The following is a 65,504-nucleotide window of genomic DNA, read 5'->3' as shown; positions in this document are numbered from 1 at the left end:
GCCCCCTTCCTGGGGAAAAAGAGCCTTAGCACTAGAGAGGCTTTTCCCCGCCCGGTCCCAGAAGAGAGAGCAGGGCCGGAACCCGGGAGGGACCTTGGGCCTCCTGGGCTGTAGGCGGGAAGACCCCTCCCGGAGGTGGCTCCGGGCCTGGAGGGCGGCGGAGGGCGCTGGGGTAGGAGAGCCGGACAGCCCTCCCATGGCCCCCAAGAGTCGCCCTCGGGTATCTGCCCCCCCTGGGGTTCCCGGGCACTTTCCCAGAAGCCAGACCTGCCGGCTGGGTCCAGCGGAGCGGCCGGCGCCACCTGGTGGCGGCGCGCCTGCCTGAACCTGCACCACCACGGGGGCCTGGCGGTCCTGAGGGACCCTGTGCCTCTCCCAGGCCTTGGGGTCCTGCAGCCTTTGTGGCCAGCCTGCCCAGGGTCCTGGGACCCTCTAGGACCCTGGGCATCTCCTGCGGTCCTGGGGTCAACCTTCCCCAGGCCGGCCCAGGAATCCTGCCAGGCGAGCAGTACTTGTGCGTCGGTGCCCGCCCCCGCCCCCGTGCAGGGGTGGGGGGAGGGGCACACGCACACACCTACACCCGCAGGTGTGCGCACACACGGGCACACACGCGCCGGGATTCTCCACCATAAACACCTCCAGTGGAGCTGTTCCAATCCCAGAACACCCACAGGCCCTGGCGTTTCCGGAAGGTTGGCTCCCGGGGAGCTGGGGGCTCCGACCCCCCGGAAGCCCTCAGGCCATCAGGCAGACCTGGGAGTGTCCTTCGGGGGACATGGGGCCCGGACACCTGTGAGCTTCCACGGCAGGGGCTCACCCGAGGGGCCCCCGGCCACACCCGTCTCCATGCTCGGTGGGGCCCGTGCAGAAAACTTGCAGCCCCTTGTTCAAAACGGTTACAATTTCCAGAGCGCGACGGCGGGCGTTGGACCAGGCCCGGGGCCCTTCCCTGTGCGTGCGGGACCTGCCTCCACGTCCCTTCTTGGTGCCGTGGCTCCACGGGCCTGGGCCTCTGCTCCTCTCCCTTCGCCTACCGGTCTGTGAGAGGCCTCGCGGGGACAGCATGCACACAGCCCCTGCAGGGGTGACAGAGCCGGGCCTGGGGGCCGGGCCACCTGGGGTCTGGGTGCTTCCCCGCCTCTTCGAGCAGAGGCTCTGTCCACAGCACACGGAAGGGTGGTTCTGGGAGTGAGGCCTGGGCGCCGTGCAGGAGCGAGGAGATCCAGGCCGGGTGCCTGGTGATTCCTGGAGGGGGTGGCCCCGCCTGGCTCTTGTGCACAAACAGGAGGAGGTCCCTGGTGGCCAGAACCGTGACTTTGGCCACCAGCGCTCCCCGGGGGGGTGGGGGGGGGAGGAGCTGAGCCAGAGAGAGACTTCCGTGGGTCTGGGGTCCCAGGACGCCCCGTCGTGGCACCGGCCCCCAGCTCAGAGCCCCACGTCCCTGACGTGGGCGTGCTCCCACCCCAGGCCCCTGGCAGGGAGGCTACACCAGGCCCACCCCCCTCCCACCAGCAAGAAGGGTGGCAGGTCGGCAGGTGGGCAGGTCCGGGCAGCGGCTGCTGAGTCAGTTTGCAAGGAATGTTCTGGCCTCTCCCAGCTTCACCCTGTCCCTGCCTGCCCCCACCTCACCCTTCTCCCCAGGCGTGGCTGGCGTGGCGCCCAGGCCAGGAACGCATCTCCAGCCCGGGCTTGCTCGGACCAGCTCCCCCCAGCAGTCGACCCCCACCGCTCCCCTGCTTGCCCCCATGACCTCAACAGAGCCCCGGTCCCTCAGAGCCCCCACCCCCACGCTCCCAGGTTACTTCCCGGGCCGGAGGGCCCCCCCCACCCCGCCGCCCCACATGTGTGAACAGGCTCCACCTGTGTGCCACGGAGAACCGTGGCAGGCCTGAGGTCAGGGCGGGGGTGAACCGGGACCCCAGCGACAGCCCCCAGGCAGATCCCAGGGCCCAGGGGAGAGAGGCCTGGAGGGAGGGGGCTTCCTGGAGGAAGAGGCTCTGCAATGAGGAAGGCCTGGCCTGCTGGGCTGGGGGCTGGGGGCTGGGGAGGCGGCCAGGAGGCTGGGCCTGTGTCTGCTGAGCCGGCCGTCTGGCCGGGGCCTCCCTCCCTTGGCTCCACTCAGAGCCCTTGCCCCCGGCCACCCCAGGCTGCCTCCTTGCCCAGGCAAACCCTTGGCTGATGCTGCTGGGCAGATGGGGCAGTGGGGCTGGGGGCCGCGGGGCCGTCCCCGGGCGTGACCCGGCCACCCGGGCGCTCTGCTCCAGGCCAGCAGGAAGGGGAGATGGGGCGCCCCCCAGACGCCCACAGCACCCTGGCCCCGGCGGGCACCACAACTGTACCCGGGCTCATTCCGGACCTCGTCGCCAGGCTCCCCTGTGAGCTGCGGGATGCCCAGCAGGGGAGTGGGGATGGCGGGCCCGGTGGGGGCAGCTGCTGTCCACGGATGCACCTCAGGCCCCTTTCTGCGCCCTCCCCCAGGGCCCAGCTGGGCGCTCACGGCCGTCGCTGTGGCTGCCGGCGTCCTCGCCGTGTCCTGCCTCCTCTGTGTCGCCTGTTGCTGCTGCTGCCAGGGCTGCAGGAAGAAGCCCAGGGGCCAGGAGGCTGTGGGCCTGGGCGGCCCTCAGGGCACCACCAGCATCCACCTGGTGAGGAGCACCAGCTGCGGGCTGCTCAGTCCCAGAGGGTGGCTCAAGGCCCAGGCAGGGAGGACCCTCCCGGCCGGGGGAAGTGATGAGCAGAGGCGAGAGGAAGGCAGTGTAGGAGGGAGGCCCCGAGCGCCGGCCCCAGGGGTCGGGCCATGGGGAGCCACGGAAGGTCCTTGAGGAGGGCAGTGCTGCAAGAACGGATGTGGGGGAGGCACATCAGTTAAGGCCTGTGCCACAGAACCGAGGATATGAGCCCTTCTGTGGCCTGGTCTGGAGGTAGGTGCGTGGACCGCAGCCCTGGGGCTGGGGCCCGGGAGGCCCGGTCCCAGCAGCCCCCGCCTCCTATCCCCACCCGCCCCAGGTGCAGCCGGACGTGGAGAGCTCGGAGTCTGCCCCCGGGGGCCCCCGGCACTGGGGACGCCTGCTGCTCTCCCTGGGGTATGACTTTGGAAGCCAGGAGGTGAGGGGCCCCCTTTGCAGGCCCAGAGGGTCCGCGGGGTGTGTGGAGGGGAGAAGGGTGCCGGGTGGGCGCTGGGCGCGGGGCCGCCCGGGGACGGCCCCCGGCTGAGCAGCCCCTGGCTCCCAGATCCAGGTGGGCCTCAAGCAGGCCGCAGACCTGAGGGCCGGGGGCCCGGGCGGCACGGCAGACCCCTACGCCCGCGTCAGCCTCTCCACGGGGGCGGGACACACGCACGAGACCAGGGTGCACCGTGGCACGCTGTGCCCCACGTTCCACGAGACCTGCTGCTTCCACGTGCGTCTGGGCCGGGGTGGGGGAGGCGCGGGGGGCCGGGGCCGGGGCGAGGGGGCCCGCTCACACGCTCTCCTGCAGGTGCCGCAGCGCGAGCTGGCTCGGACCGCCCTGCGGGTGCAGGTGCTAAGCTTCAGGCGGTTCTCTGCCCACGAGCCGCTGGCTGAGCTCAGCCTGCCGCTGGGCACCGTGGACCCGCAGCACGTCCTAGAGCAGTGGTACCAGCTGGGCCCGCCGGGCACCACCGAGGTGAGCCCAGGGACTGCCGGACTCTGGCCTGGCCCTGCCCGGGGTGCCCCGGGGGTCGGGGGGCGGTGGAGACCGAGGCCCCCCATCTCGCTGCCCGCAGCCCGAGCCCTCGGGTGAGCTGTGCCTCTCGCTCCGGTACGTGCCCGGCTCGGGCCGGCTGACCGTCGTCGTGCTGGAGGCCCGAGGCCTGAGCCCGGGACTGGCAGGTGAGAGCCCTCCCTGCCCCTTCCACATGGAGAGAGAGGGAGCCCTGTGCTTGGCCCTGGGACCCGGGAGGGCTTCTGACCCCTTCTGCCTGCCCAGACCCCTACGTGAAGGTCCAGCTCATGCTGAACCAGAGGAAGTGGAAGAAGAGAAAGACCTCGGCTCGGAAGGGCACGGCTGCCCCCTACTTCAACGAGGCCTTCACCTTCCTCGTGCCTTTCAGCCAGGTCCAGGTGGGCTGCCTGGAGAAAGGGGCGGGTGGGCCCACCCTTGGGGCCAAGCTGACCCCTGTCTTTCTCTCCCTCCCTGCCCTTCTGCCCGCCTCACCCAGAGCGTGGATCTGGTGCTGGCCGTCTGGGCCCGGGGCCCACACTTCCGGGCCGAGCCCGTGGGCAAGGTGCTGCTGGGCGCGCGGGCCTCGGGTCAGGCCCTGCAGCACTGGGCCGACATGCTGGCCCACGCCCGGCGGCCTGTTGCCCAGTGGCACCGCCTGCGGCCCGCCGGGGAGGTGGACGGAGCCCTGGCCCTGAAGCCCCGCCTGCACCTGCCCTTGCCTGGCTCCTGAAAGCGCCCTCGGGCCTCGGCCTCCCAGGCTGCGGTGTGGGCGTCTGTCCAGGCCGCCCCGCGGGACCACTAATAAACGCCTCCTCCCGTTGCCCTGCTGTGTCTTTCCTGAGCCCTCGGGGACACGGTCGGGGCAGGGGTTCCGCCGTCACCGCTGTGGGGAAAGGACCCGAGGCCTCGGGGGGTGAAGGGGTCCCCTCCAGGCCCCACGGGGACGGTGTGGAAAGGTAGGGAGCCCTCTCTGTCAGTGGGGCTGCAGGGACAGCGTGGTGGGAGGTAGGCTGGAGCCGGCCCCGTGGGGACAGTGTGGGTGATGAGGAGGCATTTGGGGGGTGGTGATGGTGGAGGGAAAGGACTCCAACCTGGGGGGGGCCCGCTTCGCACCCCCCCTCCCCGCCACCGCACAGGGCCCCAAACCTTCCAAAGGCCGCTGTAGGGCCGCCTCTTCCAGACGGCAGGGGGCAGTAGATACCTTCGGAAGCCTCCTCCGGCCTTCGGGGGCTCAGCCCCGGCCAGGAGTGCAGCACTAACCCCCACACATCTGGATGGCTTTAGCTCCCTGACCCTCCCTGTGGCCCGTGAGGCCGGCAGGCCTGGGGCCACGCACCCCCAGCGCAGAGGATGCCGAGTCATGCTCCTCCGGATGTCTCTGCTGGGTGGGGGGCCCGGGCAGTGTGGGGCGGGGGGAGGGGGCTCAGTCCCGGGCAGCCGGGGGGGGGGGGGGGCCCAGGCCCCCTCGGGTCAGGGAGAGGTTCCCAGGCGGTGGTGTCGCCATCCGCGCCAGGAACCACCCCAGGGCAGGGTGTTCCGGCCGGCCGGCTGCACGTCCAGGCGCCCTCCCTTCTTCTCCCAGGAGGGAGGGTGGGATCCCACCTAGGGGAGGGCAGCCCCCACCCAGAGGGCCCTGGCCACTGCCGCAAGGCCGTGTTTGGGGGTCTGGGCCTTGGGGAAAGGGAGGGATGTGGCCAGCTCGGGCCTGAGATGCCCGGCCCGGCCGGGAGGCAGCAGTGAGATGCAGGGCACTGCTCCCTCCAGGAAACCTGCCGCCCGGGGGAAACCGTGGGGAAACCGCAGTGTGGACCCTGACTTAGGACCAGAGTGACCCCTCAGCTGACCTCGAGCCGTGTGCCCCGAGGTGGCCCGGCGAGGCCAAGTACAGCTGACCACAGGCTCCTTGCAAGAACAAGGGAGGCTTCTCGAACTCGTCACTGAGCTCTAAATAGAGCAACCCAACCTCGGTGCACAACCCCCCCCGCCCCCCCCACCACCGCCAAGACTTCTTGGACTGGATGACAGCACGCGGCTGGGCCGGGCCAGGCGGCCTGGGCAGGTGGGGAGGCCCCTGTGCCCCCATTGGTCTGAGGAGGGCTCCATGCCCTTTCTGAGCAGGGGCCCAGCCTGGGGGAGGCCATTTATACCCCTCCCCCTGGGCCCACCAGCCCAACTTGCCGCTGCGGCCTGACCTCGCTCCTCACGCTGCTGCTCAGACACTAGGTGAGGCCAGCCCGGCCGGCAGAGGCCAGGACAGGCACTTCTGGAGCTTGTTTGCAGGATGAGGTCCCTGCGTGGGGGCCTGGGGGCTGGGGGCCGCCTCCAGCAGCCCTCTCTCTCGGGGGCTTGCATGGTGTGGGGCGTGAGCCGGAGATGCGTCGGGGGACGGCCTGGGGGCGGCAGGGGTCGCAGACGCCCCCCCCCCCCCCCCCCCACCGATCAGCAGGCCTCACTCTTGGGTGGGGCACCAGGAGATCTGACGGGTCGAGGGACCCCAGGCCAAAGCGGGGAGTGGTTTCTCGCATGCACTTGGGCCCAAAGCCGAAGGAGCAGAGCTAAAATTAGCTGTATGGCTCTGGTGGCCACCTGCGCTGGTCCGTCCCACCCCTCCCTCAGGGACAGCTGCGGCCACTCCGGGCCCTGACTGCCTGGGACATTCTGGGAACACTTTCTCCTCTTCTCACCCTGGCAATTCCAAGACAGAGCCTCAAGGAGGTCGGAGTGGGGGCAGGGCAACCGGCAGGCTTGGTGTGAGGCCTGCCCCCACCCCCACCCCCCCACCCCCAACCTGGGCAGCCGGTGTCCACGGCAGGACAGGAGCCACCGCCCTCACACCTCGGCCTTTTCTCTCCCACAGGCTCTAAGCCCAGGACTTCAGGATGGGGGAGTAAGTGCCATCCAAGCCCAGGGCCCCTGCCACCCCTGCCCTCCCCCACCATGGGGTGGGGGGGGTCTCCACAGCGCCCCAGCCCCCATCCTGGCCCCCTCCCACTCCCACCTGCCCCCACGCTGCCTCATCCACGCCCTGACCTCTGTCTTCTCTCTCCCCATCCCACCTGCACTCTCGGGACAGTGAGGAGGTGAGTACCTACTTGGGGGGGGGCATGAGACACAGAGGGGATGGGACCCCCTACTTGGGATAGGTCAAAGGTCAGAGCTCGAGGGAAGCTGCCCAGCCCTCCGCCCACGAACGAGCCCCACCCAGCCACCAGGACAGGGGCGAAAACAGGAAGTGGCTGCCAGTGCCTCGTGGGGCAGGGGAAGTGAGGCTGTGGCCAGGTCACCAGAATCGCTTCTTATTCCCGATTGCCACCCCCCCCGCCCCCCCCCCCACCACAGCCTTGGCCCTGTAGGGATGCCCCGCACCTCCCACTTCTCCCCTCCCCTTAACCTTTGAACCCGGCCTGCCACCTGGGTACAGGTGTCCTGGGCCCGGCCCCCCCCACCGGGAGCCCCGGTGTCCAGCTGCCTCCTAGACAGGGCCCACCGGCCTGGGGCGGGCTGAGCGGGAGGGGATATGGCGGTGCTGGGGCCTGGGCTGGCCCTGACTCTGCCCCCTCCCCCTTGCCCCACAGAAACGCAACAGGGCCATCACGGCCCGGAGACAGCACCTGAAGGTAGGCGCTGGCCCAGAGAGGGCCGTCCCGGGGTCTGCGCAGGGCGAGGCCCCCACAGCCCCTCACTGGCCTGCCCCCCACCCCGCCCCCTGCAGAGTGTGATGCTCCAGATCGCGGCCACCGAGCTGGAGAAGGAGGAGAGTCGCCGTGAGACTGAGAAGCAGAACTACCTGTCTGAGCACTGCCCCCCACTGCACGTCCCCGGCTCCATGTCTGAAGTGCAGGTACCCTCCCCTGGCGGCGCCCCTGCCTGCTGCCTCGGTCTCCCCACCGGTCAAGAGAGGGGGCAGGGCAGGTGGAGGTCGGGGCGGGGGGGGGGGGCAGCGGCCCGCCCACCCGCTGCCCCCGCCCCCAGGAGCTCTGCAAGCAGCTGCACGCCAAGATCGACGCGGCCGAGGAGGAGAAGTATGACATGGAAATAAGGGTCCAGAAGAGCAGCAAGGAGGTGAGCGGCCGGTGGGGGGGGGGGGGCCGGGACGCGGCGAGGGGCGCCCTGGCCGGGAGGGGGCGGGGGGCCTGGCCAGCGCGGGCGCCCACCCAGCTCTTCCCCGCCGCCGCCGGCAGCTGGAGGACATGAACCAGAAGCTGTTCGACCTGAGAGGCAAGTTCAAGAGGCCCCCGCTGAGACGGGTGCGCATGTCGGCTGACGCCATGCTCAAGGCGCTGCTGGGCTCCAAGCACAAGGTGTGCATGGACCTTCGGGCCAACCTGAAGCAGGTCAAGAAGGAGGACACCGAGAAGGTACGCGGCGGCCCGGCCCCAGGCCCCCGGGGTGTCTGCGGGGGGGCTCGACCGCGCTGCCCGCCTCGGGGGCGGGGGGGGGGTGGGCGACAGGGAGGCTAAGGGGTGACGCACAGCCTCCTCCTGAGCCCTGTCCTGGCCCGTCCCCAGGAGCGGGACCTGCGCGACGTGGGCGACTGGCGGAAGAACATCGAGGAGAAGTCTGGCATGGAGGGCAGGAAGAAGATGTTCGAGTCCGAGTCCTAGGCCGCCGGTGCCCCACCAGGGCCCGGAGCTCCCGGCGCAGTGAGGGAGGATGGGGCTCGTCTAAGTGCTCAATAAAGGATTCCAATCCCCATGGCTGGTCTGGTCTGGTCCTGCGCAGCCTCACTGCCCACCGACCGCCTCGGGCGCCCAGCAGACTGTTGTGTGCGGGGGGTGCTGGCCCAGGGTGGGTTGGTGTGGTCAGTGGTGAGCGGTCCATCCCCGCTGTTCCCCAAGAGCTGCCCTGGGCTCGCCCGCCCCGGGAGGGCTTGGGGGCAGATGGCCTGGGCCGCGTCGGAGCCACGGTGGCGGAGGAGAGGTCATGTGTCCGTTTGCATGGCATCATCAGGGGGCCTGCCAGGCCCAGGGACCCTCTGCGTGGCATGATTCCACGCGACGTGGGCGGCCCCCCATCCCTCCCACGGGGGGCTCGTGGGCACAGTCCCGGCTCAGACAGCCCTCCCGGGGTGGCTCGTGCCCGTCCAGCAGGGACGCACCGGGGCTGGGGTCCATGCTCCCACCTGGGGGCTGATGGCAGGCCCACCTGGCTCCACGGCAGGCCCGGCGACAGGGCTCACGCTGCATCTGCCCCCCCCCCCCCAAAGGCCTTAGCCCACCTCACAACGTCAAAGGAGGCCGTCCCTGACAGGCCCTGAAGAGGACAGTCACGGCAAGGCCACGGCTGTCCCACCTCCTCTGTGGGGAGTGACACGGTGACCCGCCAAGGTCTGAACACCCGAATATTTGGAGGGGTACCCAGGAGAGATGCCCGGGGAGGCCAGGCCACCCACCCTGCCCTTGGGGGAGCTCCCTGAAGGCCCTCCCAGCTCGGACACCCGTGCACGGCCCCCAGCTCCAGCTCCAGCAGGATGTTGGGGGCCAAGGCACTCCCCACGCAGAGCTGAGAGTGGGCAAGGCAGGCAGTGAATTCAAAGAACAGTTTCGGTGGCCGGATAGAGCGATAGGGGCAGCGCCCCACCGCACACCTGACAGAGTGACCTGGGCAGCTGTCCAGGGGCCCTGCCTACCAGGAGGCCTGTCGGGAGGCAGGGACACCCGGCTCCCCCGAGACTCAACATCCTGGTTTGGGAAGACTCACCATGTGGAGAAATGATGGGTTTTTTTAGTTTTTTTTTAGTCAAGGAAATGTCAAACACACAGTCCCAGGTAGTGATCCCCTGGGTGGGAGGGTGATGGGAGGGGCCACGCAGGGACAGATGCCATGACTCGGGCTCGGAAGAAGATTCGTGGGTGTTCGTTACAACAGGCAAACGGGACAAGGAGCAAACATCACAGCTAGCCCCACGCGCCCTCTCCACACGCGGCCGGGCTGTCCTGGTGTCCCCCAAAAGACACACAGCCTCGGACGGGGATGTCCGTGAAGCCTGTGGCCGGCCCAGCACCCGGCACACAGAGGGGGCTCTGCATTCTAGAAAGATCTCCACGGGTGGAGAACAGGCAGTCCAGGAGTGAGGCTGGAGTGGGGGAGGGCACAGGAACCACTGCCATCCCCCCGGGAGGGAGGGAGGGGAGAGGGGTGGGAGATACTTAAGAGACAGAGTCCCCGAGGGGGATGGGAACAGGCGGGGGGGGGGGGGGCTGCTCCCCAGGGAGGGGGCTCTGAGCAAATGAGGGGCCGGCTCTCAGCTGTGGGTTTGCTGGACGCAGGGGTCTGGGCTGGAGATGGGGGTCCGGGCATCCTCAGAAATGAGTGTTGGGGGATCCCCAACAATGGGCAGGCAGGGGAGGGGAAGAGAACGCTGCTCCTGGAGGCCCGGGCCGGATGCTGCCCGGGAAGGACCCCGGAAGCGAGGAGCAGGGCGCCAAAGGTACGGCGGCCGTGGCCTGCCATGTCGGTGATGCTGGAGGTCGGGGTGTGGATGAAGCCCCAGGAAGCCCCAGAGGACCTCAGCCGGGAGAGATGAGGAGGGGGAGCATGGCAGGCAGCCCAGGAGGTCAAGGGCAGGAGGGCGTGGGGCGGGGGCAAGGCTGGTGCGCGTGCAGGTGGGCTTGTGTGCGCCTGTGTGAGGCAGGTTCGTGCCCACAGCTCTCTCCCCGTCCTCGACACCATCCTCCACAGAGGGCTTCCTGGAGGAGGCGCTGAGCCAGGGCTGGGGGAGCAGCCCCACAGATGAGCCGGGAAGCAAAGAGGTGGGCCAGACAAATCCACATACAGCAAAATAACTCAGGGAGCAGGTCGCAAGGATGCAGACCGGCAGGTGTGCGGTGGGGGGGGGGGGGTCTCCAGGAAGCAGGCCCCCTTGGTCTTTCGGGGCCGAGGAGCTGAGGGGGGGCGGATGTGCCCGTGTTCTGTGTATCGTCACCTTTGAAACCTTTCTGTAAGTTTGAAATAATTTCTCCAAAGTTAAACTTTTCCTTGACCATCAAAACAATAAAATTCCGAGCAACCATGAAAACAGATGAGGTGGAATCCACCAAGATGCGTGGACCAGGTGTTGGATGTGGAGACATGGGCGTGGACAGGTGGGGCGAGCACTGGGGGCACAGGGCGGGCCTGGGGGACCCCGCACCCCTCCCGGGGCCGGCCAGGGACCGCAGGGCGGGCCTGGGGGACCCCGCACCCCTCCCGGGGCTGGGCAGGGAACGCAGGGTGGGCCTGGGGGGACACTGCCCCCCCACCCCAGTATGAGGTGGTGGGAGGGTGCGTGAGGGCGAGCCGCCTTGGCCCGAGGAGGCAAGGAAGAGTGGGCAGTGCCACGTTGGGGAACCTGGAAGTGGGTGGAGCTGGAAGGGCTGGGACGGGTGTGGTCCAGGGGCTTCCCGGTTGATGGGACTGGCCCAGACTCAGAGGGACCTCCCCTCCACCCCTGCCCTGCCGGCCAAGGGGAAGCCCGAGTGGGGCCCTGGGCCCAGAGTTCCTCTGTGAGCAAGCATCCCCTGCTGAGGCCCACCCCTCTCCCCGGCCAGCCTTGCCCCTGTGACCTGTCTCCTCTTTGGTCCCTGAGCACCAGCTCTCTGGGTCCAGACCTGCCTTGTCCTTTGTGAGGCCTCCGGGTCCTCTGCTGTTCTGTTTCTGCCTCCCTGACACCTCCTGGCCGGCTGCTGGGACTCAGTTTCCCCGACTATAATGGGAGAAGAGAATGCCCACCTCACTGGATGGCTGGATGGGGAGAGACCAGCAAGTGTCCCCAGCCTCACATATGTCACACCTGCCTCAGTACTGGGCTGGAAGCATGTCTGGGCTGTCCCTCGGCTGCCCGCGCCCCCCACCCCCCGACCTTCAGTTTCCCTCAAGTCACTTCCTCCAGGAAGACCTCCATGATCCGTCAGGCCCCAGGGCCCGGCACGTCTGGGCCTAGACGGCCATCACTAGAGGGGAGGGAGGCCGTCGGGTGGGGACGGGACTTTGGGCACCCCCTGCCCCCCCATCTCCTAGCCACGCCCATCACCAACGTCCTTGCTGGGAGGGGGCCCGGCCCACGGGAGACCCTCCATCCAGATAGCTTCTCCCCCCAGTGCCCACCTCGGTCCCCCGGGACCCTCCACCTCTGAGCCCCTCCAGGCCGGCCTCGGGGAGGGGGCCCTCCTGCCCCGCACCACCCCCCCTCGCTCTGGAGGGGGTTGCTGGCAACTCCAGGTGCAGACCGGTACCGGCCCACCTCCCAGCCGCCCCACCAGGCCCTTCCAGGACCCCCAGTGACCTGGGCCCACGTCACCCAAACCAGAGGCCCCAGCACCAGGCTCTCACCTTCCTCCCCGGGGCCTTTCCCGACTATGAAATGGAATAAGGGAACCCCCCGGATGGCCAGTGGCCCCTCCTCACCCGCCTGTCTACCCATCTTCCCCTGGGGTCCCTCCAGCCTGTCCGCCCCCGGCTGCCTTTCAGACTCCCTGTCCCCTCCCGCCCCCAGGCCGCGCCTGCACCTACCTCTTCCTCACGATCCTCATGCCGGGACTCCAGGACCCAGCTCCTTGCGATGGGGGGAGGCGGACGGAGCTGCCCCCGCACCCCCCACGGCACACCCCCCAAACGCCTGTGGACGCCCCCGGGACGCTGGGGCGGAGGGACATCGACCCGCCCCCACCCGTGGGCGCTCAGCGCGTCTACACCACCACCCCCGGACACCTTTGCTTGGCTTTCCCGCCCGGCCTCCAGCCCGGGGACTCCACATCCGGAATCCTCTCCCGTTCCGACCCTCCCTGCTCCCTGCCTGAGCGTGTTGACTACACCATCTGGACCCCCAGCGCATCCTGGGCACCCCAGCTTCTCACTGTCTCACCCCAGGGCTCGTAGGGGGCTGACGCAAGACCTGCCGGCTGCCAGGACACTGCTGCCTCTCCCTCCCGGGCGTGCAGCTTGAGGACCGGTGACGCCCTGACGCTGAGCTCTCGGTGGCGCGTGTGCATCCAGCCGGGCCCCTGGCCCCCCAGCCCTCCTCACGGTCTCCTGGCCCCTCCCCTGCCGCTGGGCATGGAGCGCCAGCCGGGGACTCTGAGGCCCTCAGGGAGGAGAAGCCTGGGGTCCTGGGACAGCTGCGGAGACCCCTCCCCAACACCGCGGCCCCAGAGTTGGGCGGAGCGAGGGCGGAGCCCCCGGAGCTGTTTGTTACAGCAGCTGCCCCGCTTTCCTGAGCAACAGGTCCCTGTGTCAGTGTCCTGGGGCCGCACAAGGGAGGCCCACACCCGGGGCTCACACCACAGACGGTCACCGTCCCCCATCCTGGCGGCCGGAGCCCGAGGTCCAGGCGTGGGCGGGGCCGGGGCTCCCGAGGCCCCTCTCCTTGTGTGTGGCCGGCCGTCCTCCCCCTGTGTCCTCGCGGGGTCGTCCCTCTGCGCGTGTCTGCGTCCCGATCCCCTCTTCTTGCAAGGACCCCGGTCACACGGGACCAGGGCCCACCCCGGTGGCCCCGTGTTACCTTGATCACCTACAAGGCCCTGTCTCCTGTGCGGCCCTGCTCCCAGGCCCGAGCTCATAGGGACACGGCTGAGCCCACGACCCTCTCCAGCCCACCCTGTCCTCTCATGCTCAGTGTCCCCTCCTGAACTCTCAGAGCACCTTTCCCACTGCCCCACACGGCTCACCCCCAATCCTCTGCCCACACTGCTCCGGCCCTGGGCACTGGCACGTGCTGGCACTCCCTCCCCCTGAGCTCAGGCCTCCGCGGGCCTCCTCACACACCCCTGCGCTCCGCCAGCTCCCCGATTCTGACCAACCAGCTGTCCTTTCTGGCCTGCCCTGCCCTGCGTGTAGACGGCTTCTCCATTCCTGACCTCTCCTGCTCACTCACTCCGTCCGTCCTCCCAGCCCCTCTCCAGCATCCTGTCACTCCATGTCACTTGAGCATGTGGTCCTGACACTGTCTTCCCTGGGGAACCCGTCCCACCTGGGCCTTTGAGGTCACTTTGCCCGCGGCCCCAGCTGTCCCTGGACGGTTCGCCTGGGTGGCCCGCAGGCCCCGTGGAGTCAGTGCACCTCCCCCCCACCGTGTCCCTCTGCACTGCCCGCCCTGCACAGACCTCCCCCTGGCCCCGGCCTCAGGGCTCTGTGTGCCGCTCAGCTCAGTGCCCGAGCCAGGAGCCCGCCTGGAGCCCACCGCCCGCCAGCAGCACTCACTCAGGCCCAGCCTCGGGTCGGCTTATGGCCTCACTCAACCACCCGCTGTGCCACTGGCCCGCGCACATGTGTGCAGGCGCCAGGATGGACGAGGCAAGGTGTCCACCTCTCAAGTTCCGTTGCCGAATGACACCAAGGGACCCGAAGAGGGAGCGTCCGTTTCTCAGCAGACCCCTCTCGTCAGAGCAGGGCGCGGGCGGCACTGCGGGTCCCCGGGAGGCCTCGCCCCATCCTCACCCCCCTGTCCCTGCCGAACGGCAAGGAGGGCCCCTCGAGGAGCTGCCGGTGAAGGGAGGTGTGGGAGCCCCGGCGGCCAGGGCTGGACGGTCCAGGGCATTTTCAGCTTTATCTGTTTAAAGCCTGGAGAGGTTTGGGTGCAAGCACGTAGAGGGTGCTGGCCCGGGAGGGAGTCGGACCCGAGGTCCTGGGAGAGGAGCTAAGGGGCAGGGTTGGGGCAGAGCAGGGGGGCTGAGTGGGGGGCAGAAGAAGGGACTGAGCAGGGGAGCAGAGAAGGGGGCAGAGCAGGGAGGCAGAGCAGGGGGACAGACTGGGGGGCAGAGGAGGGGTGCAGAGCAGGGGGGCTGAGGAGGGGGCAGAGCAGGGGGGCTGAGAAGGGAGCAGAGCAGGGGGACTGAGTAGGGGAGCAGAGGAGGGAGCAGAGCAGGGGAGCCGAGCGGGGGGCAGAGCAGGGGGGCAGGGGGGCTGAGGAGGGGGCAGAGGAGGGGGCAGAGCAGGGGGCAGAGCAGGGGGGCAGGGGGGCTGAGCAGGGGGCAGAGGAGGGCAGCAGAGAAGGGGGCAGAGGAGGGGGGCAGAGCAGGGGGCAGAGCAGGGGGGCAGAGAAGGGGGCAGAGGAGGGGGCAGAACAGGGGGCAGAGGAGGGGGCAGAGCAGGGAGCAGAGGAGGGGGCTGAGCAGGGGGCAGACAGGGGGCAGAGGAGGGGGCTGAGCAGGGGGCAGAGCAGGGGGCAGAGGAGGGGGCAGAACAGGGGGCAGAGGAGGGGGCAGAGCAGGGAGCAGAGGAGGGGGCTGAGCAGGGGGCAGACAGGGGGCAGAGGAGGGGGCTGAGCAGGGGGCAGAGCAGGGGGCAGAGGAGGGGGCAGAGAAGGGGGCAGAGGAGGGGAGCCGAGCGGGGGGCAGAGCAGGGGGGCAGGGGGCAGAGCAGGGGGCTGAAGAGGGGGCAGAGGAGGGGGCAGAGCAGGGGAGCTGAGCGGGGGGCAGAGCAGGGGGGTAGGGGGGCAGAGCAGGGTGCTGAGGAGGGGGCAGAGGAGGGGGCTGAGCAGGGGGCAGAGCAGGGGGCAGAGGAGGGGGCTGAGCAGGGGGGCTGAGCAAGGGGCAGAGGAGGGGGCTGAGCAGGGGGCAGAGAAGGGGTCAGAGGAGGGGGCAGAGCAGGGGGCTGAGCAGGGGGCAGAGCAGGGGGGCAGAGGAGGGGGCAGAGCAGGGGGCTGAGCAGGGGGCAGTGGAGGGGGCAGAGGAGGGGGCAGAAGAGGGGGGCAGAGAAGGGGGCAGAGGAGGGGGCAGAGCAGGGGGCAGAGAAGGGGGCAGAGGAGGGCAGCAGAGAAGGGGGCAGAGGAGGGGGGCAGCGAAGGGGGCAGAGGAGGGGGCAGAGCAGGGGGGCTGAGCAGGGGGCAGAGCAGGGGGCAGAGCAGGGGGCTGAGCAGGGGGCAGAGGAGGGGGCAGAGCAGGGGGCTGAGCAGGGGGGGTGAGCAGGGGGACAGAGCTCAGGACTGCAGGTGGTTCCAGACGAGAGTCCCGCCTGTGCTGGCTTCTGTCTTCCTTCGAGTGTGGGGCGATGAGGAGGGAGGCCTGGGGCGACCCTGGGAGGGGCGACCGCATCTGGGCTCCTTCAGCACCCTGTGGCCTGCAGCCCCCCCCCCCCCGCCCCGCCCCTGGAGGATGCGCCTGCCTCCCAGCCCCCAGGCCCATCGGGGCTCGACGGCAGGGGGCGGACGACTGGCACAAAGACCCGCAGCCAGGGCGGCTTAAACAGCAGGAACTGGTGTCCCCCAGTCCCCACTCCAGGCGTGGGCAGGTGGGTTCCCTCCGAGGCGGTGAGGGAGAGTCTGTTCCGGGTCCGTCTCCCCCCCCCGCCATCCTGCGGTTTCCTGCCTTGTTTGAAGCTCCCCGGCTGGTAGACGCACCCCCACCTCTGCTCCGCGTCCTCACGTGGCCTCGCCCTGCGTGCGAGTCTCACTCAAATTTCCTCTTTTTATAAGAACACAGTCTCATGGGACGAGGGGCCCACCCTGACGACCTCATCCTCACTCATTACATCTGCAAGGACCCTTTCTCCACATCAGGTCCCACTGTGAGGTCCGGGGCGTGGGGGGCACAGTTTCCCCCCCGCAGGAGGGAGCGGTTGCCTCTGGGCCTTTGAGGACGGGCGTGGGCAGGGGAGGCCAGCAGCCCGCGAGGGCCCTGGGGTCCGGCGAGCGTCCAGAGGGTCACAAGGGCCAGGGCCTGAGAGGGGGTGAACGGGCGGGTGCGGCGGGTCAGGGCGGCGCCCCCCTCGGCCCTGCTTTCAAGCTCCACGGTCTCCCTTTTGACATTCTTAATAGCGTTTGACCCAGAGGCCCCGCCTTTTCACGCCGCACCAGGCCCTTGAATCAGGGGACAGCGGTGGCGGCCGGAAGCCATGTCTTGGGAGGGGAGCCCAGCCTCTATCTGCCCTCACCATTCCTGGCAAGGCCCCTAAATTTCCCAGCTGTGATGTTGGGGCCGACCTCACCGTAGGGGCAGAGGAAGGACCAAATGGCGGGCCGATCCGGGGTGGCCCGTGGCCCTGGGAATGCTGGCCGCGATGCTGAGGCCCAGCCCCCACTCGGACGGACGTCCAGCCACTGCATCCTGGTCCGTGGCAGGACAGCGAGAGTGACCCTAGGAACCACAGGGGGGACAGGGGAGGCAGCAGGCTGAGAGCTCCCGGTGGCCCTGCGCAGTCCTGGTGCGGGACCCCCTTCACAGTGTTGAATGGGGAGGCTCCTCGGTGCGTGTGGGTGGGGACGAGGGCGCCTCACCGCCTCCCAGTCGGCTTGTCCCTTGGCCAGGCCCCACCCTGAAGCATGAACACTCTGGGGGCGCCACTGCCCTCCCCGCCTCCCTGGGGAGCCCCTACGCCCCCACCTCCAGGGCCTGGTGACGCTGCTGGTGCCAAGTCAGCTCCAAGCTCCCTGAGTATGGGGGCGGGGAGACCGGGAGGGGCAGCAGGAGACCGGGGAACCCAGCAGCTCAGGGAAGTAAAGGAAGCAGGGGTGTGCGGCGCGGGGCATTTCTGCAGGGCCCCAGCGGTCAGTGGCCTGAAGAGCTCAGACCAGTCGGGGGGCCCGAGGTGTGGCCTCGAGAGGCTCGGAGAACAGGTGCATCTGTGCTTCGCTCCCGGGAGGCTTCCGTCCAGAGAGATGATGCTTATCGTGGAGGCTTGGGGGCCGGACCCGTGTCCTGGTGCTTATGCACGGCCTGCCGCTCCCAGACTTCCATCCAGGACTGTGGGGGATTCAGGAGCCCACGGGGGCTCCCCGACAGGCGTCCCGACACTGTCTGGCCCGTGCACGCACTGCTGCCTTCCCGGGGCCCCTCTCTGTCACCGCTGGCCCTTGCAACTTGCTTAACACTTCCTGATGACTGGTTGGTTTTTTTTTTTTCCTCTTCTCTTGCATCAACAGATTAAAAAACAACACCCCAACCCCAGCCCCAGTGCCCTTCAAACCTCAACCTGCAGCCGGAAGGGGGAAGTGAAACCTAGCTGGGGGAGGGGGACTCTGGGACCAGCCGTCTGAGGGAGCAGCCGGAGTCACAGGCACACGCACAGCCCCAAGCGGCCCGGACCCCGGCCCGATGGCAGAGGCTCCGAGCCACCCTGGCTCCGAGGAGCAGGAGGCACTACTGGTGGACAAAGACGCCGGGTAAGAGTCCGTTCTGAGCGCACGGGAGAGTTCGCATTCACACTGGGGGACGCTTAATCTGGGGGTGGATGGGGCCACCGGGACTTGGGGCAGCAGGTGGCTGCAGGGTACTTCCCGGGGTCCCCGTCTCATCCCGCGGTGGATGCGTGTCTCTCCAGTCGGCCTCTGTAGCCGGGCTTCGGCGGGAGAGGCCGGCTTCGCGCCCCAGCCGCTGGGATGCTGACCCAGGACACGGAGGCCCGGACCCCCGAGGCAGGGACTCAGGGCCTCACCCCGGCAGGAGGTGGGCGTGGGAGGGCCTGGCCGGGAGGGGCTGCTTGGCCCCAGGCCCTCGAAGCCCTTGCTGGAGGCCGGGCCGGGTCCCCCGCCCGCCCCCGCCCAGGTGATGGAGGTGACGATGCTGGCCACTGCCTGTTCCCAGTGCTGCAGCCGCTGTTGCTTAGAGATGGCGCGGGAGGCGGACGCGGGCAGAAGGGGAGTGCCAGCACACCCAGAGCTGGGCAGGGAGCCCCGCGGAGCCGCTGGGTGCCAGCCTGTGCAGGGACAGGACACCCAGAGCCACCAGCATGGAGAGGAGGGCGCTGCTGGTCAGCTCCGTCTGCTCCCCCCCCCCCCGCCCCCCGCAGCACCTGCTGGGCAGGGCGGAGCCGCCGGCCAGGTCCCCACAGCCTCAGGGCTGACTTGTTCAGTGGATTCTAACCACTGAGGTTGTTGTCGCCTCCCTGATCCTGTGGCGACGTTATTCGTAACGAGGGAACCGATCTGGAAGTCTCTGCCATGAGTGTGCATGTGTGCGTGAGGCAGGTGGAAGGGTGCCTTCCCCTCGCCCAGGCCCACAGGGCGCCCTGCTTCGGGGGTTCAGGGGCCCGAGCGCTGGGGGGAGGGGGCGACCGGCAGACAGCTGTGCCCCACTCAGGAATGTCTCCTCCCATCAGCCTGTCTCGTGTTCCTCCGGCCACCGTGTGCCCATAGAAGGGCACGGCTTGAGCAGCCTGGCCGGGGCATCCCCGCCTCCCTCCTTGACCCCCCCACCCCAGCTGTCCCGTGGGCGGAGGACACAGAGGACGGCGTGGACCGCGGCTGAGGCCCAGGCAGGCGGGGAGGCACCTGTGCCTGCTCGGTCAGGAGCTCGGCCTGAGAGCTGGCTGAATGCCCCTGGCCCCTTAGGGCCTGGGACCCCCCCCCCCAAGCACCCCTCCCCCCCCAATGTGGTGTCAGAACGAAACTGAGACCCAGGGTGAGGCACGGTTGTCATTTCACAAGGTGACTAAGGGAACTGGGATTTTCCTGTCCAGCGTGGGTGAGAAGTCGTTGCCCAGGATGGGGATGTGTGACCTGGGAAGCCCCCATGGGAGACCCCAGGAGAGCCAAGGCTGGACAGGTTGGGGCTGGAGCATTCCAGATAAGACCTGCCCCCAGACCCCCTCTATTGCCTGCATCCAAGACATCGCCCCTCCTATCCAGCCAGGTCAGGCCTCCTCCCTGCAACTGGGCAATGGGCTGTCCCCTCAGACTGTCCCCTCAGACTGTTCCAAGATGGGGCCACCCCCCTCAGACTAACCCCTGCCAGACTGCCCTAAGATGGGGCCACCTCCCTCAGACTGCCCAGGATGGGGTCACCCCCCTCAGACTGCCCTGGGATGGGGCCACCCTGCTCAGACTGCCCCAGGATGGGGCCATCCCCCTCAGACTGCTCCCAGGATGAGGTCTCCCCTCTCAGACTACCTCGGGATGGGGCCACCTCCCTCAGACTGCTACAGGATGGGACCACCCCCCTCAGACTGCCCCAGGATTAGGCCTCCCTTTCTTGACTGCCTCAGGATGGGGCCACCCCCCTCAGACTACTCTAAGATGGTTTCAGCTCCCTCAGACTGCCCCAAGATGGGGCCTCCCCTCTTAGACTGCCCTAGCATGGGTCCACCTCCCTTAGACTGCCCCAGGATGGGGCCATCCCCCTCAGACTGCTACAGGATGAGACCTTCCCTCTCAGACTGCCCTAGCATGGGCCCACCTCCCTCAGACTGCCCTAGGATGGGGCCACCCCCCCTCAGACTGCCCCAGGATGGGGCCATCCCCCTCAGACTGCTACAGGATGAGGCCTTCCCTCTCAGACTGCCCTAGCATGGGCCCACCTCCCTCAGACTGCCCTAGGATGGGGCCATCCCCCTCAGACTGCCCCAGGATGGGGCCACTTCCTCAGACTACCCCAGGAGAGGGCTTTCCCTCTCAGACTGCCCCAGGATGGGCCATCCTCCTCAGACTGCCCCAGGATTGGGCCACCTCCCTCAGACTGCCCCAGGATGAGGCTTCCCCTCTCAGACTGCCCCAGGATGGGACCACCTCCCTCAGACAGCCCCAGGATGGGGCCTCTCCTCTCAGAACCTCACATTAGGGCCTAGGACGGGGCGTACCCCAACAACGTGCCCTGGGCAGGGTGCTTGCCCCTCCTCGGTCCCACTTGTGGGCCAGGTCAAGACACCCTCTCCTTGCTCTGGCTGCCCAGCTGTGGGGTCCCACAGGGCTGGCCAGGACCACGGGTCTCTGTGGGGTCCCCCGGTGGAGCTGAGGTGTGGCCCTGCACCCCTCCCTGTGGGGAGCCATGGACCTGAGACCCTGAGGAGAGCGGGGACAGGGCCTCCACACAGTGCATGGAAGGGAGTCTCAGGATGTCCCAGGGTCCTGGGCTTGGCAAGTCTGGATCCCGGAATCCCAACCCCTTGGAGGCCCCATGTGCACCCCCAGCGTGCACTCCGAACTTCACCAGGGCCAGACCAGGCTGTGCTGGGCCCTCCCCATGTCCACGTGACAGGAGAGCTGCCCCACACTGCAGATGGGCCTCCCCCCTGCCCCAGCCCGGCCTGCTCCCCAGCTTGGCAAAGATGCCCTCTCCCAGGGGTCTCCGTACCCCTGTCCCCAGCATGCTCTTTCTCCACGAGGCCACTGGACCCCACATGCGGAACCATTCACCACGGGGCAGCAAAAGCCATACCCCCGGAGGCCCCTGCAGGCCGGCCCTGGGTCCTCAGACCTCACTTCCCCTCCAGGATTTGCTAAAAGCACCTCCCAGTTCTGACAGGTGCCAGAGTCACTGCAGACTTTCCTTCCAAGCCCTGCCTGGCTGTCCTGCCCCATTGCCAGGTTTCCAAAGGCCCACCAGGCCCACCTGCAGTGACCAATGCCCTCGGCTTCCTTTGCATCTGCCACTGCCTGTGGTCAGACCCCAGCCTGGGAGCCCTAGTCCTGTCCTGGGATCACTGGTCCTGTCCTGGAGTCCTGGTCAGTCCTGGAGTCCTGGTCCTATCCTGGAGGCCTGTTTCTGTCCTGGGAGCCCTGATCCTACCTTGGGAACCCTGGTCCTGTCCTGGGGCCCTGGTCCTGTCCTGGGGCCCTGGTCCTGTCCTGGGGCCCTGGCCCTGTCCTGGGAGCCTTGGTCCTGTCCTGGAGCCCTGATCCTGTCCTGGAGCCCTGGTCCTGTCCTGGGGCCCTGGTCCTGTCCTGGAGTCCTGGTCCTATCCTGGAGGCCTATTTCTGTCCTGGGAGCCCTGATTCTACCTTGGGAACCCCGGTCCTGTCCTGGAGCCCTATTTCTGTCCTGGGAGCCCTGATCCTACCTTGGGAACCCTGGTCCTGTCCTGGATCCCTGGTCCTGTCCTGGAGGCCTATTTCTGTCCTGGGAGCCCTGATTCTACCTTGGGAACCCCGGTCCTGTCCTGGAGCCCTGTTTCTGTCCTGGGAGCCCTGATCCTACCTTGGGAACCCTGGTCCTGTCCTGGAGCCCTGGTCCTGTCCTGGAGCCCTGGTCCTGTCCTGGGACCCTTGGTCCTGTCCTGGAGCCCTGGTTCTGTCCTGGGAGACTTGGTCCTGTCCTGGAGCCCTGGTCAGTCCTGGAGTCCTGGTCCTATCCTGGAGCCCTGGTCCTGTCCTGGGGCCCTGGCCCTGTCCAGGAGTCCTGGTCCTGTCCTGGAGCCCTGGTCCTGTCCTGGAGCCCTGGTCTTGTCCTGGAGCCCTGGTCCTGTCCTGGGAACCATGATTCTATCCTGGAAAGCCTGGTCCTATCCTGGAGCCCTGGTCCTGTCCTGGGACCCTGGTCCTGTCCTGGGGCCTTAGTCCTGACTGGGAACCCTGGTCCTAAGCACCAACCCCCCCCCCCCAACTGCCTCAGGGCAGCTCTGGCCCTGAGGACACTGATCGGGGCCAGGTTTGGGTAAGCTGCTGTTTCCCTGCCCCCTGGGCTCCTGACCCCCACTGCCCCTCAGGCAGGGCATGGCTCCTGGTCCCACGTGATTCAGGGATGCTGGCCCAGCACTTCTCCATGTGTGGAGCTAAGAGGCAGGGCAGAGACCTAAGAGAGGGCAGGGACCACCTTCGGGGCCACCCTGGGCAGAGTCCCCTTCTGGGCTATCTGTCCCTGCAGAACCCCTTGGCCTTGCTCTTTGGACCCCAGGGTCTTCAGGAAGGAGGCCACAAGTCCCCTCGGGCTATGGGTGTCTGGCGGCTGAAGGAGGGAGCTCAGCTAGCCTGGGGGCTGTGGACACCCTGGACTTCATCTTCCTGACTCCCTCAGGGAGCCAGGGTGGGAGGGGTCTGTGGCCTTGGAGGGGCAGCACCCCACGGGTCGGGACCCCCACACACCGCCAGACCCCCTGGTGGTCCTTCACCCCTTGCCCTCCCAGTGAGGCTGGACACCACCTGGCAGAGCCGGGGTGCACGGCTCTGGGGCAGCAGGCAGCGCCCCAGGCCGTGAAGGAGGGAGAGTGGAAGCAGGTGCTGGCCTTGGCGGTGGGCTGCGGGTGGGTGCACTGGGCGTGGCTCCCCAGGGCTCCTTCCCAGCCCTGCCCAGGCTCCAGACCTGAGGACTGCAGTCAGAGCTGGGTCAGGCCTTAGACTCCCAGGTGGGCCCCCTCTCCTCCTCCCTCCCGGTCAGGGGTCTCTGGCTCCCGGAAATTTCCCAGGGAGGGGGAGGCTGAGCTCAGCCCAGATGATGGATGCCTTCTCCCGTGCCTGGGCTGGCGGAGGTCACTGGCTTCCTCTTGCCTTCCCTCTGGGCCCTGTCACATTCTTGCCCTAGGTGGGGGACAGGGAGAGGACACCACACCATACTTGGGGACATTGCAGCCCCCCCCCCCCCACTGCTGATTCAGGAAGCCGGAAATTCTCTCTTGCATCCTGGCCCCCTCCCTGGTCCCCATCTGCCTCCTCATACAAACAATGCTGGAGGCACACAGGGGCAGCACCAGGAGGGTCTCAGGGACCAGAATAGGGGAGGCCCCAGACAGGGTGACACTGTAGATCCGTGCGGTGGCTGGCCTGCACGACCCCACTAGCCCACCTCTGCCTCAGTCTCCCTCAGAGGTTGTCAGAGTGGTGGGCGGGCCCTCAGTTGGGAAGATGAGGGTCCCAGCAGTGAGGCTGAGGGCTTGAGCTTTGCTCTCCTGGGGTCTGAGCCCCCAGTGCAGGGGGAGGAGCAGGAGGAGGGGCACAGGGTTCCAGAGGCATGGCTCTTTCTGGAACAAGTAAGCTCCACCCCTGAGGCCTCAGTTTCCCCCATGTGCCAGCCTTCACCAAGCTCTTCAAACAGAGGTTCCCATTAGCCAGTGAGGCACTTGACGGGGAGAAACCAAGGCTTTAAGGGCCGAATGAACTGCCAAGAGACACTGTCCCAAACCTGGAGGGACACTGGCTGACCCCAGCTTGGAGGTGTGTGTCCTAACAACCCGCTCTGGGACCCGCTCTGGCTCAAGGTTGGGGTGTAGGCCCAGGGCATCCGGGCTGCCTCTCAGAGGTGCTCAATAACCCCACACAGGGCTGCCTGATGGCTCTGCTCCCAGCGGGTTCCCGTAGGGGTGAGGCCGGTGCTCCCTGAGGCCCATCCAGAATAAGGCATAGCTGAGAAGTCACCTCCAGAGACCTCCCCAAAGGCAGAAATGGGACGTGGCCCTATCAGAACAAGCTGATTTTTTCGAGAGGCGTCGCTCCCAGGGCTCACAGCCAGTTCATCTCAGGGAAGCCTCTTTCCAGGGGCTCCTAACATCTTCTCGGATATTGGGGATCCAGGGCAACCAGCGAAGGGAGTTCTCAAACCTTCCTAGGGGTAGGAGTACATAGTCACAAGCCAGCCCCACCCCGCCCCTGCCCCCACCCCATGAGCCTGGACAGGGGGGCTGGGGGTCTGTGTGGGGTGTGAGGCGGATAGGAGCTGAGGGAATATTAGAAATCAGGCCTCCTAACCCTGTTGGCCAGCAGAGCCTTGTGGTGCCGGACACAGGCCATTAAGAAGTGGGGGACAGGAGGTGGGGAAGAAAGCCCCTCACCCTTTCCTGGGTGGGGGGGGCGGGCAGCCCTGTCCAAACTCCATCAGCTAACTGCCTCCAAGCGGCCAAGTTGGGAGCTGGTGGGGTGGTGGAGGGACCACTGTCTAGTCCTACTGGCTGGCAGGGAGGGACTGTCTGGGAACCCAGAGCCTGCCTGTGGCCCCCTCCGAGGCACCCACCTCCCCCCGGCAAGAGTGGGAGGGACTCGGACCCTGGAGCCTGCCACAGGGGCAGCTGTATGGTTGTGCAGAAGGCAGCAGGGACAGCCAGCAGAGGTGGGGTGTGACAGTAGCAGTGTGTGTGTGGGGGGGGGAGGGGGTGGCAGGTTCTGCACCAGTTCCCCCACCCCCCAGAGCCTCGGCTTCCTCAGCTGCCACATGGACTGTGTGGGAGGAGAGGGGGACAGTCACTGCCCTGCTTTGTGCTTGGCAGATGGGACCTCAGATGCTGCTCCTTCCTGCTCCCAGGGAGGAGCACAGCCCCACACTCCATAGGCGTCTGTCCCCCTTCCTGGGCATAACTCGTTATTTTTATAGTTTTGGTGCCAAGGTCACCCAAGGCTGCCTTCTCGTCCTCCCCCAGGTACCACCTCTCAGGAGAGAAGTGGGGCTCAGGACAGATGGATCTAGCCAGTTGTTTCCGGAGGAACCTAGAAAGAAACCTTCAGTCTTTCCCTTGGTCTCGCTCCCAACCCAGTCCCAGCTTTCTCACTACACCCACCACCCTGGCTCTTCTCTCTCTGCTGGGCTGAGGCCCCCATAAGACATATGAGGGCTCAGGGCATTTGGAGGCTGCCTCCAGTGTAAACCAGAGACATTTCTCTATCCAGGGTCACTAGGAGCCATGAGGTCACCCTCTTACCCCTTCTCCCCACCCCCACCTGGGTGCCTATTGCATCTTTCATTGGGATACCACTCTGTGAGCGTGTGTGTGTTGAGGATGTTTGAACAAGAGGACAGATTCCTACTTCTCTGGTCCTTATTTAAGCTCTATTTTGGCACTCAGCCTACTGGGCCATGAGAGTCTTCTCTTTTATCTTCTTGGGCTACAAGCCTATGAGCCGTGTCTTAGTCACAGAAAAAAGAAAAAAAGAAACTAAAAGACTTAATGATGGAGAAAAGTCTGAATGAAAGGAAAAGTGGGTGAAGAAAGGTAGGAATTAGGAACAGTTTAATGGATGGATGGATGATGGATAATGGAGGAATGGATGGATGAAGGGGTAGATGGATGGGTGGATGGATAGATGGTGGGAGGATGAATGGATAGATGAATGATGGATAGATGGATAAGGGACGGATGGATGGAGGGTGGATAGGTGGATGGGTGGGTGAGTGGATGGGTGGATAATGAATAGATGGATGACGAATGGATGGATGGACAGATAGATGTTTGTGCAGACAGATTATGGATGGGTGGATAGATGGACAGATGGATGGATGTGTAGGTAGATGATGGGTGGGTGGATGGATGATGAATAATGAGTGGGTGGGTGAGTGGGTGATGAATGATGGATGAATGGACAGAGGGATAGCTGTGTGAATGGATGATGGATGAGTGGATAGATGATGGATGGGTAGATGGATGTGTGGATAGATGTATGTAGGTATGGAAGATGGATGGATGGATAGGTGGGTGGGTGGGTAGGTAAATGGATGGATGGATGGATGGATGGATTGGTGAATGGACACATGGAATGGAAGTATGGATAAGCTCATGGGTAATTGGATGGCATGTTGACAGATAGCTTATTGGTAGACTAATAGAAGGTTATGAAGACATATGGATGAAAGGGAAACCAACCACAAAAGGCTTTTAATGATAGAGAACAAACTGAGGACTGATGGAGGCAGGTGGGTGGGAGGTAGGTTAGAGGGATAATGTGTATTAAGAAGGAACTTGTGGGGCGCCTGGGTGGCTCAGTCCGTTGAGTGTCCAACTTGGGCTCAGGTTATGATCTCACAGTTCATGAGTTCGAGCCCCGCCTAAGGCTCTGTGCTGACGGCTCAGAGTCTGGAGCCTGCTTCAGATTCTGTGTCTCCCTCTCTCTCTGCTCCTCCCCCCCTCACATGCTGTCTCTCTCTCTCAAAAATAAAGATTTTAAAAAATTTTAAAAAAAGAAGGAACTTGTTGCGATGAGCACTCGGAATTGTATATAAATGATGAATCACTGAATTCTACTTCTAAAATCAATATTGCATTGTATATTAACTAAAAAATAAATAATAAAATAATAATGATAAAAAAATAATAAAAGACATATGGATGGATAATGGATAGAGTTTTAGATGGACAGATCTAAAATCAATGGACAAAATTGATCCATTGATCTAAAATCAATCTAATGGAGGGGCGCCTGGGTGGCTCAGTTGGTTGAGCATCCGACTTTGGCTTAGGTCATGATCTCATGGTTTTTGGGTTCAAGCCCTGCGTTGGGCTCTGTGCTGACAGCTCAGAGCCTGGAGCCTCCTTCAGATCCTGTATCTCCCTCTCTCTCTGTCCCTCTTCCACTCGTGCCCTGTCTTTCTCTCTCTCTCAAAAACAAAGAAACATTCAAAAACATTCTAATTAAAAAAATAAGTAGAATCAATCCAATGGACAGATTGGCAAAAATAGGAAATAGTAGATGAATGGAAAGACAGACAGTGAGTAAATAGACGTATGGTTGGGTGGATAAGCTAGATAAACTATTGAAGAGGTAGACTGATGAACAGATGCACCTGAATCAGGAGTTTTTCACTCACTGTTCTCTCTTTCTAGGCCACTTTCTCCCACCAATGCATATAGCTGTCGCTAATATTTCTCAAGTCTCTTTTCAAATAAGGAAAAGCTTATTCCTTCCTAAGGGGTTTTCTTTGACTATCATATATCCTCCAGATCTCCATATCCTCCCACCCTGGAGAGGATATTTTCTATAGCATTTACCATCATTTGATATATTTCAATATATACTTACTTGTTTGTTTTTGTTGTTGTTCTAGCTAAAATGTCACCCTGTGAGAACAGGGACTTTGTTAATGCTAAATCCCCAGTACCTAAAAAGTGAATACAGTAAGTGTTGAAAATGATATGAATAGATTGAACAAATCTTTGAGGATAATTGGAGGTATGAATACATGGATGCTTGCTTAGATGAACTATGGATGAGTGATAGTATGGCTGAAAGTAACTTTTTTTGGAGGTTTACCAGGTTGCAGCAACTATTTTAAGTATTAACTCATTTGGATGGCTCAATGGTCAAAGTAATTGGCAAACACATATATGGAAAGATAAACAGATATGTGTTTATGCACATATACATGACTTGCTATATGGGAAGATGGATGGACACATATATGAGTGAGTGTATGAATGAGATTGATTAATAGTAAATACTTTGGAGATATGAATGAAAGTGAGGACGGAAACATATTTGGAGCGATAGAGGATATATTAAAGAATGAACAGATAGTTCACTGGTTGGGTAGCTAAGCAAATAGATATAGAATTGACAGTTGAACACATAGGTAACTATGTGAGTGGTTATCATGCTCCAAGTGGATGGATGCTTCTAAGTGTTTTATATGTATTATGACATTTAGATAAATAGATGGATGGATGTGTGTGTGTAGAGGGAGTGGATGGATGAATGGAGGGGTGGATGAGTGGGTGGATGGTTAGATGGATAGATACTTGCTCAGTGGAGAAATGTAAAGAAAGATGAATAGACACAGATATATATGTATTGATAAATGATTGAATGGATTGATGGAAGGATATCTTGTTCTTATGTGGGTAAATGAATATATAGATACCCTGAGAAGTTGATGTGCTAATAATGATCTATGGGGAAAAAATCACTCTATAGAGAGGATGGGTGGATGATGGATGGATGAATAGTGGATGGATGGAGGGTAAATAGATGGATGGATGAATGGATGAGTGGATGGATGGATGAGTGGTGGGTAGATGAGTGGATGGGTGGATGGACAGATGGAGGGTGGACAGATGGATGGATAATGGTTGGAGGATGGATGGTGGGATGGATGGGTAGGGTGGGTGAATGGATGGAGGATGGATGGGTGGATGGATAGATGGATGGATAATGGATGGATAATGGATGATGGATGGATGGGTGAATGAGTGAATGGATGATGGATGGATGGCGGATGGACAGATGGGTAGGCGGGTGGATGGATGATAGATGGATGATTGGTAGATGGGTAAATGAATGGAAGGAGGATGGGTAGATGATGAATGGGCGAATGGATGAATGGAGGGTGGATGGGTGGGTGGGTGGGTGGATGACAGATGAGTGGTGGATGACTGGATGGTTAGATGCATGGGGAAACCACAGGAAGGTTGACGTCAAATACTCTGCCCTGTTGTTCCTATTAGGACATGCTCCAGTTATAAAGCTACGAATGCCGGCTGCTGCATTTAAAGAGCTATTTTTGCCACCTCCCACCCACCGGCATTTCTGATAGATAATCAAGTAATTCTATTTTAAGTTCTTAGTGACAGAGAACTCCTGACATCCGAGGCAGCCTTCTCCCCATGGGAATATTTTTCCTTCTTTTGAACCAAACTATACCTTGGCACATTCCCTTCCTGGCTGTCTGTGACTGGGATTCCAGAAGCGAGAACAGGAGGCGGGGGTGGGAGGTGGGGGAATGCGCAGGTTGAGATGGAAAAGAGGCTCGGGCTCACTCTCCCTGGGTGATCTGGCTCAGCCTGAGGACCGACCCTGCGGCCCTGCTCCCCATCCCTTTTCCGTGCTCTGCTAGAAGCTTGAGGAGTGGACAGCTCTGGCAGGATGCTGGGGATGGGTCGTGGGCACGACACCCGCGTTCTCTGGCTTCCCCGGGGTTGCGGGAGGGGAGAGCTGCGGGTGCCCCTCCAGGACTGGCCACGGGACTGGCCTGTGGAGGGCGGAAGGAGCCAGACTTCATGACCCCCACGAAGTCTGCGCCGGCCAGCCGCCCCCTGAGTCACTGCGGACCTGAGCTGTGGGCCCACGGGGCTGCCCGTCCAACACTCACTGCCCTCACAGTGACTCGCTCGCGTGCGTGCCGCTCGCCCATCTGATCGTAGCCTCGCCTCTGTCCGGTCACACATCCCCCGGGTGGTCTCAGTCCTGGCCACCTGCGCCAGCACGAGGTCAGGCTAGCTGGGCACCCGGGCCGGCACGAGGTCAGGATAGCTGGGGAGGTGAGAGCGGCCATGCCACTGTGCTGCGGGGACGGAGGGCGGCAGGGACAGGCGGTCAGCAGACCGGGTCGTGGTTCTGGCTCTCCGGTCCCGGTTCGGAGACCTCGAACACCGGTCTGTGCCTCGGTTTCCCCACGCGGGACCTGGGTGCGTTGGCGTCTGCCTCTCAGAGCGGCCGTGAGGGCTGGCGAGCCGGGCGAGCCGCTGGATGTAAGACCGCTGGGCACTGAGCTGGGCTCAGTGACGCCCCGCCGACATGAGTCCAGTTCCCGCCTTGTCCGGTCACTCGCCCGCGAGCATTCTCTAGTGAGTCACGGCGACTAAGCCCAACCAGAGGAACAGTGGGCTGGGCTGCACCTCCCGGGCCTTGGCCAGCGCACGGGGGCAGGGGGCCCGCTGGCCAGGGCACCGCACTGACCTTGTGCCCACCGGCCACCCTGGGAGCGTGCTCTCTGGTACCGCACGGGGCTGGCCGTGTTTGTCTCTGCCTCTGGGGTCTCCCTGCTCTGAGCTCCCAGGGTAGTCGGGCAGGGGCCGGGGCGGGCAGGGGCTCCCCATTCGGGGAGCCGAGAGGATTCCCCCCTCGAGGTGATCAGTGGAGCAGAGAGCTGGGCATAAACAAGGGGAAAACTGGAGAACCAGGAGGGAGGGGAGGGAGGGAGGGGGAGGGAGGGAGGGGAGAGAGGGAGAAGAGGAAGGGAGGGGAGAGGAAGGGAGGGGGAGGGAGGGAGGGGGAGGGAGGGAAACAGAGATAGGGGCAGAGAGAACCACAGAGGGAGAGGAGAGGAGACAGGGGCTGAGTGTGGGAGCAGGGAGGGATGGGGGGGGGCTGGCGAGGAAGGAGCCGAGAGCCCAGGCCAGCTGGGGCAGGGCAGGGGGGCTTGATCCAAGACGTCCATAAAGGAGAGGACCAGTGGGCTGGCCAGGCCAGGCCCAGGACGAGGAGAGAGGCAGGGAGGGATGGAGAGGCAGATGTGGGGGGGGGGGGGGGAGGGGGGGAGGGGGGAGATACCCTGCTAGTAGCAGGGATGAGCTGCAGGGGGCTGGAGAGAGAGTGAGGCCAGCGGCTGCCAAGGTGGCTGAGGGGACAGGATGCCCATCACAGGCCGCTGAGGTCCCGCTAAGCCCCAGAGCTGCTGGGCTGGAGGGTTTTCTCTCTGACATTTTTACTAGTCTCGGAAGGAGGGGGAGGGGGAGGGGGAGGGGGAGGAGGCCGAGGGGGGAGAAGGGGGCTGGGGGGAACAAAAGGGAAACGGCTGCTAGGCGTCCTGAAGGGGAGACCCACAGAGCGCGTGAGGCCGCACAGACGGGGGGGGGGCGGGGGGGGGACAGGGGCACCCGGCCCCCCGGGGGCAGCCAGCAGGGAGCCAGCCCCGGAGACCCCCCCCCCCCCCCGGTGGAGAGACACAGGTCACAGACAGGCAGAGGGGGAGAGCAGACGTGGGAGGGGGCGTCAGAGGCAGAGAGACCAGACAGCCAGACAGAAGGAGCGACAGCTCGGATCCAGGGACAGGGACAGGGGACGAGGGAGCAAAGGAGGGGACGGGAGAGAGAAAGAAGAGAGGAAGGGGGGAGAGGGGTCCCAGTGGAGGAGGAGGAGCAGGGGGAGGGCAGCAGACAGAGGCCGGCAGCCTTTGAAGAAGGAGCAGCCGCGTCCCCAGGGCTGGGGTCAGGCCAGGTCGCCGGGCCGGCGGCGTGAGTGGCTCTGCCCTCCTGAGGAGAAGTTCCAGCAAACGGGGCCTGGAGAACCTCGTGAGGTAGGTGCCCCCCGGCCCGGGCTGGGGCAGGGCGGGCAGGACCGGGGCGCCGTGGGCAGGGTGTGGGCCGTGCGCACGTGCGCCGGCCGCTGTTAGTTCGGCTCCGCCGGCCGCGCGCCCTCTGCTCTCCCACCTGCACACCCGCCTGGCCTCGGCCGGGCCGCGGTCTCCCCGGAGACCTTCTCCTGGCCCTGGGGCCTCCGCCCCGGCCCGCCGCTCCCAGGGCAAGAAGTGGGCCTCCAGCACCGCTTCCGAGGCCTTGATGTGCTCCCGCCGGCCCCTGGGGACCACCCTGTGACCCCTTGCTTTACAGACGAGGGAGCCGGACCCTGCGGCCACACTCGCCACCCCCCGTAGCGCACCGGCCCTGCGTGGGAGGTGCCACAGGGCCGTGGTGAGCGCTTGGGCCTCAGAGGCAGATTTTCCCCAGCTGAAATCCTGCCTCCTGCATCGTAGGGCTTTGGTCCGGGACCCTGTCCTCCCTGGACCTCAGTTTCCCCCTTTGTAAAGTAGTGGTCTGCTGGTACCTACCCCGAAGAGGACGAGAGGGAGAGCAGAGGCAAAGGGCCAGAGGTGGGCTCAGAGCCCCTGCTCCATGCCACGGGCCTCTCGTGGCCTCACTCTGAGCCACCTGCAATGTCCTTCCTCCTCCTCTACCCTTCCAGGCGTCTAAGGCCTAGCTGAAATGCTGCCTCCTCCATGCAGCCTGCCTTGGCTTCTCCTTTGACGGCATGGAGCGCGCTGGGCAGACTGCACGCTCCTGGAGGGAGAGACAGGCATCTCAGCACTCCCAGCTCCACCCAAGCCCTGACTCCGGGAAGGAGGAGGGACAAGGTGTGCGGGTCGGCCGAGAGCAGCCGGGACCCCTCCAGCTCGGGACAGTCGGGTCCCTCAGACCCTGAGTGATGGCTCTCTCCCGGCCCCACGCAGGCATGGCTCCAGGGCCCCCTGCTCCAGGGTCAGGACATGCTCCCTTACAGCCACCCGCCCCCCACCCCCCCACTCATTAGGTGGACCCCCACGAGTCAGCTGCCGGGCTTCACGTGTGTTCTTTTCTGGCTCTGCCAGGCCCGCCCCTGAGCGGCTGACCAGGGGACCCTCATGCAGGACCATGCGTCTCAGGTGGGCCTCTTCCTCCCTGCCCAGCTGGGATGTGGCCGCCCAGGGGTCACTGCTGCTGTCCCCATCCAGAAACTTCTGTGGCCAGAGGACCAAGGGGCACCGGGGGTCAAGCCCCGGGGCTCACCAGCGCTGCTTAACAAGTGGGGAAACTGAGGCCCAAGAGGGCAGTTGTACCGTACATCAGGGATGACAGAAGGAGCCCCGACGCGGGCTGGGCACACGTCCCTCGTCGCAGGAGGACGTGGGCCACAAACACCTGTCCGGTGGTAACCACGGCTCCGTTCCGAAACCCAGCGTCAAGCTGCTGTCCTGGGTGAGCAGGGGACGCCCTGGAGGCACCGATGGGGCACGGCAGGTGTGGCACCAGCTCAGCCGAGAGTGGGGGCCAGGCCGGTGTGCGGGCCCGGAGCCCCCAGAGGACCTGGACCGGGGAAGGTGGGCCTGCAGAGGCCAGTGGGGCAGAGACAGAAGGAAGCGGCCCTTTGGGCCCCCTCGTGGGGGGCGGGGGGGCGGGGTGGAGGGCAGGCGAGAGCGTCTCCCAAAGAATAACGTGGGGGCGTCTGTCGCACCCCGGCGAGCCAGTCGCACACCGCACACGGGGACGCTCACGGAGGCACACGGACCGCACGGCTTCCAGGCCCAGCCACGGCCGGGCTTACACCCCCACGCGTGGACCCGAGAGGCCGGGCGGCCGGCGGCATCCCCGCTGCCCTCACTGAGATTAGTGTCTCCCGTGTCTCGGCCGTGACTCCCCGAAGCCTGGGCAGACGACCGTTGTCCTCGTTTGACCGACAAAAAACCAGGCGCAGAGAGGCTAGTGACTCCCCCCAGGCCACCCCGGGGCGTGGGGGAGCCTGCCCCCCCCCGGGCCCCGTGCTTCACCGAAATCCTTCGCCACGGACCTCCTGGGTGCGGGGTGGGAAGGGGGGCGTCGGAGGCGGTGCCCCTCGCGGTGACAAGCTCCAGAGGCACATGCGGGGAGCTGGCTGGGGTGGGCGTAAATTGAATCCAGTTTAAGCAGGCTAAAAACGGGCCCGGGCAGGGGGCCTCGTCCCCGTGCCCCTCCCGTACCCTTGGCACGGCTTGGCACAGTCCTTGCGGCCGTGGGGGTCCTCCTCAGCTGTCCAAGATTCAGGGGGGCAGGGCCAGCCGGGGACCACTCCCTCCTCCTGCAGCCCCCAGCCCAGCTCTACCCCCCTTACAGGTGGCTCCCTCCTGTTGCCCCCGGGGTGACGGGGGATCTAAAACTCTGCCCGGGCCCACCTTGGGCCAGGCCCTCATTAGCCATGACCGGGGGGCAGCAAGGGGACCCTGGGCGCCCTCACTTCCACAGGCCGCCTGAATTCTGGGCTGCCTTCCCGGGTTAACAGTCTTTGGGAGCCTGGCTTTCTGAGGCAGCGGCCTGGCTGGCACAGCCCAACGGGGCTGGCTGGGTCACCCTGCTGGCGTCCTTATCGGCGTTTGGGCTCCCAGTCTCCCAGGGGAGGCTCTCCAGGCTGGAGGAGCCTGGCACAAGTCCCTGTGCCCACGCCTGCCTCCCACCCCCGACAGCCTTCAGGCCTGGCCCCCGCCCTGGGGACGCCAGGCCCGGGAGGCCTCTGGGGACCCCTGTGTGGCCAGCAGGGCAAGGGATGGGGCTGGCCCCAGGAGGCGATGGGTGGGGGGAGGCCAGGCCTCCAAACCAGGTTCCAAAGAGGCGTGGCTGCCTCAGGCCCACCCAGGGCCCCAGATGGGAGGGGGCTGCCCTTGGCCTGGCAGAGCCCCGGTGTCTGGTGGGTGGTGCTGCCCTGGGACCAAGCGGTCTGTCAGCCAGAGCCGCCCCAGGAACCCCAGCGAGCTGGCATCGCGGGGGTGTGGGGACTGAGCGGCCCAGCCCCCTGGGCAGGACGTCAGGGCCAGAACCCAGAGCACTGAGGTTCGGGCCAGGCTCCAGTCCCGTCCCTCGAACCAGAGCGGGACAGGGCGGCGAGCAAGCAGCAGCCTGGGCGCCTCGGGCACCTGTGGGCTCGCCACCCCCCCCACACACCCCTGCTGCAGCATCGAGAAGGCACCCGTGGCTCATGGGCCCCGAGGGGTGGCTGGAGAGGCCACGGCTCCCAGGAGCGCCTGGTCTAGCTCGGACTGGCTCTGCACAGGTTGGTGGCCGGGGGCCGACCCACACAGGTGTCCAGGGGCAAGTGGGAGCTGGTGGGGGGGTAGCCCTGGGCGGCCCCCGGGGGCAGGGAGAGTGCGGGATCTGGCGGTGGCCCGCCCTGGAAGGTGAGAGCGTGGCTGTGAGGGGCATTGCCCACCCAGGAAGGGAGAGGTCCAGACGCGGGTTTGACATGAGGCTGGGGCCGGGGCGTCGTGTGCCCGTGGGCTGTGAGGCTCTTCTAGAGAGTGTCCCTGCAGACGTGGGGACAAGGCCATGGAAAGAGAAAGGAGGTGAGAGACAGGGAAGGGGATAAGGAGGAGGGGGCGAGGGGCAGGAGGTCTCCACGAAGGCATAAAGAGGGCGTGCAGGGATGGAGACGTGATGGGGACGGGGACAGGATGGGGACAGGAGGGGACAGGATAGGGAAGCAAAGAGGACAGGGACAGGAGGGGACAGGACAGGCATAGGAGAGGGATAGAGGGGGACAAGACAAGAGAGGACAGAGACAGGACAGAGTAAGGACAGGACAGGATGGGACAGGGGACGGGATGGGGACAGGATGGCGGGCAAGAGGAGGGAGAGGTCGAATGAAAGCAAAAAAGAGGCAAAAAAGAGGATGAACGAGGCAGGGGACGGGGTGAAGGCGTCGTGGAGGCTCATCAGCCCCTCCCATGTGTCCCCTCCCAAGTGTCTCCTCCTATGTGTCTCCTCCCACTTTGTCTCTCCTACGTGTCCCTTCCCACGTGTCCCCTCCTGCGCTGCCCCTCCCATGTGTCCCCTCCCATGCTGTGCACCCCCGCTATCTGCCCCACATTGTCCCATGCTGTCCGTTCCACACTGTCCACACTGTCCCCTCCAACACTATCCACCCACACTGTCCCACCCTGTCTCCTCCCACGCTGTCTCTCCTCTATTGTCCCTTTCCATGCTGTCTGCCCCATGCTGTCCCCTCCACACTGTCCCTGCTCACATTGTCTCTCCCATGCTATCTCCTCCCATGCTCTCTGCCCCATGCTGTTCCCTCCCATATGTCCCCTCCCACACTGTCCACCTCCTGCTATCCCTTACCAGGCTGTCCCCCACCTGCTGTCCCCTCCCACACTGTCCGCCCCACACTGTCCGCCCCACGCCGTCCCCTCCCATGCCGGCCTCGTGAAGCGGCAGAGGGCAGGAAGCCCCAAGGGCCAGAAGGTCTGGGAGGAGGTCTGGGGCGGCCAGTCTAGCACCTGCGGCTGTTCACCGGGGAGATGGGAGGGGCCGGAACGGGCAAGAAGGAAGGAGGGAAGGCCAGTGAGGCCAAGAGAGGGGGACAGGAGAGGAGAGGGGCTGCGGGCGGGGCTGCGTCTCCCCTGAGCGGGGCAGACTCCCTCTCGACCCTCCGGGTGCCCTGCACCAGCCGGCAGCACCTGTGCGCTTGGAGCCCCAGGTCAGACGCCACGCTGATCAGCCTCAGTTTCCCCTCCTGCAACAGCCCCCGGATCCCGCCCGTGTCCTCAGGGACAGACACCAGGACAGGTCTCGCCCAACTCAGCCAGCGGGCCACCCCAAGCCCGGCCCCGCGTGCCCCTCCGTGTGGATAAGGAAGCTGAGGCTCGGGGAGGGTTCGAGGCCCGGTGGGCGGGCAGCGAGGGTCTGCAGGATTGAGGGGCACACGGCCAGGAGCTGTCACAGCAAGACTGAATGGGAGCCAGTCCAGGGGCACAGCCCCGGCTCCTGTTCTGCCATGCCCCCCTGGGCCCCCAGGATACTCAGTCCCAGGGGCTGGAGCACCTCAGAGGAGGGGCTGGGGGCGGGGGCAGGTGGCAGAAATGGCCCTGGCAGTGTCCAGCACAGGGTCAGGCCGCTCCGTGCACTTGGGGGCTCTCCGGGGAGGCAGGGCCGGGAGCTGACGGCAGGCGGCTGAGCCAGGCTGCGTCCGGGGACGGGGGCGGGCAGCCGGGCTTTGAGACCCCGGGATGACAGCCATTTGGGCACTGACTGGGCCCTCGGGGTGTGCGGAAGACCGCGGTACGACCCGGCAGGGGGATGGGGACAGGGCGGCAGAAGCCCCAGCCGGTGCCAGCCACCAGTCGCGTGTCATGGAACGTGCCAAAGCCCAGCCTCGTGAGCGCTCCGAGCCCTGTGCCAGGCGGTCCCAGCCCGGCTCGGGAGCGCCTGGCTTCCCTGGAGGGCCGTCCAGCGCCAGGAGGAGCCGGGGCCGGGACTGGAGGTGAGGCCGGGGCCACCAGGCAGCCGGGGGGGGGGGGGTGTGGGGACCGCGGGGTCGGTCCCACACACGGCCCGGAGGCGTGGGCAGGGGCAACTCGCTGACGCAAAGGATGCGGAGGGGCGGGGAGGGGGGGTGCCTGGGTGTCTCCGGGACACTTGGCCCGGACCCGGCAGCACTGTGGTCAGTGACTCGGAGAAGAGTCACAGCAAGTGCAGTGTGCTGGGCAGAGGGAGGGACGGTGAGCCCAGGGCCAGTGCCCGTCTTGGCCACGCCAGCATCCCACAGGCAGGGCGAGCCGGGGGGAGGGGGCGGCCTCGCTCTCTGACCCCAGGCCCGGAGGGGCAGGCCAGCCAGAGCGGACGGGGGCAGAGATGCGGAAGAGCCGCGGTGCCGGGGCAAGGAGGCTGACGGTGGAGCACATCACAGGAGGTAGGGCGCCCAGCAAGAGGGAGGTGACGGCCAGCCAGAGGGACATCAAGCTTGGTTCTGGACCTCACTGTGGGGCAGAAGGGGACAGTCCCCGATCCAGACTCTGGGAACCAAGGGAAACCTGGGATAGAAGGACTTGGAGGCAAAGCCCCCACGAGGAAGGTTTCCGGGACACAGACTCTGTCTCCGTCGAGCCGGAACCCTCTGCCAGCGATCAGGCGCCTGGGCGACAGAGACTCCCCAGCACAGCCGCTTTCCGGTCGGGCCATTTGGGCACATGATGAGGGTCCACCCAGCTGGCCCGGATGCCCTGGGGACCGCTGGTGGGACTGCCCTGCCCTGGGCTGGGTCGCCCTGACTGGCATTGAGGGTCTGGGGCGAAGCCGGGCCCTGCACGGGGCTGTCGGGGGAGAGGCCCGTCCGCCCCCAGGGAGCCTGGGCGGCTCACGTGCTGGAGGGCGGCAGTGGGCAAGGCAGGGACCAGGAGAGCAGCTTAGTGGGGGGGCGTGTGAGCAGGGAGGGAGGAAGGGAACCCCAAGGAACAGGTGCTCTCCCCACACCACTTTCTCCCGGAGGGGCGCCCGAGCGGGATGTGCTGGGACTGGGGGTCACCCAGGAGGGGCGTGGCTCTCCATCTGGACTGGGGGGATGGGAGCAGAAAGGAGGGCCGGCCTGCACACTGCTTTGCTGCCCCTTCCTCTCCGACGGGCCTCTGCCCGCCATGTCAACCACCACCGGGCATGGGCACCAGGGACCTTGTCCCGAGAGGACTTCCTGCCGGCCAGTCCCCAATGGCTTGGAATAGGGGCCCTCGCCTGTGGTCCCTGAGCCACACCTTGGGCACAGCGCTGGCTTTCTTGGAAGCTCTAAGGTCCACGGGTGCAGGGACCTCACTGTGAGCCCTGTCACCTGACGGGATAGAGAGCTGGTTGAAGAGGGGGGTGGGGAAAAACAGGGGACAGGCCACTCCAGGCCCACGAGCAGGGGAGGGGGGTGGGGACAGCGGTGGCAGTGGCTGCAGTCTCTTGCCTCCTTTTCCCAGGAGGAGACCTCTCAGCTCCCCTCTTCGGCTGTGAACTGGGGTGGCCGTGCCCCCTAAGTGGGGTGAGAACCGGGTGGCATCTTGAGGCCCGAGGTGGGAGGGCATCCCGGGCCAGGCAGGGTCTGGAGCTGGTGCTCCTCAGGGGACCCCAGTGACCTGAGGGCCAGGGCAGAGGCGACCCTCCCTGATCTGCCCCCGGGGCTGGCAAAGAAAGATGGGCAGAAAGGGGATACCTTGGCTTTGGGGGCTCTGTGGGGCAGCTAGGGGGTTTCCCCAAACAAGAGCCCCCCCCCGAGTGCCACCCCACTGGGGGAAGATGAGGGCTGTTGGGCAAAGAGGCCCAGCGAGGGCCCTGCAGAGGTGACACGTGGTTAAGGGGGTGCTGGCCTCGACGGCGAGAAGGGGATGCCCAGGCAGAAGGTGGGCCCGGCTGGGGGCTCGGGGCTGATGAGGGTGTAAAGGATCCCGGTGGAGAAGCCGCTCTGGCCTCCCTCCCCTCCCCGCCTGCCCCGGGCAGGGCTCCGAAGGCCCAGAGCCCCCCCTGGCCGGGCCGGCCGGTGGCTGGGAAGGAGCGAAGGTCCCTCCTCTCAGCCCTGGCCTAGGCCCCGGGGCAGGTGGAGCAGGGCCCCCAGAGGCCGCGGCTGTGCCCCACATCCCCCAGCACTAGGCCGGTGTCCTGGAGGAGGCCCCAGCCCGGGGGCCTCTGTCCCTCCCCGCTCGCCAGGGCGGCCTGTGCCCCCAGCCTGTGCCTTTCTCTCTGTGAGCAGGTCGGTGTCCCCTCCTCTGGGGAGACTTCTTAGATGGGACCTGCCCACCAGGACCAAGAGGGAGGTGGTGTGGGGGCAGGCCAGGTCGGCCGACGGTGCCATCCGAGGGGAAGCGGGAGCTGGGGTGGCCTGGGGAGGGGTCTTGGTTCACACGGTGCCACACCCCTTTTTACAGCTGGAGAGCTGAGGCTGGGCCTGGGGTCTCAGCCTGGGCAGGGGGGGGTCAGAGAGACCAAAGCCACAGCCACCTGGGCTGGCGGGCTGCGTGGTTGCCTCCCTTTGGCCTTCACCCCATCCCCCCCCTCACCCCTTCAGCCTTCACCCCATCACCCCAGTGAGGTCAACAGCCTCCCCACCCCCCCACCTGTGTCCCCTGCAGCTGCCTTCCACTGAGCTCCTCCCTGCTCAGAACCTCCTGGGACCCCCCAGAGTCCCTAGTGCTCTGCCTTGGGTCTTCCAGAGACCTAACAGGCCCCTCAGGCCCCTGGGCCCTGCCTTGTTAATGCTGCCCCCTCTGGGAGCAACCACAAAGGGGAGGGGCAAGAAGGATTGAACTCCTGCACAGCTGGGCGGAGCCTGTGAGGGGGGAAACGGGGGGGGGGGGGGAGGAGAGGAAGAGGAGGAGGGGAGGAGGGGAGGAGGGGAGGAGGGGAGGAGGGGAGGAGGAGGTGGGGAGGTGGGGAGGTAGGGAGGAAAAGGAGGAGGGGGGAGGAAGGGGAGGAGGAGGGGAGGAGAAGGGGGAAAGAGGAGGAGGGGAGGTGAGGAGGAGGAGGGGAGGGGAGAGGAGGAGGAGGAGGGGAGGAGAGGAGGAGGAGAGAAGAGGAGAAGTAGGGAGGAGGGGAGGAGGAGTGAGGGAGGGGGAGGAGGAGGAGGAGGGGAGGAGAGGAGGAGGAGAAGAGAAGTAGGGAGGAGGGGAGGAGGAGAGGAGGAGGAGAGAAGAGGAGCAGAAAAGGGGAGGACGGGAGGAGGCGGGAGGGAGGGGGAGGAGGAGAGGAGAGGAGGAGGGGAGGGGAGGAGGGGAGAGGGGGAGGGGAAGTAGGGAGGAAGAGGAGGAGGAAAGGAGGAGGAGAGGGGGAGGAGGGGGGAGGGAGGGGGAGGAGGAGGAGGAGGGGAGGAGAGGAGAAGGGGAGGAGGAGAAGTAGGGAGGAGGGGAGGAGGAGGGAGAGAGGGGAGGAGGAGGGGAGGAGAAGGGGGAAAGAGGAGGGGGGAGGTGAGGAGGAGGAGTGGAGGGGGAGAGGAGGAGAGGAGAGGAGGGAGGGAGGGGGAGGAGGAGGAAGGGAGGGGGAGGAGGGGAGGAGGGGAGGAGGAGGAAGAGGGGAGGAGGGGAGGAGAGGAGGAGGAGGGAGAGGAGGAGGAGGGGAGGGGAGGAGGGGAGAGGAGGAGGGGAGGTAGGGAGGAAGAGGAGGAGGAAAGGAGGAGGGGAGGGGGAGGAGGGGGCAGGGAGGGGGAGGAGGAGGAGGAGGGGAGGAGGAGGAGGGGAGGGAGGAAGGAAGGGAGGAGGAGGGGAGGTAGGGAGGAAGAGGAGGAGGAGAAGGGAGGCGGGCAGGAAGGAGGCCTAAGGCCTCGGTGCTCCAGGCCTCTCCCTGTGCCCCAGGCCTCTGCTCCCTGGTCACGTGAGACCCTGCTACCCCACTGCTGTCCTGGGCTCCCTGAGCCACCGCGTCCCCAGTTAGCCTGGTTACTCTCCCTGGGTCAGCGGGGTCTCGCCTCGCCTCACCCGTAGTCCCTCTGTCTCCCCAGGGACTCTGGAGATCTGGAGGCTCCTGTCCCCTCCCGGCCGGGAGCCCTCCCTGCCAGTCTAACTGCATCTCCCCTCCTCCACGCCCACTGGGCCTCCTTCCAGAAAGGACCTGAAGGCTGGCACAGGGCTTCCCGGGGCCGCCTCACGGGGGGCTCAGAGACTCTCCCATCCGTCTCCCCGCAGCCGCCCCTCCGGGGCCACCTGAGCGCTCTGGCCGCTGGCCTTGGCTCGGCTCTTGTACCCTCTCCCTGGCCCACACACTCCGGTTCATCTTTCGGACCCAAGTTCAAGGTCGCTTCCTGGGCTCCCCTGGGCAGCGGGACTGGGCTCGTTGCGGGGGGTGGGGGTGGGGGTTGTCTACCTGGGGCAGTGACTTTGAGGAAGCCCGGAGGCGCGCCCAGAGACGTGCTGCCGGAGGGGGCACTGCTGGGAGGGCGGTCTGGACCCGTGACAGGGCCCTCGGGTGGGGTGTGGGGGGGAGCCGGGTCCCCCCAGCCGCAGCTCCGTGCGCCCACTCCTGGCCCCAGGCAGCAGCGTGCCCCTCCCGCCGCCCCACCCCCCGCCCACCTGCTCATTTGGGGCCGCCTTCGAGCTCCCCGCTCACCCCCGCTGCCGCCTCTCTGCAAGGACAAGTGACCTCCGGGGCCCTGGCGGTGCCACACCCAGTGCCGTGCCCACAGACCCCTCCCCGTGCTGCCGGGGGCAGCCCCCCGCCCGCCTCGCATAACCAGTGAGGGGCACCCTCGGAGCTGTGGGGCGTGGGGCTGCCCTCCCCTGAGCTCCCTGACGGGGCCCCCGACCTCTGCCCTCGGGGGCCCGCTCTCTGGGAGTCGGGGACGCTTGCCGTCCTGCTGTCCCCGGAAGCCAAGGCGGAGGAGGAGGAGGCCTCTCCCCGGGCTGGCTCCCCCCCACTGCCACTTCACTCACGGGCTCTACGGCCGCCGGAGGGACCAGTGGCTCTGCAAGTGTCCACCCCCGTCGACAGCGTAGAACCCCCTGGGGAGGCGGGGCGCGGAGGGGACCAGAGACCCCGGGGGTGGTCGGTCCGCGGTGGGGCTGACCAGGGCTGCTCCCCCGGCCTCTCTGGCAGCTTCCTCTGGCCGTGTCCGGGACACCTGTGCCCCAGAGGGTCCCCCGCAGACCTGAAGAAAGAGTTCTCCGACGACAGGACTGGCCCTGCCTGGCTGTCCTCCCTTTGGGCGCCCGAGCTCTCCCCTCGACCTTTAGGCACCAGAGACGGGTGGCCTTTAGGCCTTTAGGCACCGGACAAGCGGCCTGCAGGGGGCAGAGTCAAGCTGGGACCAAACCCACGCGGGCAGACAGGGGAGGAAGGAGGTGGGGGCAGCTGCCAGGGCCGGGGCCGGCTCAGGAGCCTATCACGGGACCCTGGTGGGGGGACCGGGGGGCCGCAGAGGGAGGAGTGGGGGGCCGGCGCCCCGAGTCGGGGCCGGTAGGCGGTGGACGTGGCCAACGGGGCAGCCCCCGAACGTGGGGACCCCCACTCAGGACGGGGAGCTGGGAGGCGGCCCGGGGCCCGCTGGGCTGTGCGCGCCCCGGTGCACCTGGGTGGGGGCGAGGCCCCGCGGCGGAGCCCGATGCTGGGGGAGCAGAGCCCCACTCGGCAGCCCCCGGGGCTGAACCCCGGGCTGCAAAGAGCCAGAGCAGACACAGGAAATGGCCTGATTGCGTTCGCTAAGGAACACCAAATTCCTTACAGCTGCACGCGGGCTGAGCCAGGGGCCACGGGGGGGGCGGCCATCGCCGGTGTCCTGGCAGCCCCGTGGAGCCTGCCAAGGGGTCTGGGCTGCTGGCCGCGGAAGGGGGGCGCCTTTCCCAGGCCAGAGGCCCCCACCCCACCCCAGGAGAGCCGCCCCCTCTCAGTTCCCAGAACGGAGCCCAGCTGTGGAACAGTGAGGGGTGAGGTCACGGGAGGGGCCAGAGGGGCCGCATTACTCACATCCTGGGGCTGGTGGGAGGGGGGAGGCGAGGGGGAGGGCCCCTAGTCCTCGGGCCGCTGGGGCTCCCGGCCCAGGGCTTTGGGGAGACACCAGGAGACCCCTACCCTGTATCCCTTGTCTGCCTGCCCCCCCCGCCCCCGCCCCCCGGCCCCTGCCTGTCAGGGCTCCCGGGGCCACGTGCAGATGGCGGGTCACAGAGGGTGGCCCTCGGAGGGGCCGGCTCACAGGGCCGCTGTCGGGGCGATGGCAGGGACAGCAGAAAACGGGGTCTGGAGCAGGGACCCCGGACCTGCCATTTTGGCCCCTGCCTTGTTCCCGCTCGTGAATCCGTGTGCGTGCTGTGGGGTGTTTGGAACCGTGGGTGGAGGGTGGGCGCGCGTGCCACGCTGGCCTGGGTGTCGGGCTCACGGAGGACGTGTGTATGTGTGCACGCGCATTATTGCCTCGTGTGCACCTGGGCGTGCAAGGGGGGCCGGGCCCGCGTGGGGCTCTTGTGGCCTGGACATACCGCCCGACAGGTGGACCCCAGAGGATCTGCTCATGTCTGTGTGTGGGGTGACAGGCAACTTGCGGGCTCTGCACTCAGATCTCGGGGCAAGGGTCTGGGGAGCGGGAACCATGACCCTGGGCCCCGGGGCAACACTTCCCCAGATAACGTGGCCCTGCAGCCTCCGAGCCGAGGGCCCAGGGCAGGATGGGAGCAGGCGTGGGGAAGGAAGGGCTCCCTAGGCCCCCGGGGGTGGGAGCCGAAGGCACCTCTGAGCATCGAGGGTGGGAGACCAGGGGTGCTGCGGGCTGAGCAGGTCTGGAGTCCCAGGTGGCCACGGCGGGGGGCGGTAGGGGGGGAGCGGGCCTGGAGCCCGGGGCTGAGGAGGGCCTGGCTTTTGTCTGGGAGGCTCTGGGAAGACCTGGGACAGATTAGATCATGGCTGGCAGGGCTGCTGAGACCATGGAGCCGGCCGTCCCGGCCAAGGGACGGAGTCCCAGAAGGAGCGGGCCGCGGGGTCAGGCGGCGGGCAGCAGCGGGAAGGGACCGAGACCCCAGGCTAGGGCAGTGAGCCCTGCAGAGGCAGAGACCGGGACTCCCCTCTCTGGGTCCAGTGGAGCCTGGGTGGTGGGGGAGGCAGGGCTGTGTCGGCGACCCAGGCCCGGGGTGCCCCCCGGATGCCGACAGTGTGAGATCTGCTAGGCCAGGGCCAGGGAGACCAGGCTGTGAACCCCTCGTCCCAGGCTGACCTTGTGTCGCCCTTAGTGAGGGACCCCGAGAAGCCACGGGGTCAGCGTGCACCGAGGGAGCAAGGTCTCTGGCTCTGCGGTGGCCTCGGGTCCGTCCTCTGTGAACGGGCCCAGAGAGGTCAGGTTCAGGGTGCAGGCAGCCTCTTCTTGGGGCCCTTGAGGGGGCAGGAGGGAGTGCCCCAGCCGGGGTACCCGGGCAGGGAGGTGGCTGCCCGGCTGGGTCTGCCCCTGGCCTGACAGTGCCTGATCGGCGAGGCTGCTGCCACCGGATGCCAGTGGGGACACGTGGCACCTGTCTGGTACCTGCAGCAGCCGCTTCCCAGGGCCTCGGGGGCCACAGAGCCAGGCCCGCCCGTGTCCCGGCTCTGATTAGGTCCAGGAGGCCTGGCTGCTGGGTGGGGGGGGGGGCAGAGGACAGAGGGTCTCAGTCCTGCCTGGACACCGGAGCCCCCTCCACCACCAGGAGGACAGGAGCAGCGGGGTGCAGGCTGAGGCCCGACTGACGCTCCGTGTCCCCCAGGCTCACAACTCAGCGGAGCGCGGAAGATGAGGAGGAGGCCGCCCGCGAGCGTCGCCGCCGGGCGAGGGACAGGGAGCTTCGGGCCCAGGACGAGGACGGTGGCCAGTCCCCCGAGCCGCCGGAGCAGGAGAGCCTGTAAGCCGCCCCCCAGCAGTCCGCCTGGCCCCGCTCCCCAGGGCAGAGGGGAGGCTGGTGGTGGGGCCCTGGGCTAGGGCTCCCGGAGGAGGCGAGTGAGGAGGGGCTCAGCAGGGGTGCGGAGACAGCTTAGGGTGAGGGTCCCCGAAGCCCGAGGCGCCAGTGGAGCCCGCCGGCCGGCCGCAGGGACTCACGTGCGGCCACCCCTCCCAGCCAGCCTCCCAGAGCGCTGACTCAGGCTCTGGCCGCCCTGCGCGGCCCTGGCCCCTGCTTGGACCGACACTGACCCCAGCTGCGTGGCCCTGGCCCCGGAGCCCCCCGCCCAAGCTCCCTGCTGCCGGTGACTCATGGAGGCCACGTCCAACTTGGCGGGCCGCAGGCCGGCTCGTTTCCTCCCTGGGCCCAGGAGGCCTCCGCGGCCGGGCTGGGCTGTTTTTACAATAATGCCCCCCTTCCTCCCGCCCCTGTTTTGTTCCATTTTCTCCGAGTCAGCAGCTCTGGGCGGGGTGGGGTGCTGCAGCGGTCACGGCCCCTCAGGCCAGGTCCTCAGTTTAGATAGCAGGGGCTGGGGGCACATGGGGAGCCCACCAGCACCAGATCCCAGGCCTACCCTGACGGGGGGGCGGGGGACAGGGGCTCACCCTGCTGCCCGCGGAGGGAGCAGTCACCAGAGCCCTGGAGGGAGACGTGTCACCCACACACGGGGACCCCAGGGTGACAGGGGAGGCACAGCCCAGCAGTCAGGGGGCCCTAGACGAGTGGAGGAGGCACAGCCCAGCTCTTGGGGAGCCTTGGACTGATGAGGGAGGCATAGTTCAGTTCTCAGGAGCCCTAGACTGAGGGGGGAGGCATAATTCAGCTCTCAGAGGCCCTAGACTGATGGGGGGGGCACAGCCCAACTCTTTGGGAGCACTGAACTGATGGGGGAGGCATAGCCCAGCTCTCAGGGGACTCTAGACCAAGGGAGGAAGCACAGTCCAATTCTCAGGAGGCCCTAGACTGATGGGGGAGCACATCCCAGCTCTCAGGAGGCCCTAGACTGATAGGGGAGGCATAGCCCAGTTCTCAGGGGGCCCTAGACTGATAATGGGAGGCCTAACCTAGCTCTCAAGATATCCTAGACTGATGGGGAAGCACAACCCAACTCTTAGGGAGCTCTGAACTTATGGGGGAGGCATAGCCCAGCTCTCAGGGGACTCTAGACTAATGGGAGGGACAGAGCTTAATTCTCAGGAGGCTCTAGATTGATGGGGGGACATAGCCCAGCTCTCAGGAGGCCCTAGACTGATGGGAGAGGCATAGCCCAGATCTCAAGGGGTCCTAGAGTGATGGGGGAGGCACAGCCCAGCTCTTAGAGAGCCCTAGACTGATGAAGAAGGTATAGCCCAGCTCTCAGGAAGCCCTAGACTGATGGGGGAGTCACAGCCCAGCTCTCATGGGACTCTAGACTGATGAAGGAGGCATAACCCAGCTCTCAGGGTACCAAGACTGATGGAAAAGGCACAGCCCAGCTCCTGGGGAACCCTAGACTGATGGGGGAGGCATAACCCAGCTCTCAAGGGATAGACTGATGGGGGAGGCATAGCCCAGCTCTCATGGGACTCTAGACTGATGAAGGAGGCATAGCCCAGATCTCAAGAGGTCCTAGAGTGATGGAGGAGGCACAGCCTAGCTCTTAGAGAGCCCTAGACTGATGAAGGAGGCATAGCCCAGCTCTCAGGGTACCAAGACTGATGGAAAAGGCACAGCTCAGCTCCTGGGGAACCCTAGACTGATGGGGAGGCATAACCCAGCTCTCAGGGGATAGACTGATGGGGGAGGCATAGCCCTGCTTTCAGGGGAGCCTAGACTGATGGAAGAAGCATAGCTCAGCTCTCAAGGGACCCTAGACTGATGAAGGAGGCATAGCCCAGCTCTTGGGGAGTCTGAGACTGATGGGGAGGCCCAGCCCAGCCCTTAAGGAGCCCTAGACTGATGGAGGAGGCATAGCCAGAAATCAGGAGGCTCTAGACAGATGGGGGAGGCACAGCCCAGCTCTCAAGGGACCCTAGACTGATGAAGGAGGCATAGCCCAGCTCCTGGGGAACCCTAGACTGATGGGGGAGGCACAACCCAGCTCTCAAGGGACCCTAGACTGATGGGGAAGGCATCGCCCTGCTTTCAGGGGAGGCTAGACTGATGGAGGAAGCGTAGCTCGGCTCTCAGGAGGCCCTAGACTAGTGAGAGAGGCACAGCCCAGTTCTCAGGGGACCCTAGACTGATGGGGGAGGCACAGCCCAGGTCTTAGCAGGCCCTACACTGATGGAAGAAGCACAGCCTAGCTCTGTGGGAACCTTAGTCTCATGAGGGAGATATAGCCCTGTTCTTGGGGAGCCCTAGCTTAATAGGGTCGGACACAACCTCGGCCTCAGGCAGCTCCAGACTACGAGGAGACACAGTCCTGCCCTCAGGGATTCTCTAACAGCGGGGAGGCTCGGCCCAGCCATGGGTGCTGCCCCTGGCAGACAGGGTCTCCCACCCCTGGAGCCCAGGGTCTGAGGAAGGAAGGAGATGTGGCCAGTGTGTATAGCGTGCCCCCTGCCCCTCATGGCCCCGTCCGGCTCTGAGCACCCGGCACTGCTCTTTTAGCCTCAGCCTGAAGCCCTCGGAGGCCCCTGAACTGGATGAGGACGAGGGTTTCAGCGACTGGTCCCAGAAGCCAGAGCCACAGCGGCAGCCCTGGGAGGCCGGGGGGGCCTCCAACAGCGGGGAGCCCCCTCGGAGCGAGAGTCCGGAGGGGCAGCAGGAGGAGAACAGGCAAGTGGGGGTCAGAGGCCGGAGGCAGGGTTACCAGGCAGGGGCGCTCTCCAAGCCCCCAGCCTGCGCCTGAGCAAAGGCCACCGGCCCCGCAAAATGCCCCCCCGGGCTGGGAGCAGGGGGAAGGGAGGAAGAGAGCTAGACGGCGGCGGGGCGGCGGGCCGAGGGGCTGCGGGGAGGGGTGGGGAGGAAATCTCATTCCTGGGCTCCCCAGGGCCCCTGGGCCCCATCCAGACCAGCTGCGGCCCGGCCAGGGTGTTGCCACATCAGCACACATCTGCAGCCCACTTACGTAATGGAGGCTCTGCGCCCCTGCCGCCCGCCCGCCCCTTCCTCCCTCGGGGCTGGCTGATCTCCATTCCCACGGAGGGGAGCAGGTATTTCCAGATGTGTGGGCCTGTGAGTTGGCCTGGAGGGACAAGCTTTCCAGATGTGCAGACGTGTTTGCTGGGCTGAACAGGGCAGGAGGGGGTGGGGGCCCAGGGATGGGGGGCTGCTCCGGGAGCTTCACCCCCACCCCAGTTCTGGGGTCTGAGGCACCCTGCAGGCGTGCTCAAGGGCCCCCCACCGTGGGCAGGGTCCAAGCTCTACCCAGGAGCTTCGAGCTTGGGGGACACCACCTCCTGGCCCTTTGAGGCCCCTCTAGTCTCCATCTCTAGCTAGGACCGTCTCCGTCTCCAGTCTTCCAACCACCCTACCAGTAGGCTCCTGCACCCCAGGAGCCAGCTGCTTGGCTGGGGCCCTGGTCCTGGCCACCCCCTGGTCACCGGTGCCCCTGCAGGCCTCATTTTCCCCCATCTGCCTTTGAGACAGTGCACCTTCCGAGGTGGGTCTGGGGTCTGCAAGGATGGCCTGTCCCCTCGTGTCGGGTGGCCGCAGCCCTGCCGGCTGCCTCCTCTTTCCCGCAGGCCCCAGGCCGCAGCTGTTCCCAACAGCAGGGGGCACTTTGGCTCTTCTGTTGAACCCTCCTGCTCTGCTCACAGGCAAGCCTCCTCCCCGCCCCACACCTGCCTGGCCCCGGGACCCGCTGGAGCTGAATGGGCCCTCTGTGTGCCCGGCCGGCTCGCACTGACCCACCTTGGGCGGTGGGCCCGGGTCTGGGCTGGCACCAACACCAAGGGGCGTGAAATCATGGAAAATGCGAGAATTTCTTGCTGGTTCAGTCCTGCTCAAATGCAGAGCCCCACTGGCTGCCGGAAGGCATGGCCAGTGCAGGCAGCCCCTCTTCTCAAGGGTGCCGTCCTAGCTGTGACCTCGGCCCTTGCCTTGTCCCTTAGCTTCCCCCAAACCACCCACAGATCCTGCCCCACTCCTATGCGAAACCCTTCTTCCTCAGGCCCACCTGCCTCCCTCATGGAGCAGGGCCTGGCAGGCTAGGCCAGCAGGGTGGACACAGACGAAGACGAGCATGGCCCGGGGGCTGGGGCCCATCCAGAGAGTCTGGAGACCGGGTCCGGCCTCCGAGTGTGAGGCGAGAGGGGGCTGAGGCAGCGGGCCCTGTCCACAAAGGCGCCCCAGGGCTGGAGGGCTGCCTCCAAGGTCCTTGGGCCCACTTCCCCCGATGAGGCTGGGGTCTCAAGATTCCTTGGCACTCAACTGGTCAGACCGCCCCCACCTTTCGGACGGAGAAGCTGAGGTTTGGAAACCCAGAGGGACTCAAACCCAGCAACTGAACGACCTTCACCGGGATTGCATCCCTCCCCTGCCCCCAGGCCCCATCAGCATGCCTACGGGAGCCAGGGTGGTGATGAGCAGAGTCCAGCCAGAGTCAGCCTGGAGGAGTTGCATCTGAGCCCCAGCTCAGAGCTCCAGGACGGGCCAGGAACAGAGGAGACAGAGCCCAAGAGCCCAGAGGGGACCGTCCAGGGCAGCCTGGGGCCGGCAGAAGCCCAAGAGTCAGACGAGCAGGTGATGGTGGCTCCCTTTGGGGTCCGGGTGCACCCCGCCCCTTGGGCTGGGTCTGTGTCTGCTGACTGTCTGCTCAGCAGGCTGCCCTAGGGGGAGACGCCCCCCCCCCACACCCCAGACTCTGTGGCCCCCGCATTCCCAGAGGGAGGAGGGTCTTCGTGACCCTGGGATCAAGCGACTCTCCTCCGGACTCACCAGACCCCACTGCAGAGAATTTGAGAAACAGAGCATGTCAGGGCTGGAAAGGGCCTGAGGCCCAGGGAGGGGAAGAGGTTTGCTCCAACAAGTCCCGAATGGGGCAGGAGGGGTGCAAGGGGTGCTCATCGTATAAACTCTGATGTTCTATTCCTAGCACCAGAAACGCCAGCAGCCCAGGACGCCCAGCCCCCTGGTCTTGGAGGGTGCTACCGAACAGGGCTCACCTCCCCTGAGCCCCAGCACCAAAGTAGGTCGAGCCCCAGAGCCTGCTGCCTTTTCCTCTTTCCCAGAATCACAGCACCAACCCCACGACAGCCCCAGAGAGGAAGCCACACGGCAGTGCCGGGAACACGAGCACACCCTGCTCTTTCTCTGGCATCCCCCCAGCCTGGCACTCAGCACATCCCTGAGAAACGAATTGGCAGATGGCTCGATTGGTGGATGGGAGCCACTGGGGCAACGGGGGGGTGGGGGGGCTCTGGCTGGAGACTCACATCTCTGCTTGCCTTCCGCAGCTCATCGACAGAACCGAGTCCCTGAACCGCTCCATCAGGAAGAGGTGAACCTGCTGCTTTCCAGACTAGGACTTGGGGTTCCCCCAGACGGTGTCGAAGAGAGGGGCCTGGGGGCTAGAGATGCAGAGCCCCGAGGGAGCTCTGGTAGGGGTCGGGGTGGGTGGGGAAGCCCAGTGAGGGAGCATGGGGCGTGACCCTTCTCCTACCCTCCAGTAACAGTGTGAAGAAGTCCCAACCACCCTTGCCCATCTCCAAGATTGATGAGCGACTGGAGCAGTACACACAGGCCATTGAGGTATGCTTAGGCCTCCCTTCTTCTGCTGGGTCCCTCCTCTATTCACATACCCATTGTCTCATCCCAACCACACCCCTCCATCCAACCACACCCCTCCATCCAACCAATACCCTTCCATCCAACCAAGACCCTTCCATCCAACCAAGACCACTCCATCCAACCAAGACCACTCTATCCAACCAATACCCTTCCATCCAACCAAGACCACTCCATCCAAACAATATCTCTCCATGCAACAAAGACCACTCCATCAAACCAACTCCCCTCCATCCAACCAATACCTTTCTATCTAACCGATGCTCCTTCATCCAACCAATGTCTTTCCATACAAACAACACTCCTCCATTCAGCGAACACCCCTCCATCCAACCACCACTCGTCCAGACCTACACCTCTCTATCCTACCAATGCCCCTCTCTCCAACAACCCCCCCATTCAATCCATGCTCCTCCAGCCCTATGTTCTGAGCAGCATGATAGCACCACATCTGTCTCTTACCCCACCATATCACCTGTGCTCCTCAGATCAAGAAGGTGTTTCACAAGTACACCCAATGGAGGCACATGCATTTTTTTTTTCCAGAGTGCCCTGCCCTAGCCCCTTACTGGGAAAGCACTCCTCTGGAAATAAAAAGATGTAGAAGAAGTCATGTATTAGAGACCCTCACCCTGGCTTCTCTGACATGTCCCATGTGGCTGTCCACTAAAGTGGTCCTGGGTTTTTCCTCCTCTGCAGACTGCTGGCCGGACCCCCAAGCTAACCCGCCAGCCCTCCATTGAGCTGCCCAGCATGGCCGTGGCGAGCACCAAGAGCCGGTGGGAGACAGGAGAAGTGCAGGCTCAGTCCACTGCCAAGACCCCCTCTTGCAAGGTAACACCCATCCCAGGGTGAGGCGGGGTCCCCTTGGTAAGGCAATTAGGAGGCTGTCTAGGCTGCAGTGTGGGCAGACAGAGCACTGGGATGTTTGGGGGCTGCTCACTGGCCTGGCCCCCAGAGTGGAAGGCCATGTGGGGGAACTGGTGGCCCAGTGCATGTAGGTGGTGCCATTTTCCCTTTCTTACTTCCTCCCCTGGGCTCTCGTACAAGGAAGTGGGTGGGCAGGCCCGGGACCCTGCCGGGCAAGGCTGCACAGGAGAGAAAGGACCACGGCTTTGAGTTCCCTGGTCGAGGGTCTGCACCTGTGACATGTCCTTCCTCTGAACACAGGACATCGTAGCTGGAGACATGAGCAAGAAAAGCCTCTGGGAGCAAAAAGGAGGCTCCAAGACGTCATCGACAATTAAGGTAGGGTCTAAATGTGGCTGATGTAGGGAGGGCAGGTCTAGCAGTTGCAAGCAAAGAGGGGCTATCCTCAGTGTATCTGGGAGGGCTTCCCAGAGGCAGCAGCATCTCCGTTCTGCCGCTCTCAGCTTTGCTCTTGGTCACCTCTCCCAGCAGAGCACTCCGTCTGGAAAGAGGTACAAGTTTGTGGCCACCGGACATGGGAAGTATGAGAAGGTGCTTGTGGACGAGGGCTCGGTGCCCTAGGCTGCCCTTCTTGGTGAGTCCGGGGCAGCAGCCCGAGCGTGAGGTGTCGTGTGTGTGGAATGTGTCCTTCTGGGAATGTGGGGCCACGGACAAGGCCTGCTTTGTTACAGCTGCAAGGGCGGCCTGTGGGGACTGTGTGCCCGGCCTTGGAGCTGGTCGGAACCCACACTTGGCTCGCTCTCCTACGCCAGCTGGGGGCCCCTCTGGGGTCCACCACCCTGCCCATCACCTGGTGAAGAAACATGGCCCACTGCCGTGGTTAGACACACTTTATTAGTGGCCTGGGTCCCAGGATCCGTTTACAGCACCCATTATGCCCTGCGTGATGCAGCTGGCCGCCTGCTGGCTGCCTCTTCCCCTCCTGAGTCCTGCACCCAGGCACCTCCGTGTCCCTCTGCCATCACTGCTGGCCCCATCAGAGCCCTGGCCCCTGTCTCGAGCCAGTGGGGACTGCAGACGCGGGGGCCCCGAAGCCGCATGAGGCCTGGGGTCCCCTTTGCTGCCTCCCCTGCCCCGGGACCAAGGACACGCGTCCTTACCCAGCCATCGAAGCTGGGCCCCGCCCCCATCTCCGGCCGGCGAGCCCCCCTCCCACCTTGCCCCCCAGGCGGGGGAATCAGAGGCGGGCAACCAAAGGAGCTGAGCGTGGGGTCTGGGCTCCCCCCACCCCCGACATGGGTCAGGAACGACAGTCAAACCGCTGCTGCAGCCTCTGGTGCCCACGCACAACTAGGCCGCCCTGGCCAGCCCCGCTCTGCACAGCAAACAAAAGTCTGTCCCCCATCTTTCCCGGAGGGGCGGGGGGACCACAGAACCCAGCCCCAGCATCCTCCCTGCCCTGCCGGCCCGCAGCCCCTCAGGAGCCCAGGCACCCCCTGCGCCTCCTTACCCCGAGTCCCGAACCATGGGCCCCGCTGTGCGGGGCCGACTCATCTACCCGCTGCCTCATCACTGAGCCGTGTTCCTTCCTTCTTGCGCGTGGTTTTACCCCGTTAGCCCCCATAGATATTCTAACCCAGTGCAGACCCCTTCTCTGCCCCAGTCCGTGCCGTGGAGACCGGCCTCCTCCCCGACCCCACCTGCCCCTGCCGCACCCCGCCACAGTCCTTCCTGCCGCAGCCTGTCCGTCCCGCACCTCCCGGCTGCCCGGTGTCCGTCCGGCCCTGGCGCCCCTCTGCAGTGGCCGTGGCTCCCCAGCTGGACCCCCTGTCCCTCTTCTGTCCACACCACGGTCCTGGGCCCCGGTGCCGCCCTGACCGGTCACTGGAGCCTCCAGCCAGCTGCCGTCCGGTTGAAGTTCTTGGGCTTGGGGTTTAGGTCCACGACGGAGCGGACTGTAGGAGGCGGCCGGGCGGCTGCCTCCTGCAGCTTCCGGGCGTTGAATCGCGGCCTGCACAGGAAGGGCAGGCGGCCCAGGCCGGCCAGGGTACAAGCCCCATCCCTGGGCCCAGCCGGGCTGCCTTGGGACTTGGCCACTGACATGCGATACAGCACCGCGTCCCACATCCTGGAGGCCCGGGAGGCTGGGGGCCGGGACACTGGGAGGGCGGGGGCTGTCACCTCTTGCCCCCCGCCCTCTGGGCTCCGCTCTGGCCCCGGGCACGGGGATGTTTCCGCCTCCTCCATCAGCTGCCTCTTGAGGCGCGTCCAGCCGCTGAGCCGGGGCCTCGGTGCAACTTTGGGGACAGGGTATGGGTGCGGGCCTGAGGGCGGGGCCGGGGACGAGGCCCCCCGGGGACTGGAGACCGCCTCGGCCTCAGCGGCAGGGCCAGCCACAGGGGGCTCCTCCACGGGCTCAGCTGAGGCCGGCCTGTGAGGCGAGGGTCCCGGTGAGCGGTAGGTGGGGACTATGGGCACCACAAGCCGAGGGCCACCCTCTCTGGGCACCAAGGCCTCAGGGCCAGGGCACTGAGGAGGGGGGGCCTCAGGGCAAGGACCGGCAGTCTGGGCCTCGGTGGGCAGAGGGCGGATGTGGGCCGCGGGGGCCGGGGGCTGGGCCCCAGGAGGGTACGGGACCGTGTCCTTGTCCTGCCCACCAGGCCCCCCATCTGGGGCCGTCTGGCAGGGCTCCGGGGTCCTGGCCTGTGGGGACGGCACGAGCCGGATGTGTACCTGACTGACGTGGGTGGCCCCTGCTGTGGGGGCCGAGACCTGCGTGAAGCCGCTGGGGGACCGGGTGGGATGCAGGGCCGGTGTCGTGAGCCGGAGCCCCGTGGCCTTGAAGTGGGCAGCCAGGCTCCTGTGCTGAGTGAAGCTGAAGGGGGCTGTGGACTTCTGCAGAGGCGATGCCACGTGCTGGATGATGGAGGGGTGGGGGGAGCGGGGCAGGGCGGGCACGGAGCGTGGGCCCTCCGCGGGGCGCGGGGCCGTTGGCTCCTGGTCGTGGCTGGCCTCACTCACGGGGGACAGGGAAGTGCGGAAAGCCCCCAGTGGCACGGGGGCCCCGCCCCCGGTCATCTTCTTCCGGGCAGCCTTCCTCAGCAGTTTCTGCAGACGAAGGTTGTCCTTGCCTGGCTTGGGCAGCAGGGGCGGCGGGGGTCCCGAGGGCCCCGGGGGGCACAGGCCGGCCACGATGAGCATCGTCGCACCCTGGGGTGGAGAGGGACAGCCGTCACAGGCCAGCCGTCCTCTCTGCCGGTGCCCCGCCCCCCCCCCCACCACCCTGTGGTGAGGTAGGAGCTCCTGAGGCCCAGAGGGGTCACGGCCCGACCCTGACCATCAGAATCTCTGCTTCCCGAGCGCCCGGCACCTGCCAGGTGCGTCCCTAGCAAGTCTGTCCGCGTCCGCAGCTCTGTGGGGCGGCTCTGCCTCCAGCCGCTTCGGAGAGGAGCCCACGGAGGCCCGAGCGACTCGGTGGGTGACGGCCGAGGGCGCCGCCCGGGGGCACAGCCTAGACCGTGAGACCCGTGGACGGGTTCCAAGGGGGAGGCACGTGCTGGGCCGGCCGCCCGCCAGGGCAGGAAGAGCGCCCGCCCGCAGACGCGTGAGGGGCGCCACACCGTCGCCAGTCTGACCACAGGCTCGTCCACTGTGAGCCAGCGGTGAGGGTGGCGGCCAGAGGCTCAGGAAAGCTGAGGCTGCATCATCAGAGGTCGATTGGCCGGGAGGTGGGAGCAATTTTCGCTGAGCTACGCTAAATGGGATATTCCCGCAGACATCCTGGCTGGGGTGGTCCTGGCCAAGCCGCCCGCCCTGGTTTCTGGGCGCCACGGGCTCACAAGGACGTTGACAAATGGCGTCTGGGCCAAGCCGGAGGCCGGCCGGTTTGTGGGAGGAAGGAGGCCCGGAGCTGCCGGCCTGTGGGGGCCGGCTCTGTCAGGCGGGAGCGGGTCTGCCCGGGGAGGGGCCTCAGGGGTCTGCCCGGGGTTCCCACTCGGCTGTGCCTGCTTCAGGGGGCCCAGGACCCCAGGGACCGCGGGAGCTCGGGGGCAGCCAGGCTAGCGGGAGAGCAGGCGACGGGCACAGCTCCCTTCACCTTGAATCCCAAGTAGGCCCGCGGCCCCGGGGGGGCCCCGGTGTCAGGAAGCCAGCTTCCAAGGTGGAAGCGGCCGTGGGGTTCCGGTGGCTGGAGCAGGGCGGCTGCTCCCGGGGGAGGGGGTGCCGTAGGCAGGGCCAGCGTGGCCACCAGAGACGGGCTGGAGACGCGGAGGGCAGGGGGTAGCCCCCTCCCCGGACCGAAGCCTGACACCCCCACCCATGCCGGTGTTTCAGCTTTCCTGAGACTGCAGACGGCTCGGGCAGCACCCTCTGCCCTCGCAGGGGCGAGTCCAGCCAGACGCCCACCCCGGCCCTGCCATGGGAGCCGCTGCCGTTGCCTGCCTGGCCTGCCCGCGCCCGGCCAACACCCACCACCATCGCCGTCTCTCTACTCCTCGACCCCCCGACCGCTCTCCCCTCCCGCTCTCTGACCCCCACTCTACCTCTCACAGCAGGGGCAGGAAAGGGACTCTCACTGGTGATTGACCAAAGGGGCCACCCCCGCATAGACCAAGAGTCCCCGAGGAAGGCCCAGCCTGGGCAGAGAGAGGACACGTGCTGGGGGACCTCCAGGTCGAGAGACACCAGCGCCTGCACTACATTCTCAGGCCCTGCCCCCTCCCTGCTCCCGGCTTGCAGCCTTGTCCTCCGTGTGCAATAAAGCTCCTTGTGTGTTCCAAGTGCTGGCTCTGTGTCCATAACTGGGGGGGAGCGACAAAGAAGAGGGCCAGGCCGGTGGGAAGTCCTCCCCAGCCCCTGGACAGTGGTAGGATCCAGAATCAGACACTCTGTCCTGTCCCATGGCCTTCTGCAGTATTAGACTCCGAGATCTGATGTGTGTGGTGGCTTAAGTTGGGGCGCATATGATGGGGGGTGTTCAGTCTTCCTCTTCCAGAATATCTATGACGCTTCCCTCCTTGACTGGCCAGATTAAATTTTACTGCACCCGAAACAGTGTTCATTTCTGATCTGTACCCCTAGACTGTGAACTCCCTGAAAACAAGCCCCACCTTGGGGTCGTCCCCCATTCCAGCACCTGGGAGGTGCTCAGTGAAGATTTGGTGGGTGGACAGATGTGGATGGTGGATGGACGGATGGATTGATGGATGGATGGATGAGTGCATGGATGGATGGATGAGTGGATGGATGGACAAATGGATGGATGGATGAGTGGATGGATGGATGGATGGATGGATGGATGGATGGATAAGTGGATGGATGGACGAATGGATGGGTGGAGGGATGGATGGATGGATGGATGAGTGGATTGATGGATGGATGGATAGATGGATGAGTGGATGGATGGACGAATGGATGGACAGATGGGTGGATGGATGGATGGATGAGTGGATGGATGGACAAATGGATGGATGGATGAGTGGATGGATGGATGGATGGATGGATGGATGGATGGATAAGTGGATGGATGGACGAATGGATGGGTGGAGGGATGGATGGATGGATGAGTGGATTGATGGATGGATGGATGGATAGATGGATGAGTGGATGGATGGACGAATGGATGGACAGACGGGTGGATGGATGGATGGATGGATGGACGAATGGGCCAGTGGAGGGATGATAGATGGAAGGGTGGTTGGACAGATATGGATGATGGATGATGGGTGAAGGAGTGGAGGGATGGATAGGTGGGTGGACTGATGTATAAATAGCAAGATGGGTGGATGAATCTTGGCTAATGGATAGATGGATTGATAGAGGATAGATGGGTACATGGGTGGAGGTACAGAAGGTAGTTGGACAGAAAAACCATTGTATGGACAGAAGATGGAAGAAGTGATGGAGAGGCAGTCAGATCAATGCGTGCTGCATGGGCAGTAGGTGGCTGGCTGGCTGGCTGGGTGTATTGGTGGGCAGATGGATGATGGCTGGATGGACAGTGGAAGGGAGGAAAGAGGGTAGTCAATGTGAGAATGGATGGGAACAAACAGGCGGGTGGGTGAACAGACCAGTGTGTGAAGGTGGAGACAGGGCGGAGGGTGTGCTCCCCAGCCCTGGGCCCGCACCCAGATCTGACATTGGGTTCTGCTGCCCTTGTTGTCTGGGGAACCCATTGAAGAGCAGGACCACTGGACCTTTGGCGTTCTAGGTCTGGCTCTGCTGGGAACCTCCATTTTCAGAAGTCTCTGTGATTACAATCGGCCTGCCTCCTGGAGGATGGAGTAAATATGGACCAGTCAGGAGCATTAACGCTCCACCAAGCCATCTTTTCTCACCACGGCCCACCTTGGAGACTGCGTCCAGGGCCGTGCTCTGCCAGCCGGGGCGCATCTCCCAGCGGGCACGCCACGTTCTCCCTCCCCACCCAGCAGGATGGCACATCAGCCAAGGGGAGCGGCAGAGGCAGCCGCAAAGCCCATGGCGGTACAGTGAGCCGGGGTCAGAGCGGATGACGCCATGGGATGAGAGGCGGCAGGTGGGGCGGACGGTGCCAGGAAGCCAGACGGCCACGCTGCCCTGACCCACCCCGGCCCTCTCAGGAGCCTCGCACCCCAGCCCGGCCTCGGGGACGGGGACCCAGGGCTTGTCTCCTCTGAGTATCTCCAAGCCCGCTACCGCCATGATGTAAGACCCTGCGTCTCAGAGACTCGGGGCCTGCGCGCCATAAGGGTCCAGAGGTTCAGAAGGGCTCCTGCCCGAGGGGAACCTGGACTGGGATACCCAGGCACTGCCCCTCTGCCATCGGTCCCGCCTGCCCGAGAGCCCCACCCCAGCGCAGAACTCCAGCCCCGCATGCGGGAGGCGGAACAGACCAGTGATCTGGTAAAGAGGCACCCAGGCTAGTGGGGCCGCAGACGCACGGGGCTGTGGCAGGACCATCTCTGAAGTGCTGCGTCAGCCGCTTCTATCTGGGGCCTGGCAGAGCCCAAGCCCGTGGGGCTGGCACCAGTGTGGGTGCCTAGGACCTGTTCAAGGTCCCTCGGGCCCCGCCACCCCACCCGTGCAAACCGGGGCCCGGACCAGACTGAGGGGCCCCGCTCTCCCCCGCCACCCTAGGGTCCCCCCTGAAGGTAGCTGGAGCCAAACTGCTCTGGGGCCGCCTCTCCCTGTCCCGGCTTCCTCCCTGCTCTGTGGCCTCGCTCAGCACCTCCGGCTTTGGAAGCCGCCCCCCACCATCCCTGGGCCCAGGGCCTGCGTGGTCAGTTCTCAAACCCTCTCTGGGGTTGAGACCCATCCTGCACCCCGACCAGGGCTGGGCCACCCTTCTCCCTTGCCCCCACCCCGGGACCCCAGACCCCCTCCAGCCCTCCGGGGAGGCCCCTGCCCTGCCCCTCTCCTCCCACCCCTGCCCGGCCAGGCCAGGTGGACCGGGGTGTAGATTACCTGTCGAAGGTTCTCGGAGGCCTGCGGCCTGTCCAGCAGAGCCTGCTCAATGCTGTCCGGCCGCACCACGGGCCTGGTGCCCTGAGGGGGAGGTCACGGATACCCAAAATAAAACCTGTGCTGTTCCTCCTCTGACCTCAGCGCCCGTTCTCTGGCTCGGCCCGTTCACGGGAGAGCACCTGCCAGGGGCCGAGGCCACTGAGCGGGCGGCCACCCTCCTCTGCTGGCCGAGGAGGGCCACTGCAGGGCCTGGGCGTGCCCGTCAGCAGGTGCCGCTCCTAAGAGCGGCAAGGGGCGGTGGGAGGCTCCCTGGAGCAAGGTGGTCTGAGCGGGGCTGGGTGTGCACGGGGTTTCCTCGACCAAGCTCCAGCACAGCCTACAGACAAGGCCGAATGGTCCCGAACGTGCTGTTCCCACGAGTGTGCCCACGTCTGGGGGGGCAGGGGGTGGTGAGGACCCAGAGGAGCCAGCCTGAGAAGGGAAACCTTACCACAGGAAAGAGGCCACGGCGGCCCCCAGGAGCCTCGTGGGGCCCTCCCTAGAAGTGAGTCTTCAGGTGGCCCCGCTGGGCAGAGTTGGCCAAGGGTCAGCTGTATGTGGCCCCCCGAAACCCTGGCCCATCCGAGGATCTGGGCAGCTTGGGAGACAGCATCAGACGGGAGGAACAAATTCAGACGGGAACGGGGGGCAGGGGGCAGGGGTGTCCCCAGTAACTCCAGCCTCCGCGAGGCAGGAGGGAGAGGGTCCCTGCCTCCCCCTGCTGCGTGACAGTGGGCATGCCTCTCCTGTCGTGGGTCCCTGTGGCCTTATCTCCGACTTGCAGGGATTGAATGAGGTGCCAGCGGAAGCCTTCCGGAAGCTTCTGAGGCCCCAGAGCAGGCAGAGAGCTGGGTGGAGCTGGGGCTGGGGCGTGCGAGCCCCCCGACGTCCTTGACCGGAAGCCTCCTCTGGGTCTCCCCAGGGCTCACCCCGGTCCTGCGCACCGAGCAGACCCCACCGTCGGTGCTCCTCCCTTGCCTGGAGCCCTCAGGTCTGGAAGGAGGTGCCGGCCTGCTCTGACCCCTCTTCGTGTCTCGGTTTCCCTAATCCGAGGGTCAGGCCCGTCGGAGCTCGTGGCCTTGCCAGCTAGTGAGGGGACCATCAGAGGCCCGGGAAAGGTGTCTGCCGGGCGGATGGTGCCATCTGGAGTTCTGTGGACAGAACGGCCAGGCTCCACGGGCACGTGGCGGGGCCCGCCCTGAGCAGCACGCTGAGTCTGGCCTCGGGGAGAGAGGACCTCAGGGTCTGGACCCCCAGACGGCGGCTCCCAGACTGAAGGAAGGGGTACGGCCCCGGTCGCTGGGGGAGACCCAGCAGGACCGTCAGCAGTCGAGATCCTGTTTGGGCTGTTTCTTCTCTCACCCGTCTGTCCTGTGCCCCAACAGCACCCACGCGAGAGCCAGGCCTGGTCACTAAGTGGGGCGCAGATAGGACAGAGGCCTGGCTGAGGACGCCCAGAGCCCTGCTCTCCACGGCGGTCTCTGGGACGCCCGGCCGCGTGCTCTGATGGAGGACGCGGGTGGGCCTGGGGCAAAGTGCCCACGCCCCAGACACCGTGGGGGGCGGGGGGCAGCTGGACTGGGGGAGTTGGGGCCCCCGTCTGGGACCCCACAGCAGCCTGGCCCAGAGAGGGCCTTGGCTGCATCCCTGGGGCCACCCCGTCCCTCCCGCCACCCCTCCTCAGCCCATCAAGAATGTGCCCGCTGTCGGGGGAATAAAAATAGAAGCTGACACTTCCCGGGGAGGAGGGTGGACCTTGCCTCCGTCTCCAGACACGTCCCCCACATCCGCGCCTCCTCAGGCCTCCTCCTCTGCTGTTCCTATACTTGGTAAGGGGCCTGCGTGGGCACGGCCCCTTCCCGCCTGCCCCACATGCCCGGCCACCCAGCCCCTGGCCAATGGGCTGCTGGGAAAGATCGAGTGTCACTATAACATGAGGGCGTGAGCTGAGCGGGCAGTGCCTGAGCCGGTCCTGTCCACAGGGAGCTCTAACCCTTCTCTCCAGACTCAGCCACAGGTCGGTATGGCCCAGGGCTGGGCGGGGCCGGCCCGGCATTTGAGGCCCGTCTTGGGTCCCGGGGTGCTGAGAGGGGCCAGGCCGTCGTGTTTGCACATGTCTCAGCTCCGAGCGTGGCGGCCTGGAGAGCCCACGAAGACAGCCCAGGGTCCCAAGGGTGCTGGCGCAGAGGGCGATGCTCTTTGGACGTGGGGGAAGCCACTCTGAACGGGAACGCGACAGCCAGGGTGGCCCGAGGAGGAAGGTGGGGGCTCCCTGGAAGGAACGGGGCAGAGGGCTGGACAGAGGTGCCCAGGAAGGGCGCTGCCCACAGCCCCGAGGGCCCCCGGGCGCCTGGTCCTGCCCCTCCCCCCCCCAGCCCCGGCCCATCTGGGCCTTTCCCCGGGGACTCCAATAAGCTGAGGGCACCAAGGCCAGCCCCTCGCACAAGCCAGGGGTTCTTGGCCTCAAGCAGTCATTGCCTCCAATCCTGGCATTTGTAGAGACGAACACGTCGGGGGGCTTGTGTAATTCATCCCCAGGGGCAGCTCTGTGAGGAGGGGAGGCCGGGACCCTCGCAGCCCCAGGGGCACCTCCCAGAGGTCAAGGACAGGGGCAGACGGGCCCAGGCAGGGGGCGCAGTGGGGACCTGGGCCTCTGTCCTCGCAGGGTGGAGGGCATGCTCCCCAGGGCCCCGCCCCTGCTCCTTGCCCTCCCGCCTCCCCCTGCCCCATGCCGTGGGCTCAGCTGCCCTCCTGACTTCACCCAGACCGGGCGCCCGCACCTGCTGGTGTCCTCAGCCACCGGGGGAGGCTGGGCCAAGAGCCACTGCAGGATACGGTGGGGGCCCAGCCGGGGAGTGGTGACGCGGCCGGGGACCCACAGCCAGTGAGGACAGGGCCTCCCACCTTTCCCACCCCATCTCGTCACCTGGGAAGGAGGGAAGGGGGTATGCGTCTCCAAGGAGGGCTGACCTCAGGGGCTATTTTCACTGTCGCCCCCGCTGAGGGATGGGCTTCCTTCCCAGCTGTCGAAATGCTGTCCCTGCCCTCTGGCACCCCCCACCTTGGCCCCTCCCCGACAGACAGCGAGGTGAGGGGACAGAGCAGCCCTGTGATGTGTCCTTCAGGGCTCCCCTGGCCAGAGGGGCAGAATGCAGGAGAAGCGTCTGCTTCCCCCGGGGGAGTGAGACTTTGCCAGGGGCTTGCGGGCACCCTGCCTGGGGGTACGGGGGTCCTCCGGGGCACCCCCTTGGACACCAGCCCAGAAGGCAGGAAGGCAAGATGCAGGAGGTCAGGCGGGCCTGGGACACCTGCAGGGGCTGGTGGGGAGCTGGCCAGAAGGAGACCTGAGCTCCGCGTCTGCCCTCTCAGCCCCCCTCCCAGCGTCTTGGGTTTCTGGGCAGAGGTGTCTTGGCTAATTTGGGTGCCTATTTCTGGACCCCTCAGCTGCCACTGGCTCCTTAAAAATAACCGGCCCCTGGGCTCAGGCCACACCAGCCCCCACTTGAGGCTGCCGACAGGTGTAGGGCCCTGGCCGGGTCGAGGGGGGGCCAGTAGGGCGAGGCCCCGGGCTCCCATGGAGCCTCCCATCCTAGAGAGTGGCCCCCGGCGGGCTGGGGTGCTGAGGACAGGGCCCACGGGGAGAGACGGGGCCCGGGAACAGGGGGAGACCCCAGCCGTACACGAGGCGGGAGGCTGTAGCCGGAGGGGGCGGCCGAGCCCTCTTCCAGGGAAGAGCCACGCGCTTCCCTGGGCTGGGGTGGGGGGAGCAGCGATCTGTGGGTTAATTCTGCACGGAGCTTAAATTGCTCTGGGAAAATTAACATTCTTGACAGAGGCTTCGGAAAACTGTTCCCACCTTAGCGCTGTGATGCTCAGGCCTCCTCAGATGATGAGCTTGTGTTTTCTTATACGCAGCTCCCTGGGGGGGCACGGCTATTGTCTTCCACTAAGCTGTGATATGTTGTCATGAACTTTGTGTTTTAAAACCCCGGGCCAACAGTGTGATACAGCTGCTCAGAGCGTTCCCAGGCCCCGGGCCGCCTCAGGCGTGTGCGGCGGCCAGCTCACGGAAAGAGGGTCCCTGAGCGCACTGGCCTGGCGCGGGCCGCACCTGCACACGTGAGCTTCCCTGCAGACATTGACAAATTCAAGAGCGTCCGAGGGGCCTGGGAAAGCAGGCCGGGGAGGGCCAGCCAGATGGGGCCTCCACTCCGTTCGCGCTCGGGCCCCGGGCTGGGGGCACGCGGCCGCGGCCAGATCCCGTCCCCGTGAGCTCGGGGGGGGGGAGGTGGGGAGACGAGGAGACGGAACGGCTCGTACATTCTTGTGATTTGGAGAGAGGGGGCTGCACAGGGCCCTGGGGGTGCCCAGGGCACCCCAGAAGGAAGACGTGGGGCCCCTGCAGGAAAGCATCAGTGGGGGAAGGGAGCTTGGAGCTCACACCAGGAGAGGCTGTCACAGGGATGGCGGGGGCCGGGCACACACACTGGGGGAGCTGGGCTCTGTAATCTAGGGGCTCCTGGGGAGCCCCCCGACCTTGGCCCAAAGGCACAGCCCATCACGAAGCGGGTTTTGAGTCCGCGTCAGCAGGGTTTCCCTGCTGTCCAAAGCAGCCTAGACGCCCCTCCTCGGGGAGTGCTCTACAGAGGATGTCGGCCCTGGGTGGGGGTGGACGCCACGACCTTCCAGCATCCCGTCCAACTCTGCGATTCCAAGCTCCAGGCTGGAGCCGGGGCAGGAAGGGGGGCAGGGTGGGAGCAGAGTCCGGCGAGGAGGGCTGTGGGGGCCTGGGGAGGAGGCCCGCCCAAGACCAGACACTTGGCCTCCACCCTGTCCTTGGACGTCCCCTCACACCCCCAGCCCTAAGAGCCCAGCGTGCGCCCACGCCAGCACTCCTAGACCAAGGCCTTCCTGACTCTCGTCTTGGTTCCCCCCCCCCCCCCCACAGAAACAACCCTCCCACCATGTCGGACGAGGAAGTGTGAGTACCAGTCTGAGTAGCTGCCCGCCCCGTGTGGGCCCCTGGACCTGAGCTGTGTTCAGAGGCCAGAGGACCTGCTGGTGTTTGTTACAAGCCACTGAGCGAAAGCCCACCTCACCCGTTCTCTCTCTCTCTCCCCCCACCCCTTCTCTCTTTCTTACCCTCTACCCCCAACAGTGAGCAGGTGGAGGGTAAGTGTCAAACGGTCTCCTCTCTGCGTCCACCCCAGACAGAAAGCTCACACTTAAGGCAGGCCCGTCCAACTGTTGACAACGTGGCTGTCCTTGGGGACCCCTGGCGGGGAACCCCAAGAAGCATCACGGTCCGCGGCGGGTGCTAGACCGACCCCCCTCTGAACATGGGCTCCCCACTCCCGCCCCTGCGGCTGGGACCCCCTCTTTCTCCAAGGTCATGTCCCCGAGATGTGGTCACATGAAAACCCTGCCCCGTATGCCCAACCTGTCCCGCTGGCTTTCCGGCACGGCGTCCGGGAGGGGGTCCCGGGCCCTGGCCGCCCCTTCAAGCTCACCCAGCAGGACCTGGGTGCCCCAGCACCAGACCCCCCAGCCCTGCAGGCTTTTCTCCCCTGGAGCTGGCAGCCTCCTCGGGGCCCAGGGACCCCCGGTCCCCATCCTCAGGGTTCCGGGGCTGGGGCAGCTGGCTCCGGGCCCCCCGCCCCCTGCTGACACAGCCCCTGTGTTCTACCCCATTGCAGAGCAGTACGAGGAAGAAGGTAACTCTGGGAGCCCCGCACGCCCCCCAACCCCGACCCAGCGGCCCCGCCGCCCCTTAGCTCAGAACTTCTGCTTTCGGCTCGGCCTCATCCGCACTGGACTTCGGCTCCCGGAGCCTGTCCGTCGGTTAACTGTGTGTCTCATCATTAACTACTCTCCGACGTCCCTGCTGACCTCCCGTCTCTTAATCCACTAATAGAAAATCCTTCGTTCCTGCACATCCCCGTGGTGCTGCAGGGACTGAGCTGACACATGCCGGTTAAGACTCACCCTCACCGACATCAAGGGCCGGGTGGTGTGGACCCTGCTTGTCCCTCTCTCTGTCTCCGTCTCTGTCTCTCGCTCTCTCTGTCTGACTCTTTCTCTCTGTCTGTCTCTGTCTCTCCCTCTCTCTGCCTCTGTCTCTCTCTCTGTCTCTGTGTCCCTGTCTCTCTCAGCATCCCCGCCTTGGGGCATAAGCTTCGGGCCGATCTGGAGCCCCCTCCCTCGCTTGGGCTGGCGTCTGGGGGAGAGGCCCGCGGTGGTGCCTGGGCGGGTGCGGAACAAAGGGGTGCCGCGGCACCCGGGAACCGTGCGGGAGGCATCCCCGCACCCTCACCAGGCTGGGCCGTGAGGCGCTCTGGGTGCTATGTTCTATGTTTTGAACATGTTTTGAAAACACTTCGCTACCCTAACAACGTAAGCAAAACGTTTCTTTTTGTGCCAAAAAGGTGGAAAGACTCCTCTCTGAGTGGGACGCGTGGTCCTGGGGAACTGCCCCTTCCCCAGCGGAGGCCCCCCGCCCCCATTTCCGCCAAAACCCTCCCACACAGACACCCCCGTGTCGGGGCAGGCGGGTGGCCGTGGTCCCACGACCCCAAGGAGGCAGCAAAGGGCCCGAGGGTGCTCATGGGACAGAGGCAGAGTCCAGGCCCGGGCCTCCTGGGCTCACCACCTCCAGCCTGGAGCACCCACCGCCCCTTGTCCCCGAGGGCCCCCTCCCGCCACTGCGCATGCTCCCCCTTAATGACTGTCCTTGTTCCCTCTCTCCCTCCTGTCCCGCGGCTCCCACCTCAGAAGAGGCCCAGGAGGAAGGTAAGTGGGGTCCAGGAGCCCGGCCCCCACGACACCCTCAGCCCTTCTGCCCCCCCGCGTGTCCCCACCCCCTAAGGACGTGCCGTGTGCTCTTGGCCTAACCTCTCCTCTCTCCTCCCGCCGCCCGCACGCCCGGCGCCCCTCCGCCCGCAGAAGTCCATAAAGAAGGTACGAAGACACAGGACTTCTGGTCCCCATGTGGGGCCCGGGTCTGGCTGGAGCCCACGCAGGGCGGGGGAGAGGGCGGGGAGGCAGCGAGGTGCCAGCCAGCAAAGGACTCCCACATGTGGCCCTAACATCACCCACTAA

The 65,504-nt window shown here is 65.6% G+C and overlaps 5 protein-coding genes across 32 annotated transcripts in view; 4 read left to right on the top strand and 1 right to left on the bottom strand.

Moving 5' to 3' along the window:
- SYT8 (synaptotagmin 8) overlaps window positions 1-4,504 on the top strand; it is a 5,532-nt gene extending 1,028 nt beyond the window's left edge. For both annotated transcript variants that reach the window (XM_047823881.1, XM_047823882.1), the window contains 8 exons: window positions 2,265-2,375; window positions 2,479-2,645; window positions 3,007-3,105; window positions 3,232-3,399; window positions 3,478-3,645; window positions 3,746-3,851; window positions 3,949-4,082; window positions 4,181-4,504. In XM_047823881.1, the coding sequence (XP_047679837.1) occupies window positions 2,282-2,375; window positions 2,479-2,645; window positions 3,007-3,105; window positions 3,232-3,399; window positions 3,478-3,645; window positions 3,746-3,851; window positions 3,949-4,082; window positions 4,181-4,414 (1,170 nt within the window). In that variant the 5' untranslated portion in view covers window positions 2,265-2,281 and the 3' untranslated portion in view covers window positions 4,415-4,504. The remainder of the gene's footprint in view (window positions 1-2,264; window positions 2,376-2,478; window positions 2,646-3,006; window positions 3,106-3,231; window positions 3,400-3,477; window positions 3,646-3,745; window positions 3,852-3,948; window positions 4,083-4,180) is intronic.
- On the top strand, window positions 4,500-8,379 carry TNNI2 (troponin I2, fast skeletal type). Of its 4 annotated transcripts, none has more exons than XM_047823885.1 (8): window positions 4,500-4,640; window positions 6,542-6,571; window positions 6,758-6,764; window positions 7,260-7,301; window positions 7,397-7,525; window positions 7,657-7,746; window positions 7,866-8,042; window positions 8,193-8,379. In XM_047823885.1, exons 2-8 carry the CDS (start codon window positions 6,564-6,566, stop codon window positions 8,286-8,288), a joined length of 549 nt encoding a protein of 182 aa, XP_047679841.1. In that variant the 5' UTR covers window positions 4,500-4,640; window positions 6,542-6,563; the 3' UTR covers window positions 8,289-8,379. The 4 variants fall into 4 exon arrangements, with proteins under 4 accessions (XP_047679841.1, XP_047679840.1, XP_047679839.1 ...); XM_047823884.1 differs by lacking the exon at window positions 4,500-4,640 and adding an exon at window positions 5,153-5,907; XM_047823883.1 differs by lacking the exon at window positions 4,500-4,640 and adding an exon at window positions 6,109-6,399.
- A 9,200-nt stretch (window positions 8,380-17,579) lies between these two features.
- Window positions 17,580-55,702, top strand: LSP1 (lymphocyte specific protein 1). Of its 9 annotated transcripts, none has more exons than XM_047877537.1 (13): window positions 30,826-31,013; window positions 44,172-44,306; window positions 46,935-47,102; window positions 47,317-47,479; window positions 48,011-48,085; window positions 48,815-49,010; window positions 49,363-49,455; window positions 49,724-49,767; window positions 49,937-50,018; window positions 50,754-50,888; window positions 51,225-51,302; window positions 51,453-51,558; window positions 55,257-55,702. In XM_047877537.1, exons 3-12 carry the CDS (start codon window positions 46,970-46,972, stop codon window positions 51,543-51,545), a joined length of 1,092 nt encoding a protein of 363 aa, XP_047733493.1. In that variant the 5' UTR covers window positions 30,826-31,013; window positions 44,172-44,306; window positions 46,935-46,969; the 3' UTR covers window positions 51,546-51,558; window positions 55,257-55,702. The 9 variants fall into 9 exon arrangements, with proteins under 9 accessions (XP_047733494.1, XP_047733493.1, XP_047733495.1 ...); XM_047877539.1 differs by lacking the exon at window positions 30,826-31,013 and adding an exon at window positions 34,084-34,270; XM_047877538.1 differs by lacking the exons at window positions 30,826-31,013; window positions 47,317-47,479; window positions 48,011-48,085 and adding an exon at window positions 17,580-17,758.
- On the bottom strand, window positions 52,756-54,125 carry PRR33 (proline rich 33). Its single transcript, XM_047877529.1, has one exon. The coding sequence runs from the start codon at window positions 54,123-54,125 to the stop codon at window positions 52,806-52,808; it is 1,320 nt and encodes a 439-aa protein (XP_047733485.1). The 3' UTR covers window positions 52,756-52,805.
- A 7,668-nt stretch (window positions 55,703-63,370) lies between the features above and the next one.
- TNNT3 (troponin T3, fast skeletal type) overlaps window positions 63,371-65,504 on the top strand; it is a 13,609-nt gene continuing 11,475 nt past the window's right edge. For 4 of the 16 annotated variants that reach the window (XM_047878049.1, XM_047878052.1, XM_047878061.1 and 1 more), the window contains exons 1-5: window positions 63,371-63,387; window positions 63,565-63,578; window positions 64,103-64,120; window positions 65,178-65,204; window positions 65,352-65,363. In XM_047878049.1, coding sequence (XP_047734005.1) covers window positions 63,371-63,387; window positions 63,565-63,578; window positions 64,103-64,120; window positions 65,178-65,204; window positions 65,352-65,363 — 88 coding nt within the window. Of the gene's footprint in view, window positions 63,388-63,564; window positions 63,579-64,102; window positions 64,121-65,177; window positions 65,205-65,342; window positions 65,364-65,504 lie in introns of all 16 variants that reach the window. The other 12 variants (XM_047878047.1, XM_047878055.1, XM_047878050.1 and 9 more) reach the window with 7 other exon arrangements.

Source organism: Prionailurus viverrinus, chromosome D1 (assembly GCF_022837055.1).
Source record: "Prionailurus viverrinus isolate Anna chromosome D1, UM_Priviv_1.0, whole genome shotgun sequence".
NCBI lineage: Eukaryota > Metazoa > Chordata > Mammalia > Carnivora > Felidae > Prionailurus > Prionailurus viverrinus.
This window is presented reverse-complemented; position numbering and strand designations above follow the sequence as displayed.

What these genes read in the sequence shown, in the direction of transcription:
- TNNI2 (XM_047823885.1), top strand. An exon ending in CCCGGAGACAGCACCTGAAG is followed by an intron (nt 7,302 to 7,396) that starts GTAGGCGCTGGC and finishes CGCCCCCTGCAG; the next exon opens with AGTGTGATGCTCCAGATCGC. An exon ending in GCTCCATGTCTGAAGTGCAG is followed by an intron (nt 7,526 to 7,656) that starts GTACCCTCCCCT and finishes CCCCGCCCCCAG; the next exon opens with GAGCTCTGCAAGCAGCTGCA.
- LSP1 (XM_047877531.1), top strand. Translation starts at nt 36,225, where the DNA reads ATGACAGCCATTTGGGCACTGACTGGGCCCTCGGGGTGTGCGGAAGAC. An exon ending in CCCAAGAGTCAGACGAGCAG is followed by an intron (nt 49,011 to 49,362) that starts GTGATGGTGGCT and finishes TTCTATTCCTAG; the next exon opens with CACCAGAAACGCCAGCAGCC. An exon ending in CCCTGAGCCCCAGCACCAAA is followed by an intron (nt 49,456 to 49,723) that starts GTAGGTCGAGCC and finishes TGCCTTCCGCAG; the next exon opens with CTCATCGACAGAACCGAGTC.
- PRR33 (XM_047877529.1), bottom strand. Translation starts at nt 54,125, where the DNA reads ATGCTCATCGTGGCCGGCCTGTGCCCCCCGGGGCCCTCGGGACCCCCG.